Source organism: Euleptes europaea, chromosome 10, assembly GCF_029931775.1.
Source record: "Euleptes europaea isolate rEulEur1 chromosome 10, rEulEur1.hap1, whole genome shotgun sequence".
NCBI classification, from domain to species: Eukaryota; Metazoa; Chordata; class Lepidosauria; order Squamata; family Sphaerodactylidae; genus Euleptes; species Euleptes europaea.
Genome location: NC_079321.1, coordinates 67,763,255 through 67,824,202, shown reverse-complemented (window position 1 = coordinate 67,824,202; position 60,948 = coordinate 67,763,255). Strand labels below are relative to the sequence as shown.

General features: G+C 44.3%; 1 protein-coding gene and 1 pseudogene across 1 annotated transcript; both read left to right on the top strand.

Moving 5' to 3' along the window:
* Positions 1-1,663: 1,663 nt before the first annotated feature.
* Positions 1,664-2,070, top strand: LOC130483822 (activated RNA polymerase II transcriptional coactivator p15-like; annotated as a pseudogene).
* Positions 2,071-4,589: 2,519 nt separating this feature from the next.
* Positions 4,590-46,335, top strand: HDAC2 (histone deacetylase 2). Its single transcript, XM_056856364.1, has 14 exons — positions 4,590-4,665; positions 14,678-14,790; positions 16,286-16,403; positions 27,778-27,852; positions 28,177-28,315; positions 28,967-29,108; positions 37,020-37,112; positions 37,197-37,305; positions 39,555-39,695; positions 41,809-41,917; positions 42,466-42,596; positions 44,545-44,700; positions 45,671-45,728; positions 45,961-46,335. The coding sequence occupies exons 1-14, from the start codon at positions 4,614-4,616 to the stop codon at positions 45,989-45,991; spliced, it is 1,467 nt and encodes a 488-aa protein (XP_056712342.1). The 5' UTR covers positions 4,590-4,613; the 3' UTR covers positions 45,992-46,335.
* Positions 46,336-60,948: the final 14,613 nt, after the last annotated feature.

Here is a 60,948-nt window from a genome sequence, read left to right as displayed (position 1 = left end):
TTCAGCCTGTCCTCGGCATCCAAGGTGTTCACCAAGGTCCTAGAGACCTTGGTGGCCAAGTTGAGGAGGGATGGAATTCACATACATCCCTACCTCAATGACATCCTGGTAGACTGAATGCCATCCCATCAGAGGAGTTAACAGGTCATTTAAATAGGGTACCGTACTGTGAGAGTGTATGTCAATGTGGTTCTGGCCAAATAGACATTCCTTGTTTAGCTGTGACTTGCTCAACGAGGCTAGAGACAGCTGGATAAAGCCTTTTATTCGTGAATCTGTCTCTAAACTGGATATTCTGAGGGTTCTTTAAGCAGGGGTGGATTTTAATATTACATTGGCAGTTGCCAAATTTCTTTCCCAGTCAATTAAGATTCAAAAAATACTAATTTCCTTATGGGCTATTCATAGTTCCTTTTTTCTTCCTTTTTATTTTGATCTCAGTGTGACATTGTTCAGAGCCAAATTGGCCATATGAACAATATCATTAAAGTAAGATGTCATAGTTCCACTGTACACTGCATTGGTCAGGCCACACCTGGAGCATTGTGTGCAGTTCTGAAGGCGTCACTTTAAAAAGGATGTGGACAGAATCAAGCAGGCGCAGAGGAGAGCAATGAGGATAATCAAGGGCCTGGAGACCAAGCCCTACGAGGAAAGGCTGAGGGGAGTTGGGAATATTTAGCCTGGAGACGAGGAGGTTGAGGGGGGACATGATTGCTCGCTTGAAGTATTTGAAGGGCTGTCACTTAGAGGAGGGCAGGGAGCTGTTCCTGTTGACAGCAAAGGGCTCACAATAATGTGTTTAAATTGCAGGAGGAAAGGTACCGGCTGGATATTAGGGAAAAGTTTTTTACAGTAAGCGTTGTTCAATAGTGGAATCGCCTACCTAGGGAGGAGGTGAGCTCCCCCTCACTGGCAGTCTTTAAGCAGAGGCTGGACAAGTACTTGTCAGGGATGCTCTAGGCTGATTCTGTATTAAGCAGGGGGTTGGACTAGATGGCCTGAATGGCCCCTTCCAACTCTATGCTTCAGACCATCCTAAAGAAAAGGACTGGCATGAGCTGGACCTCAGGCATACCTTGAGAACATACATTAGGAGAATGGCAGACATCAGAAAAATGGAGGTGTTATTCATCTCCATAACAGCTTCTAATAAAGAGGGAAAAGATGTCTAGACCAGCCATCGGTTATGCCATCAGGCAATGCATCACCGAGTCCTATAAGGCCAGTAAGCTACCAGTACCCAGCGGCATCATGGCCCATTCTGCTCACAGTGCGGCAACATCCTCAGCCTTCAGTAACCAAGCTTCAGTTGAAGAAATTTGTCAAGCTGCAACGTGGTCTTCACTTTCCATTTTCATGAAGCATTATCGTCTTAACACTTTTGCATCGGCCAATGAAGCATTTGGAAGATGGGTGCTCCAACAAGTAGTGGATGATGTCTAAATCCACCGTAAGAAAGAGCTCTTGAAGATCCCGATCAAGATGCCCTCCTCCTCGGAGCAGGAACTGAACCTTAATTATTTATTGTGAAGGTTCCTTTGCTCTGAGGAAGGAGGGCATTCTGCCCATCCTGGGCAAAGATGGAACACCTACAACAATAAAGTAGCACCGAGCCTCTGCCAGGCCCGCGATTTGCAGAGGAGGAACAAACCGGCACAGAATGCCTAAATCAAAAGAATTTGTGTCTTCGAGCTCATCAGCCAGTGATTCAGAGAGCGAAGTCGATAAAAAGGCAAAATGGAAAAAAAACAGGCAGCCTCCGAAAAGCCTGTAAAGAAACAGAAGACTGGCAAGAGCTCCAAAGGCGCGGCTTCCTCCAAACAAAGTAGCAACAGAGATGAGAATATGTTTCAGACTGGTAAAATGAGGTATGTCAGGATTCGTGATTTTGAAGGCAAAGTCCTAACTGATATTAGAGAATACTGGATGGATCAAGAAGGTGAAATGAAACCCAGTAGAAAAGGTATTTCCTTAAATCCAGAGCAGTGGAGCCAGTTGAAGGAACAGATTTCTGACATCGACAATGCAGGAAGGAAATTGTAAAGGCCGAGCCATATCGGAACTCTACTGTTAAGAGGCTTAAGTAGTCTGTTTACATTTGGCATTCATTTTCTAAACATATTTGTTTTCCAAGCTATTGCATATTTGGATTGCAAAAACAATTTGTAAGATGAGGACGCTTTTTTAATGTGCATTATTAAAAGTGTATTCTGAGTGAAGTTACAAATGTGTATACTTTTATTAAAACAAGGTGCTACGTTCTCACATAAAAAAACAAACCCAAAAACCAATAAAGTAGCACCAAAATCTATGTGCAGCAAAACCACATCATCTTCCAACAGATGGCACGTAAAGAAGTTGCGGGTTTTTTTGCTACATGTTTATCTGTTACCTTTTTCTTGATGTTCTGATTCTGTTTGGGCTCTTTGCCGATGCTTTACCTGTTATGGTTATATAGAAATGGTTTCTAAGGTCCCTTCCTATCAGTGTTAGCTCGGAAAGACTTCAAACTGAGCAACAGGCAATTCCAACTGAGGAGACAGGAAGACGAAGTTTGGTCCTGCCTCCCTGATTAGCCAGTAGGAATCACCAGAAGATCAAGATGCCCTTGCTCCTCAGAGCAGAAGGAACCATCATGGTAAGTAATCAAGGTTCTGTTTACTGGGAGTAAAGCCCACTCAGTTCAGGTGAGCAGGTTTCTGAGCAGACTTGGTTAAGATTGCATTTTTAATTGTAAGCCACTTCAAACTGGTCACTGGAGATGCAACATATTAATGTCTAAGTGGATAGATATATATGCATATAAATAAATATACACGACATATTATAAAAATAATTATTTCTATACGATGCTATACTTCTCTCACGTTGCATCCCAGTCTTCACTTGCGTTTTAGTATCTTTCTTTCAGTGTATTCTCTAGGATTTCACACCCAATTACTTTTCTGAAAAATAAGCTAAATTGCTTGAGAAAGCAAAGCTCAGTAGTTCACATTTCCGCACCCCCAATCTCTTTATAAGCATGCTCAGAAAGGGCTAATCTGTGATGAACACCCAGGCATCTTTTACCAGTCTCTTTAAAAACTATATATGTATATATATCCAGAGGTGCATCCACTGCACCTCGTGCCATCAGGCTGTCCCACAGGGTTGCCAACTCCAGTGTGAAAAATTCCTAGATATTTGGGGGCAATGGCTGGTGAAGGCAGAATTTCGGGAGGGCCGGGAGCTCAGTGGGGAGCCCACCCTCCAGAGTTCCCATTGTCTCCAGGGGAACTGGTCTCTGTAGTCTGGAGATCAAATGTAGTCCCAAGGAAACTCCAGGTTTCAAGTGAAGGGTGGCAACACTAAACTGTAGTTTGTGCAAGGTAAGTCTTCGGGAAACCAACCATTTTTGGTTGCCTCTCTTAAAATGGCCTGCCACCCTGAAAGCTGGGATGCGTTGAATAGCGAGGAGGTAAAACAAGCCATTCACTCAAACAGCTGCCCGTGATTGTTACAAAGGATAAATTATTGCAAGTCTGGTGCTCTTTTTTATTTTTTATTATTTTATTATTGCACGAAATTGCAACTCTGGTGTTCTTTTCCATCCACATCTTAAATTATTATTTTTATTATTATTATTATTGCACGAAATTGCAAGTCTGGTGTTCTTTTCCATCCATATCTTAAATTATTTTTATTATTATTATTGCACGAAATTGCAACTCTGGTGCTCTTTTCCATCCACATCTTAAATAATTATTTTATTATTATTATTATTGCACGAAATTGCAAGTCTGGTGTTCTTTTCCATCCACATCTTAATTTTTTAATTATTATTATTTTATTATTGCACGAAATTGCAAGTCTGGTGTTCTTCTTCATCCACATCTTAAATTATTATTATTTTTTTATTATTATTATTGCACGAAATTGCAAGCCTGGTGCTCTTTTCCATCCCCATCTTAAAACCCGTTGTCGTGAATTACTAAAAGGAACCTCCCAAAGAAAATGCGCTTGCCGCGCAGCCTTTGGACCACCGAAAGAAACCCGCACAGCATATTATTTCTCATTAATCTGCCAATTTGATTCGAAAAATTCTTTCCAGGCAGCAAAAGGCCAGCGGCGGGGCAGAGAGCAGCACCCAAACTTATGGCCCACCCTCACTTTCGCGTCCTAGCGAGGGAAACGGGCTTTGCGCATGCGCCCGACGTGAATGCCTAAGAGGATGTAGAACGCGGGCGACGACTGTACGCAGACTGTACCATCGCGTGGCCGTTCAAGGGGGGGGGCAGTGCTGAGTTTTTTTCCGATTTACTCTGAAGCTTCCGGTTTCTCGACTCACCGAGAAAAAAAAACCTCGTAAGATTTTGCATAAAACTAAGGCGAAGCTGTTACTCCAAGACCAGTTCTACGAAGCGCACGCGGGCTTCTCCCTTTCTCCTCACCCCCCCCTCGGTCGCTCTCTCGAATGGTCTCAGCAGCCGCCGGAGGAGGCGGGACTGGGTCCTCCTCGCGCTGCCCCGGCGTCGCTGCCGTTGCCGCAAGTTCCCGGCGTCCCCTGCGCTCTCCTCCGCCGCGGTTGAGCTTCGCCCGCTCCGGCGACGCGGCTCCCCTCAGACGGCTTCATGGCGTACAGTCAGGGAGGCGGCAAGAAGAAAGTCTGTTACTACTACGACGGTGAGGGAGGGGTTGAGGGGCGGGGCTTTCGTTAGTGTTTGCGGGAGGGTAACGCGAGCGGCGGGGTTATTTATCTTTCCCACTGCCGTTCTCTTCTCTTCCCCCCCCCATTATTTTTTTACAGTTGCGCGTGTCCGTTGCCTCCCCCTCCCTCTCCTCGCGCGCCTCCTCTCCGGCGCATGCGTCAGCTGCCGCCGGGTCCGCGCGGCCCCGCCCCTCCTCTCCCCACATTCTCTGCTTGCTTCAGCTATTGTGTCTGCGGTACCTGCATCTGGAGGAGGTCTACCTCGTTTTCCAGCGCTCCTCCTCTTTTCCCCCTTGCGCCCATTTTGCATTGCTTGCAGTGGCCTCCTCCTGAATTTGTACCGATCCACTCAGGCCTATCCGTTTGCAAAAGATAATTCGCAGTGGGTCGCCGTGTTAGTCTGTCTGCAGCAGTAGAAAAGGGCCAGAATCCAGGAGCACCTTAAAGACGAACAAAGTAGTAGGAAAGGGCCAGAGTCCAGGAGCACCTTCAAGACTAACGAAGATATTTTCTGGCAGGGGGTGAGCTTTCGTGAGCCACAGCTCACTTCTTCGAAAGCTCATACCCTGCCAGAAAATATTCTTGTTAGTCTGTCTGCAGTAGTAGAAAAGAGCAAGAGTCCAGTAGCACCTTAAAGACTAACAAAGATATTTTCTGGCAGGGTATGAGCTTTCGCGAGCCACAGCTCACTTCTTCGAAAGCTCATACCCTGCCAGAAAATATTCTTGTTAGTCTGTCTGCAGTAGTAGAAAAGAGCAAGAGTCCAGTAGCACCTTAAAGACTAACAAAGATATTTTCTGGCAGGGTATGAGCTTTCGCGAGCCACAGCTCACTTCTTCGAAAGCTCATACCCTGCCAGAAAATATTCTTGTTAGTCTGTCTGCAGTAGTAGAAAAGAGCAAGAGTCCAGTAGCACCTTAAAGACTAACAAAGATATTTTCTGGCAGGGTATGAGCTTTCGCGAGCCACAGCCACAAAAGTCACTGGAAAAAACGTAGAAAAGAGCAAGAGTTTAGTAGCACCTTAAAGACTAACAAATATATTTTCTGGCAGGGTATGAGCTTTCGTGAGCCACAGCTCACTTCTTCGAAAGCTCATACCCTACCAGAAAATATTCTTGTTAGTCTGTCTGCAGTAGTAGAAAAGGGCCAGAGTCCAGTAGCACCTTAAAGACTAACAAAGATATTTTCTGGCAGGGTATGAGCTTTCGTGAGCCACAGCTCACTTCTTCGAAAGCTCATACCCTACCAGAAAATATTCTTGTTAGTCTGTCTGCAGTAGTAGAAAAGGGCCAGAGTCCAGTAGCACCTTAAAGACTAACAAAGATATTTTCTGGCAGGGTATGAGCTTTCGTGAGCCACAGCTCACTTCTTCGAAAGCTCATACCCTGCCAGAAAATATTCTTGTTAGTCTGTCTGCAGTAGTAGAAAAGAGCAAGAGTCCAGTAGCACCTTAAAGACTAACAAAGATATTTTCTGGCAGGGTGTGAGCTTTCGCGAGCCACAGCCACAAGAGTCACTGGAAAAGACGTAGAAAAGAGCAAGAGTCCAGTAGCACCTTAAAGACTAACAAAGATATTTTCTGGCAGGGTATGAGCTTTCGTGAGCCACAGCTCACTTCTTTGAAAGCTCATACCCTGCCAGAAAATATTCTTGTTAGTCTGTCTGCAGTAGTAGAAAAGAGCAAGAGTCCAGTAGCACCTTAAAGACTAACAAAGATATTTTCTGGCAGGGTATGAGCTTTTGTGAGCCACAGCCACAAGAGTCACTGGAAAAGACGTAGAAAAGAGCAAGAGTCCAGTAGCACCTTAAAGACTAACAAAGATATTTTCTGGCTGGGTGTGAGCTTTCGCGAGCCACAGCCACAAGAGTCACTGGAAAAGACGTAGAAAAGAGCAAGAGTCCAGTAGCACCTTAAAGACTAACAAAGATATTTTCTGGCAGGGTATGAGCTTTCGTGAGCCACAGCTCACTTCTTTGAAAGCTCATACCCTGCCAGAAAATATTCTTGTTAGTCTGTCTGCAGTAGTAGAAAAGAGCAAGAGTCCAGTAGCACCTTAAAGACTAACAAAGATATTTTCTGGCAGGGTATGAGCTTTTGTGAGCCACAGCCACAAGAGTCACTGGAAAAGACGTAGAAAAGAGCAAGAGTCCAGTAGCACCTTAAAGACTAACAAAGATATTTTCTGGCTGGGTATGAGCTTTCGTGAGCCACAGCTCACTTCTTCGAAAGCTCATACTCTACCAGAAAATATTCTTGTTAGTCTGTCTGCAGTAGTAGAAAAGGGCAAGAGTCCAGTAGCACCTTAAAGACTAACAAGAATGTTTTCTGGTAGGGTGTGAGCTTCCGTGAGCCACAGCTCACTTCGAAGAAAAGTTTTCGAAGAAGTGAGCTGTGGCTCACGAAAGCTCATACCCTACCGGAAAATATTCTTGTTAGTCTGTCTGCGGTAATAGAAAAGAGCAAGAGTCCATTAGCACCTTAAAGACTAACAAAGATATTTTCTGGCAGGGTATGAGCTTTCATGAGCCACAGCTCACTTATTCGAAAATATTTCTTCGAAGTGAGCTGTGGCTCACAAAAGCTCATACCCTGCCAGAAAATATTCTTGTTAGTCTGTCTGCAGTAGTAGAAAAGGGCAAGAGTCCAGTAGCTAGTCTGTCTGCAGTAGTAGAAAAGGGCAAGAGTCCAGGAGCACCTTCAAGACTAACAAGAATATTTTCTGGTAGGGTATGAGCTTTCGTGAGCCACAGCTCACTTCGAAGAAATATTTTCAAAGAAGTGAGCTGTGACTCGCGAAAGCTCATACCCTACCAGAAAATATTCTTGTTAGTCTGTCTGCAGTAGTAGAAAAGAGCAAGAGTCCAGTAGCATCTTAAAGACTAACAAAGATATTTTCTGGCAGGGTATGAGCTTTCGTGAGCCACAGCCCCAAGAGTCACTGGAAAAGACGTAGAAAAGAGCAAGAGTCCAGTAGCACCTTAAAGACTAACAAAGATATTTTCTGGCAGGGTATGAGCTTTCGTGAGCCACAGCTCATATCCTGCCAGAAAATATTTTTGTTAGTCTTTAAGGTGCTACTGGACTCTTGCTCTTTTCTACTGTTTGCAAAAGAGTTTTTATGGGGCGGCGGCGGATTGTGTGTGGTGTTTTTGTTTTTACTGCATGTGGCATCATAACAAACTGTTCTCTGTTTGACTGATAGAGATTGGTGATACACAATGCAGTGCTAAGTGGAAATAATTGCCGTCGAGTTCCTTCGGACTTGAAGTGTAAATGTGATTGAGGCCCAAGACCCCGCAATGAAACCATAGAAGCGCTAGGTCTGAATTTGGATCAAAGCCCGAAACTTTTTTGGGCCACACTGGGTGGGGGGGAGGGTGTTCTCGGGCCATTGCCTTTATTCGTTTTCTTCAAAGCTCAATTGCATAGTTGCATTGCCCTCCCACAAATAAAATCTAAGTATCATAGATCCAGGAAACGTTCTGTCTGATGGTGGGATTTTATTCCACATCTGTTAAAACTGATTAGTTCTACTTTGGAAATCTCTTAGCTTTATTGCCACTTTCAAAACCAGGGTGGCTAAAAAGCAGTGAAAGAATGAAATTTCCATCTCTTTTAAAAAGTGTTTGTGGCTGCCATTGAGTTCCTAAACAGTTATTAAACAGTATCAATCAGTCAATCAAGTTTTATTTCGATACAGTATCAGCTCTGAATAAAAATCAAAGTTAGGTTAAAATAATAAAAGTTGATGATTCTGGGAGGGATGATTTGAAGAAGAGGAGGAAAGATCTATGGGAAAAGGTTTTTAATTAGCCGTTTACGAATCCCACTAGACTGGAAGCATTAAATAGTAAAGAAATGGAGGGCCACAGAAATGAAACAGCATGGGAACCAGCCGATTTCAAGGCAACTTAAAAAAAATCCATAGTAATTGCATTAGTTAGCAAATCTCAGCAAAGGGTCTTGTAGCACGTTAAAGACTAGCAATTTTGTTAGGACATAAGCATGTGTGAAAAAGCCCTCACTCCAACAGACACACAGTGCTATACTCAATAAGCATACATACTGACACAATATATGTAGGTATAAATAGAAGGGTTAGAGGAGTCATTACAAAGTGAACCCAGAATGCCCACCATTCCATTGCATAGGTATGTTACATTACATTGTAGGACACGCATGGATACAAGGTTCCATCAAAAGAAAAATAATGCAGACAGCTCCTAACTCATGATGTATAGGCCAAGTAAGATGACTATAAAGGGCCAATTGTTTTCTGTAGAACGCTAGCCAGTCCTTATTGAATTTAGGCTTGAATATATCAAATCTGCAAATGATTTCTAACTCAACAGATTCACATGTTAGTCCCTCTTTGAAAGATGATGTAACCATTCATTATTGTTGAATGTGTAGTGGGGTACCTCACTATTGAGGAGTGTTTCCATTTTTAATTTGTGTTCATTTAGCTTTTTTAGCACTTACCATTGATTAACAGGCATTTGAATGTTACATACTGGAGTAGAATAATAGGTTTTTCAGGTGCTTCCTTCACAAATAATGAAGTGGATGTCAGTACTTTATATATTTTTCCTAGTAAAAAATACTTTCTTTGTAGTTTATTTCTTAGAATCTTACAAACTGAAGTATATATTTACTTCATTTACACCCCACCTTTGTACCCACTAGGGCTCCAAGGTGGTGTGCACTGTTTCCCTCCCTTCAGTTTTATCCTCACAACAACTCTGTAAAGTGGATTAATCTGAGTATGTGTGACTGTCCAAAGATTTCCCAGCAAGCTTTCATAGCAGAATGGGGTTTTGGATTTGAGTCACCCCAGGTCCTAGACTGGCACTCAGGCAGCCCATTCCTAAAGTGGGGGGGAGTTAGGCAGCGGCCGGGAGTGGTGCAGCCGCAAATTCTCTTAAAAAGAAAACTCCAGAGAAAAAAGCCCCATTCACTTAGCAAGGCTACGCTGGCAAAATAGCTGGTGTAGGAATGCCGTGGCATGAGGAGGCATTCCCGGGGCCAAAACGGGTTCGGATGCTGCCTGAAGGCAGCTCTGCCCCTGGGGAACGCCTCCCAGGATGCCAGTATGGGGAGATACGCTGGGGAGGCTGCATCTGAGAGCCGCGCTGCCGCCGCGGTCCAAAAGGGCCTTGTAAGTTATGTCTGCCAGTTTGCACGGCACAAGTGGCACAGACGCCAGCATAGGGGTCATGCTGGCTCCTATGGGTATTCGGCCTCCCCCCTTCAGGATTGCATGGTTAACCATTACACCATACTACCTGTAAAATAAAGAACTTTACATATTCTTTAAAAAAACCTACCAGCATTTAAAGTGATCAGCCAATCTGTTTTCTTTTGCGCCCATGCGTTGGTTTCCCCACACTCCTAATTGGGGGAAAGGCGGGCTACAATTTAAGTTACATAAAAAATAAAAATATGGAATTAGAGGATGTAGATATTCTGGATTTGCTAATATGGAAAATAAACTGTGATGTTGCCTGTGTGGGAGGTTGGTTTTGGGATCATGGCACACACTACAAAAGCTCATTAAGATGCAGTTGAAAGGATTAGAGACAAAAGCAACTAAACTACTAGAATTTTATTGTCATATTGTGGTATATCATGAGAAATGCGATCTTGCCTTACTACAAATTCATCCTAGGGTCTGAGATCAAGAGACACTGCAGCTGATTTGTTTCAGTTTGTGTTTATTTTTTGTATTGAATGTTTCCAGTCCCTTAGAAGTTTCAGATGTTCACAGTCATTCACATGAAAGGGCATCTAGCATCCCTGACTAAATTCCTGGGCAGATAAAAGGATATTTTATAGAGTTCAGTCAAACTTCCTCGATACATGTGGTAGAGTTTTCTAAATCTAAAGCTTAAGAGCTTCTTAAGGTTCAGGGGTTTGATGATGGCAATGTGACAAGAGAGTTTAAATTATGATGTGACAAGAGTTTAAGCTGGGGGCCATCCTCTGTCTTGGATATCCAAGTACCCAACTCTACAGAGGCTAAAATGAATGGCTATGTTAGCTATTTCATTGTTGTTTCAGTTTTCAGCATATTTTCTTGGGAAATTGCTTTCAAGTAACTGTGCTAAGTAGCATCACAGCCAATGAGCAAATATGTTAGCAGTGGTAAGAATGACTAAACTCGGAAAGATAAATTGGATTTTTATGTTTGAGGAGAGGAGAAAAGGTATTCTCATGGAGCATCTTGCATTCCATGTACTCTGCCTGAATAGATTCGAGGCAGTGAGCTGTAGCTTTCATGCCAAAGGTGAACAGTATAGTGGATACTGTGAAGTATAGTGGATAATTTGTGCTACAAAAATAGAATTTTACATTTGTGTGTGTGTTATCTGGAGTCCCAAAATGCTGCCAAGAGAGACTGAATGGCGGTAGCAGCCTCCTCCTTTGCTGTTCACTTGTCTTTGTGGGGCTCTTACAGGGGAAACCGGGCCCCTAGGAGGGAGGATTGTTTGAACTAAGACTTGGCTTTTGAAGGAAAAAATGGACATCGTTAGATTCTCACTGTATAATTAGAAGTCTGAAGCTGAGTGGATCAAGCCAGTATTTATGCACTATAAAATATATGTATAGATATTGTAGAGTTAAGAATTGCAAGTACATTTAACAATGTTGTGAAACAGAAGAAGTTCAGATATTTGAATAGTAGTTTAAATGTAGCCATATTCCTATCTGCATGCTTGGTGAGATGGAAGATTGTTCAAGAGGAAAAATGAGATTGCTATCCCCATGTTTTTCTGCAGAAGAAGCTCGTACATTTGAACAAGCACTCCTGGTCGTAAAGCAGAATGTACCCTGCTATTTTGTACCATTTTTTTCTAGACTTCTAGAAGCAGGAGTTTCTAGAACAACTTTTTTCCCCTGGAATGTAATTTTTTGTGGGGTTGTCCATAAATATTTATTTACTTAATTTATATGCTGCTTTTCTCCCCAATAGGGACCCAAAGAGGCTTACATTATTCTCCTAGCCTCCATTAAATCTTTACAACAACCCTGTGAGATAGGTTGAGCTGAGTGTGTGACTGGCCCAACATCACCCAGCAAGCTTCTTTAGTAGAATGGGGAGTTGGTTCCTAGTCTAATGCTCGAACCACTACACCAGACTAGATGCAATGGGAGCAGACTTTGAGTGGAACGAGGTCAATATGGAACCTGAGTGAGAAAAAGGGCGGAACTCTTTCCTTGCCTATGCTTTCTCACCCAAAACTGCTTTTTGGAAGGCTTTTTAATTCCTTTAGGGTTCCTGATTGGTAACAACCCCCTCCTGAATAAAAATGTGTTTTTTTGGGAGGGGGGGGATAATTTCAGGTGCTCTGCTTTCCATGTGGGCATTCCAAACAAACCTTGCACGCTGTGTTTAGAACCTTTTGGAAGGGATGGTGTGAGCAGCAAGGAGTGATTTGGAACAGAGAGGTGAAAAATACAAGAAAAATACTCCACTCTGATTTTCCCTTCTAAATCCCCCCCCCAGCTGTTTTTTTTTTTCCAGGTGTACTCATGATGTTAGCAATGTGTCTGTCCAACATTTAGAAAGAATTGTGGTGTTAGATTATTATAATGAGATGCTAAACAAATCTTCCAGCTTAGGTCTTCAAACTTCATTTTTATCTGGTAAAGGTGAAGAACTGGAGTAACTTTTGTGATTTTCATGCTACATTCAGATGTCACAAACAGTTTGCTTGACTGGGCCCAAACTCAGTTAATGGTTGTGCTGCTGTGCTCCCTTCCTTTTTCATGCATGCAGAGTGTGATTGAAGAGTCCCTGGTTTCTGAAGTCTTTTCAATGTGCTATGAAGTCTAAATTTTGCATTCACACAAATTGTTGGTTTTCCCATAAAGTAGAATTCTAATAGGTGTCTGTTTTCAAATGTCATGAAAAATTGTAGTTAGACTTCTGAAACCAAGTCATATTCCATGTGTGCGTTGAGGAGAAGGGAGCAGACTAGGGATAGGCATGCCTATTATATTGGGTGCTGTGGAACATAGGCAGGACAATGAGGAGGAAGAAGAAGAGTTGGTGTTTGTATGCTGACTTTCTCCGCCACTTAAGGGAGACTCAGACTGGCTTACAATCACCTTCCCTTCCCCTTCCCACAACAGGCACCCTGTGAGGTGGGGTGAGGCTGAGAGAGTGTGACTTGCCCAAGGTCACCCAGCTGGCTTCGGGTGTAGGAGTGGGGAAACAAATCTGGCTCTCCAGATTAGCCTCCGCCATTCACGTGGAAGAGCGGGGAATCAAACCTGGTTCTCCGGATCAGAGTCCACCACTCCAAACCAGCACTCTTAACCACTACACCATGCTGCTGCAGTCGTCTTGTTTGTGGGCTTCCCAGAGGCATCTGGTTGGCCAATGTGTGAACAGACTGCTGGACTTGAGGGACCTTGGGCTGATCCAGCATGGCCTTTCTTATGTTCTTACGATAACAAGCCTCCAGCCATTATCCACAGGAGCTTTCTGAGCAGGCACTGGCTGGAAATTTATTTATTTATATAATTGATTTGTACCCCTTCCTTTCTCTCCAGTGGGGACCCAAAGTGGCTTACATCATTCTCCACCTCCTCTCCTCCATTTTATCCTCACAACAACCCTGTGAGGTAGGTTAGGCTGAGGGAGTATGACTGGCCCAAGATCACCCAGCAACCTCCCATGACACAAGTGGGGATTTGAACCTGGGTCTCCCAGATACTAGTTCAGTACTCTTAACCACTACCCCATACTGGCGATCAAATGTCATTTCTGATCTTGTCTTTTTCACCTCCCACTCATAAGAGCAAGGGCAGGAGGGAGGGCCCAACCACTGGGATGCTTCCCGTCAGAAGCAAGCAAATGGTCTCTCTAGACCAGACATGTGAGCCACGTCAAACCATTAATTTCATTCATTTTTGACATCTGAACAAAGCCCTACATATAGTACTTTGTGAGCAGCACGAGTGGAGTCTCATTGGAGGATGGAAATTTCCCCATGGCCCTTCTTCTTCTATAGCCATAGTTGTTACCCCAAAATTTTGCTTCTGAGGATCAGTGCACCTGAAAAACAGTACAGGGAGAAAATTAAGAGTCAGCAGCAGGAAAAGAGAATAATCAGAAATCTTCCCCTCATCCACAGGTGGAAAAGCCATTCTGTCAGGGGAGCTGCTGCTGCACCAATGGAACAGCACTTTTGGATCAAAGCCATTTATAGGAAAACCACAGCTGCCTTAAATATGAAACAAAAGAGAACAGTTTTGATATGATGACTGATATGTATATGCAGATAAACATGCTCATTTTAGGGATTCTTTGCTCTGTTCAAGGGAGGGACCACATTGCATTTACACTCCAATAATAGGATGGCCTGAATGCCTGGGAATATAAAGTTTACATAGGATCATTGGGGCAAAGGTTTTACCAGCATATGCTTAAATGCTTATTTACTACTTCATTTATAATCTAATTTTCTCCCCACTGGGGACCCAAAGAGCCCTGCATTGTTCTCCTCGCTTAAATTTTATCCTCATAGCAACTCTTTGAGGTTGGTTAGGCTGAGAATGTGTGACAGGCCAAAGACACCCAGCAAGCTTCCATTTCAGAATAGGGATTCAAATCTGGGTCTGTCAGATGCTAGTCCAGTGCTCTAAACCGTACACTATACTGATTTCACTAAGAAGTCAGCAACTACAGTTTAATAAGTCTTCTGACTAGAGTGTTATTATCTTATTTACTGATACAGGGAAAGTACAAGGTAGGTGCTAAATTTTAGCTATGATTTTGTGCAGTACTTCCGAAATTTGGAATGCCTCCTGAGGTGTGGGAAATCATAGATGAGTGAAAGAATGCTTGACAGATTGGAATGAGATGGGATTCTGTTATGATTATTTCTTTTTTCCCTAAACAAAGCAAGCCTTAACCAATTAAACCTGAAAAAGTAATGATTGCACTTTGAACTGTGACTTTTCTTTCCATTTTAGGTGATATAGGGAACTATTACTATGGGCAAGGACACCCAATGAAGCCTCACAGGATTCGTATGACGCATAACTTATTGCTAAATTATGGTTTATACAGGAAAATGGAAATTTATGTGAGTATACCCTTGCATTTTCATCATTTAAAAATTGATGGCTAGTGGCAAAATACAGTTAGGTAAATATATTTTACACATGTTAGTTTTGAAAAATTTCTTCTAGTTTTGAATTTCAGGTCAACACTTTATGGTTTTACCAATAAAACACAGTTATACATTGCAGGCCTAATTGTATCACTTTTTATGTTATTTATAGAGATTCAGTGAGTTGGATTCAGCTCAAGGAACCTGTGAGGACCACACAAAGATTACCAGTCTTGGATTTCTCCTTCCCCCAACAGCTGTTTCCAGCCACATTCCCTGGGGTCACAAGACCCACGTGAAGTAGTAGCCACGCTGGTCAGGAGCCTGCAGTAGGGAGAGGAAAGGGAGCATCAATCACTCCCTTCTCCCTTTTTCATCATCAGTATTCTGCTCACGCAAGAGGCAAGAGAAGGAGACTTCACCTTCTTCCCCTTCCTTATCAATGTGGCTGATGCTCCATGTGGGCCCCATACCCCTGCAGGATAAGCTTTCCCAGTGTCAGAAAGGAGAGGAAAGCCAGGCAGATCAGTGACTGTCAATGCCTTCTGTTGATGAATCACAGGTTCCAACCCAGAAAATGATCAGTCTTCCAGATCATTCTTCCATTGGCCAAATAAAGTGGAGTGTCCTTGGAAGTAGTCTTGACTATTGTGGGGTATTAAAAAATAAATATTTAATAGAAGTTCTGGCCCAACACTGTCTTTTGTACTCTTTCTTTGGAGAGACGTGAATATTACCTAACCTAAGAACCGAATTCAGTGGTACACATTCTGACATAAGGCTGCACCATGTTGTTGTTTTTAGTAAGATTTGCAAATAGTAAATAATTCCAGAGGTTAGCATGTTACTGTTGCAGTAAAAAACAAACAGGACCCTTATGTCACCTTCAAGATTTAGTGTATTTATTTTCCATGATCTGCATATTTCTCCTCTCCCTCCTGCGTTGATCTCATTAAGTAATTCAGCAAGATTCGCAGGCCCCACCCATCACAGGTGTTAAGTAGCTTAACATAACTAGTGAATGTTCAGTGTTTTTCTTGATTTGGTATCTAAATAATTCATTTGCCATACATTTTTTTTGGATCCAGCCAAACATTTTTGCTTACGGAGCACAGTCCCCACATCCCTGCAGCCCAAAATGTCCCCTGAAATGTTGCTCCTGGCCCTGAGGCAATGGGAAGGGGGAGGCAAGAAGGATTTATCCTGTGAAAACATTTGGCTGGATCCAAGCCTATGGAAGACAAACATAATGTTAGATTTAGTTCTTACCTGATTTACATGTTGTCACAACATTGTGGTAACTATAAAAACCATGCAAGAACTACTGTGTTACTTAGGAGTGTAAAAGAAACAAAGCTGAAATATTGTGGCAAGTGCTAATGTAACGTGTGATCAGATTTGTTTTAAAATAGGAATATTTGCAATATTGTAGCAACTTTTTCTTTCTTGGACCTGTTTTGTTCATTAGCGGCCCCACAAAGCTACAGCAGAAGAAATGACCAAATACCACAGTGATGAATACATTAAATTTCTTCGCTCAATAAGACCTGACAACATGTCTGAATATAGCAAACAGATGCAAAGATGTAAGTTTGTATTGTGAACTAAATGCAAACACTTTTAGAAAACCCTTTCTCTCACAAAACATTATTTTGTAATCTGGTGAACAAAAAAGCATTTAGGCATTTATTACCTACAAAGATCCATAATTATCAATGCCATTCCTTTATTCTAAAGCTTGATTTCTAAGGGTGGAAATGTAAAAGTTTACTGCTTTTGCCTTTGGGTCATTGTCATTCTGACTTGTTCCTGCCTGTTATAAGCCTTGGTTTTATAACTACTTCAGAGGTAATGCTGCCCGATTGCATTGATGGAAGCACCCTCTAGGCCAGTGATGGCAAACTTTTTAGAGACCAAGGGCCCAAACTGCAACCCAAAACCCACTTACCGTATTTTTCGCTCCATAAGACGCACTTTTTTCCTCCTCAAAAGTGAGTGGAAATGTCAGTGCGTCTTATGGAGCGAATGCAGCGGTAGCGGGGTGCCGAGCCGGGTCGCCGGGCCGGCTGGGATGCCGCCAGCCAGCTGGGGGGGTGGGAGGCCCCTCCCAGGCCCCCAGCGCAGCGGTAGCGGGGCGCCGAGCCGGGACGCCGGGGCCGGCTGGAATGCCGCCAGCCAGCTGGGGGTGGGTGGGAGGCCCCTCCCAGCCCCCCAGCGCAGCGGTAGAGGGGCACGGAGCCGGGACGCCAGGGCCGGCATCGGGAGGCCCCTCCCAGCCGTGCAGCGGCAGCGGGGTGCAGAGCCGGGCAGCCCAGGGAGCCGGCTTGAATGCCGCCAGCCAGCTCCAAGACGCCCAGTGCAGCGGCAGCGGGGCACCGAGCAGGGCAGCCCCGGGAGCCGGCTCGGCTGCTGCCAGCCAGCTGGGGGGTGGGAGGCACCTCCCAGCCGCCCAGCTCAGCGGCAGCGGGGCGCGGAGTCGGGCAGCCCCGGGAGCCGGCTTAAATGGCGCCAGCCAGCTGGGGAGGTGGGAGGGGCCTCTCACCCCCCCCCAGCTGGCTGGCAGCACCCGAGCCGGCTCCCGGGGCTGCCCGGCTCTGCGCCCCACTGCCACTACGCTGGGTGGTTGGGAGCCCCGGGAGCTGGCTTGAATGCAGCCAGCCAGCTGGGGTGGGTGGGAAACCCCTCCCAGCCGCCCAGCGCAGCGGCTGCGGGGCGCGTAGTCGGGCAGCCCCGGGAGCCGGCTTAAATAGCGCCAGCCAGCTGGGGAGGTGGGAGGGCCTCCCACCCCCCCAGCTGGCTGGCAGCACCCGAGCCGGCTCCCGGGACTGCCCGGCTCTGCGCCCCGCTGCCGCTGCGCTGGGCGGCTGGGAGGCCCCTCCCACCTCCCCAAGCTGGCGGGGCGCAGAGCCGGGCAGCCCTGGGAGCCGGCTCGGCTGCTGCCAGCAAGCTGGGGACGCCGTTCAAGCCGGCTCCCGGGGCTGCCTGATTCTGCGCCCCGCTGCCGCTGCGCTGGGCGGCTGGGAGGGGCTTCCCACCCACCCCAGCTGGCTGGCTGCATTCAAGCCGGCTCCCGGGGCTGCCCGGCTCTGCGCCCCTCTGCCGCTGCGCTGGGCGGCTGGGAGGGGCTTCCCACCCACCCCAGCTGGCTGGCTGCATTCAAGCCGGCTCCCGGGGCTCCCAGCCACCCAGCATAGTGGCAGCGTGGCGCAGAGCCGGGCAGCCCCGGGAGCCGGCTTGGACACCTCTGTGCTGCCATCCCAGGCAGCGAGGAGTTTAAAGACCCCCCCGCCCGGCTTCCAGGGACTGGAAGCCGGGCAGGGGGATCTTTAAACTCCTCTGTGCTGCCTGGGATGGCAGCGCAGAAGAGTTTAAAGACCCCCCCGCCCGGCTTCCAGGGAGTCCCTGAAAGCCCGGCGGGGGGGTCTTTAAACTCCTCTGAGCTGCCTGGGATGGCAGCGCAGAGCACTTTCAAGACCCCCCCGCCGGGCTTCCAGGGAGTCCCTGGAAGCCGGGCAGGGGGATCTTTAAACTCCTCTGTGCTGCCTGGGATGGCAGCGCAGAAGAGTTTAAAGACCCCCCCGCCCGGCTTCCAGGGACTCCCTGGAAGCCCGGCGGGGGGGTCTTGAAAGTGCTCTGCGCTGCCTGGGATGGCAGCGCAGAGCACTTTCAAGACCCCCCCGCCGGGCTTCCAGGGAGTCCCTGGAAGCCGGGCAGGGGGATCTTTAAACTCCTCTGTGCTGCCTGGGATGGCAGCGCAGAAGAGTTTAAAGACCCCCCCCGCCTGGCTTCCAGGGAGTCCCTGGAAGCCCGGCGGGGGGGTCTTTAAACTCCTCTGAGCTGCCTGGGATGGCAGCGCAGAGCACTTTCAAGACCCCCCCGCCGGGCTTCCAGGGAGTCCCTGGAAGCCGGGCAGGGGGATCTTTAAACTCCTCTGTGCTGCCTGGGATGGCAGCGCAGAAGAGTTTAAAGACCCCCCCGCCGGGCTTCCAGGGAGTCCCTGGAAGCCGGGCAGGGGGATCTTTAAACTCCTCTGTGCTGCCTGGGATGGCAGCGCAGAGCACTTTCAAGACCCCCCCCGCCGGGCTTCCAGGGAGTCCCTGGAAGCCGGGCAGGGGGATCTTTAAACTCCTCTGTGCTGCCTGGGATGGCAGCGCAGAAGAGTTTAAAGACCCCCCCGCCCAGCTTCCAGGGAGTCCCTGGAAGCCGGGCAGGGGGATCTTTAAACTCCTCTGTGCTGCCTGGGATGGCAGCGCAGAAGAGTTTAAAGACCCCCCCGCCCAGCTTCCAGGGAGTCCCTGGAAGCCCGGCGGGGGGGTCTTTAAACTCCTCTGAGCTGCCTGGGATGGCAGCGCAGAGCACTTTCAAGACCCCCCCGCCGGGCTTCCAGGGAGTCCCTGGAAGCTGGGCAGGGGGATCTTTAAACTCCTCTGTGCTGCCTGGGATGGCAGCGCAGAAGAGTTTAAAGACCCCCCCGCCCGGCTTCCAGGGAGTCCCTGGAAGCCCGGCGGGGGGGTCTTTAAACTCCTCTGAGCTGCCTGGGATGGCAGCGCAGAGCACTTTCAAGACCCCCCCGCCGGGCTTCCAGGGAGTCCCTGGAAGCTGGGCAGGGGGATCTTTAAACTCCTCTGTGCTGCCTGGGATGGCAGCGCAGAAGAGTTTAAAGACCCCCCCGCCCGGCTTCCAGGGAGTCCCTGGAAGCCCGGCGGGGGGGTCTTTAAACTCCTCTGAGCTGCCTGGGATGGCAGCGCAGAGCACTTTCAAGACCCCCCCGCCGGGCTTCCAGGGAGTCCCTGGAAGCTGGGCAGGGGGATCTTTAAACTCCTCTGTGCTGCCTGGGATGGCAGCGCAGAAGAGTTTAAAGACCCCCCCGCCCGGCTTCCAGGGAGTCCCTGGAAGCCCGGCGGGGGGGTCTTTAAACTCCTCTGAGCTGCCTGGGATGGCAGCGCAGAGCACTTTCAAGACCCCCCCGCCGGGCTTCCAGGGAGTCCCTGGAAGCCGGGCGGGGGGATCTTTAAACTCCTCTGTGCTGCCTGGGATGGCAGCGCAGAGGAGTTTAAAGACCCCCCGCCGGGCTTCCAGGGAGTCTCTAGAAGCCGGGCGGGGGTGGGGGAGGTCTTGGAAAGTGCTCTGCGCGGCCCTGCCCACCTCCCAGCTGGCCGTCGGCGCGGGGAACGCGGGCTTGCGCCATCCCGACGCACCCTCTATAAGACAAGTTTTAGAGGAGGAAAACAAGATTTTTTCTTGTTTTCCTCCTCTAAAAACTAGGTGCGTCTTATGGAGCGATGCGTCCTATGGAGCGAAAAATACGGTATTTATCATGAAGTGCCAACACAGCAATTTAACCTGAATACTGAGGTTTTAGTTTAGAAAAAAAAACAACTCATACATTAACATCTTTTGTCTTAAAAAAAACCACAATAACAGAGCTTTCAATGATACAAACAACTTTTTATTGAAAGGTAAAAGTTTGCACTTGGCATGCTTTTGAACAATTAATGTGATTTTTGCTGTTGTATGCAATGCTGATAATTTGTCTAACCTTGGCTCATACTTTGTCAGTTTGAGAGCAACAAATGCAACACTCAAGTCATTTGTTAGTCTGTTTCTGGTGTCAGATTTGATATAATTCAAAGCTGAAAACAGCTGTTCACAAGCATAAGATGATCCAAACAAAGTAAGGAAAGCAATCCCGCTTGCTTTCATTGACTTAAAATTATTTGGCAGAGAATTCCACACTTTAAGGATTTCCTTTTCAGAACTAACTGTGCTGTCCTTTGTCATCCCTTCTATCTTCTCAAGTGTTTCATGCAAGTCATAGAATTTATTTTTCCAGATAGAGCTTTCTTGAAATTCTAATAGCTCCATTTCCAGATTTCCTAAATCTAACCAGTGTAAGCAGGAAAGATCAAGTTCTTCAAATTTGGCTTTATCTGGAGAAGTAAGAAAACACAGGGTTGTCTCCATCTTACGTAACTAAAATTCACCTTTGCAGCTACTACAATGCTAGAAAATTCCTTGTAGATTTCCTGATGCAGATTCCTTGTAGATTTCCTGCCGCATGTGACGGGAGGGAGGAAGCGCTCCCATTGGGCTGCTGGGCAGAGGGGCGGGTGATGTGAGAAATGACCTCAGAGGGGGAGGGGCGCAGCCCAGCCCCGCGTCCCTCTGGCTTTCTAGTAACGAACTCAGGTGAACTGTGCTGGGGCGACGGTGCATGTGCCCACAGAGAAGGCTCAGAGTGCCCCCTCTGGCACGCGGGCCATAGGTTCGCCGCCACTGCTCTAGGCACTCTCCTTTCCTGCTCGGCCTCTTTCCCCCTCCCATTTCACCATTTAGCATTAATTGAGGTACAACATTATGTCTGTACTAGTGTTATGATTAACTCCAGCCATAAACTCTCTCCAGCTCTTGAACCAAATGTTGAAACTAGAAACTGCTTCTTCCTTCCATTTAAAGGTGAACTAATTATGGTTTCACCTATTTAATTCTAAGGGAGAGGAAGAAGTGCACAACCCCAGTGGAGAAATCATGGTTTGGCAGTTGGCCAGTATTGTGTGTGTGTGAGAGATCCCCCTCTCTGAGTTTGCTTCTCCAAATCAGTTGCTCAGACGTTGATACAGAAACAATCGATTTATTGAAGCCTTCAGGAGATGAGACAGACACAGGTAGAAAGTTGCAAGTGAGGGGCTATACGGGTTTACAGAATATATTGACTCCAGGGCACTGGGGCACTGGGGTTCACACTTATTGTTATGGGAAGTTACAAGCTTGGCATAATACAAAACATCAGACAGATCCCAGGAAGTCTGGGCGGCTATCACACTTCCAAGGCCGCATCGGCCTGAGGGAGTACTGGCAGGAAGAACAGCGGGGGGGGGGGGAAGATACATGGGCCATCAGGCCTGGCGCCTGAGACCAGAAGGTGTGAACTGCTTTTACGAGTTCACTGATAACACAGCAGGTGATGGAAAGCAGAGACACAAAGACAGAGACCCTCACATTCTGCCCCCCTTAAGGCCCCCCCCCGGGGTCCCCGAGAGGACGAGGCTTATCGGGATAAGCAAGGTGGAATTCCCGGACTAAGCGAGGAGCCGCCATGTGGGGTGCGGCCACCCATTCGTCATGAGCGGAGCCAAGGTTTTTCCAGCGAACAAAGTAAAACAGTTTCCCTTTCTTCCATTTGGAGTCTAAAACCTTGGATATTTCCAAATGGGTGTCCCCTCCTACTACGGTAGGAATCTCGTGTGCGGGAGGGGGGTGGAACTGGGGGGCTGCCACATAGGGTTTGAGGAGGCTTATATGAAAGACTGGATGGACTCCTTTCAGAGTTTTTGGGAGGTCCAGTTCCACAGTAACCTCGTTGATTACTCTGGTAATGGGGAAAGGTCCCACATAACGGTCGCTCAGTTTTTTGCAGGGGCGAAGAGAGCGGAGGTTTTTGGTGGACAGATAGACTTGCTCCCCCACCTTGAGTTCCCATCCCGGAGACCGGTGTTTGTCTGCTTGTTCCTTGTACTTGCTTTTTGCCCTTTCCAGATTTTTGAGCAACCATGGCCAGGTGGATTTAACCACCTGAATCCACTCCTGAAGGTCAGGGGTAGACTGGAGCTCTGGCGAGACGGGGGCAGAACCGAAAGGGCCGAAATCCGTCCCGTATATAACTTGGAAGGGACTAAAGCCGGTAGAGGAATGAGGCGCATTGTTATACGCATATTCGGCAAATGGCAGCAGGTCGACCCAGTCGTCCTGGTGGAAATTTACATAGCAACGCAAATAACATTCTACCACCGCATTTACTCGTTCTGTTTGACCATCCGTTTGGGGGTGATAGGCGGAAGAAAGGCCCTGCTCTTCCACTCCCATTAACTTTAGGAAGGCCCGCCAGAATTTGGCAACAAACTGGACCCCCCGGTCGGAGAGGACCTTCCTCGGGATCGAGTGTAGCCTGAGGACGTGTGTGATGAACAGTTTAGCTAAGCCCTGGGCTGAAGGAAGGCCTGCACATGGAACGAAGTGAACCTGTTTGGAAAAGAGGTCTGTGATAACCCAAAGAACCGTTTTTCCCCGACTCGGAGGTAGGTCGGTGATAAAATCCATGGCGATGACTTCCCAGGGACGGGAGGGGCTCTCAAGCGGTTTGAGAAGCCCTGGGGGTTTTCCCATCCGTTTCTTGGCTGTGGCGCAGGTGGGGCAGCTGCGCACATACAACTCTACATCAGATCTCATACCGGGCCACCAGAATTGTCTTCGAACCAGGTGAAGCGTTTTTATGAAACCAAAATGACCCGCTAGCCTGGCACCATGTACAAGTCCCAATACTTCCTTGCGAAGAGAGGAGGGGACGTACAGTTTTCCCCCTTGCACCCACCAAGTGTTGGTACGTTCCAGACCAGTGGGGAGGAGATGATGCTCCTCCTCCTGCAAGGAGGCGTCCCGGAGTCGCTGTTGGAAGGCTTCCGGGATGCCTTTGAGTGTAGGGGGGGTCTCCGGTGGTCGGGCTTGGGACCGGGTGGTGACGGCTAAGCTAGGAACTTCCCCTCGCTGCTCGGGAGTGAACAGGGAGTCGACTGGGCGATCGAAATCGTTGCGATACTGGGGAAGTCGTGACAAAGCGTCGGCTAGGGCATTTTCTTTGCCAGGGACATGTCTGAGAGTGAATCGGAACTTAGCGAAAAATTGGGCCCACCGAACCTGTTTGGCATTGAGTTTTCTAGCCCCCTTGAGGGCCTCAAGATTCTTGTGATCGGTACACACTTCGAATGGCAGTTCGGCCCCTTCCAAGAAGTGTCGCCATATGGTAAGGGCATGTTTGACCGCTGCTGCCTCCTTCTCCCAAATGGCCCAGTTGATTTCAGACTGGGAAAACTTCTTGGAGAAGTAGGCGCATGGTCTCAACCGTCCCCCCTCATCCCTCTGCAATAGGGCCCCGCCCATGGCTACATCCGAGGCATCCACTTGCACCACAAAAGGCTTGGTGCAATCCGGGTGAGCCAAAACGGGTTCGGATGAAAAAAGTAGCTTCAAACGTTCAAAAGCTAGCTGGCACTGGGGGGACCATTGCAAACGGGCTGAGGGAAGCGCGGCGCTAGCCCCCTTGTCCTTGGTACGCAACAGGGCAGTGAGGGGAAGCGCAACTTGGGCAAAGTTAGGAATGAAGTTCCGGTAAAAATTGGCAAACCCCAAAAACTGCTGAAGTTGGCGGCGGGTAGTGGGGGGTTCCCAGTCCCGCACTGCCTGGACCTTGGCGGGGTCCATTTCCAACCCTTGGTGGGAGATCACATACCCCAGAAATGTAATGGAGGGTTGGTGGAATTCACATTTGGACACCTTAGCATACAGTTTGTGCTCCCGCAGCCGCTGGAGCACCTCTCGCACTAGGCGCACATGGTCTTCCATGGTTTCAGAGTAAATAAGGATGTCATCGAGAAATACCACCACCCCCCGAAACAGCAAATCATGCAAAACCTCATTAATTAATTGCATAAAGACACTCGGAGCCCCCGAAAGTCCGAACGGCATGACTAGGTACTCAAACATCCCAAAACAACTGGAAAAGGCCGTTTTGGGTTCGTCTCCTTCTTTGATGCGAATGCGGTGGTAGGCTTCTACCAAGTCCAGTTTGGTGAAGATTCGGCCCTCCTTTAATTGTGCTAGAAGGTCAGGAATAAGAGGGAGGGGGTAAGCATTAGACTGGGTGACTGCGTTCAGTCTGCGAAAGTCAATACACAGTCTTAAATCTCCCGTCTTTTTCTTTACAAAGAAAGCTGGGGCTGAATAAGGAGCCTTGGAGGGGCGTATGAAACCCCTCGCCAGATTGACATCCAGATAGTCTCGCAACACTGTCTTTTCACTAGGGCTCATGGGGTAAACCTTTCCCTTAGACAGTTTGCCTTCCCCTACAATCTCGATGGCACAGTCCGTTTCTCTGTGGGGAGGCAGTTCGTCGCACTCTCTAACATCAAAAACATCAGTAAATTGCGAGTACTCAGAGGGTAATTGAGGAGAGACTGGGGCGGGGGACCCTACCAGTGCGGCGGCTGGAGTCCTGAGTACCCGTTCCTTGTCATGCAACCCACAGGGGTTTTCGGGGAAGGAAAGCACCCGTTTAACCCAATCAATGGAGGGATTGTGCCCCCTTAACCAGTTCATCCCTAACACCACAGGGGTTACAATAGGGGCGATAGTGAAATACAACCGTTCCCAATGTTCCCCCACGGACATAATCACGGCTGCAGTTCTGTGGGTCACCGGGCCCCGTTTAAAGTCACTCCCGTCCATTTGGGAAAAACGGAGGGGTCCCGGAAGCCGCTTGCGCCGGACACCCAACTTCTTGGCAGTTTCCTCATTTATCATGGTGCGGGCACACCCCGAGTCGACCAACGCGGGGACCTCTAACGGGGGACCCCCTTTGGGTAGGGACAGATGGACACGCACAAATACATTGTCCTCTTGGGCGCTTACCATCGGTGGAGCTCCTTGCACAACGATAGGGACGGTCTGCTGCGGAGCCCCCTCTACAGCAGACCGACGGCGTTTTTTGCCGGCTGTTCCCACTCTTCCTCCTCGCTGGAAGAGGGGGACGGGGTAGTGGCCTCCGGGGAGCCGTCCGAATCAAAGACGGTATTTGTAATCCGGGACCCCGCTGGGACCGTAGAGTCGGATGCCCCATCCTGGGGACGTGCGTGGAGAGCGGAGGGTGCGCCGGAGCGCCGGCTCAGTGGTCCACTTCTGCGGCGAGGCTGGCTGTCGGCGGCCGGTTTCGTCGGCTCGGCCTGGGTTTGGCGGGGAGGGGTCGGACGGCCTGAGCGAGAGGGGCATTGCGATGCAAAGTGACCCTTTCCCCCGCAGATCAGGCAGACGCCGGCCTCGAACCGCTTGCGGCGTTCCGCGGCCGAGAGGACCCCGCCACCCCCTTGCCGGAGTTCCCGGCCACGGTCACCCCGGGGCCTGGGGTCTCGCCCAATCCGTTGCTTGGACAAGTTCAGGAGTTGTTTGCGATTCTCGATGTCAGCAGCATGGCGAACCCAACCTTCCACATCCGGGGGGTTCCCTTGCATGAAGGCCCAATGTTGGAGGTCTGGGTTGAGACCCTCCCTGAAACATTGTACCAAGGTAGCCTCACTCCAGTCCAGAATTCGGCTAGCCAGTGACTGGAACTCACTTGCATACTGCGCCACCGACTTAGTCCCTTGGCGCAGTTGCATCAGGGAGGCTTTAGCCCGCTCACCTAGAGTCGGGTCCTCAAAACGGTTTCGGAGTGCTACCATGAACTCGTCCAGGGTTCGCAGCACCGGCGAGCGGAGTTCATACTGCAACACCATCCAGGCAGCCGCCTCCCCTTGCAGTAAGGAAGCCACGTACTGCACCCGGGACTCCTCAGAAACGAAGGTTCGGCCTTGTTCCCGCATAAAAATGTCTACTTGGACCATAAAAAAGGTCAACTGGTCTCCCGACCCGTCATACGTGACTTTCAGGTCCCGACGGGCCGGGGGGGCAGGGGTTGCGGGCGGAACTACTGGCGCCCCGTCTGGGGGAGCACCGGCTGGAGGTTGCAATTTCAGCGCATCTAGGGTCGTGGCCATCTCACCCATTACGCGTTGCATGATCTCCATCTGCTCCTGCATAGCCCGGCGGTCTTCCTGCCACTGTTTTCGTTCTTCCTCCATGAGGGCCTCTTTGCGGGCCGGGTCCCCTTCGAGTCCCGTGCTGGGGAAGGCCAACCGGCGATCCTTCGCCGCAGTCCGCGAGAGCGACCAGCCCTTGGGAGAGTCCAGCCAATAAGTGAGCCCCCGGGGACGTCCGTCCCGATCTTGGTCGGGGGCGCGACCCTTCGGTTTCTTTGGCTTGGCTCCCTCCTCTTTAGGGTCCGGCTTCTCCGGCTCGTCCGGTTCCTTGGGGGCATCGGGGTTAGGGGTGGTGTCCTCGTCGGCTGACATTCTGTCCAAAGCGGTACAGCTGCAGTCCGAGAGGCAAGGACTTGCAACTTAATGTGAGAGATCCCCCTCTCTGAGTTTGCTTCTCCAAATCAGTTGCTCAGACGTTGATACAGAAACAATCGATTTATTGAAGCCTTCAGGAGATGAGACAGACACAGGTAGAAAGTTGCAAGTGAGGGGCTATACGGGTTTACAGAATATATTGACTCCAGGGCACTGGGGCACTGGGGTTCACACTTATTGTTATGGGAAGTTACAAGCTTGGCATAATACAAAACATCAGACAGATCCCAGGAAGTCTGGGCGGCTATCACACTTCCAAGGCCGCATCGGCCTGAGGGAGTACTGGCAGGAAGAACAGCGGGGGGGGGGGAAGATACATGGGCCATCAGGCCTGGCGCCTGAGACCAGAAGGTGTGAACTGCTTTTACGAGTTCACTGATAACACAGCAGGTGATGGAAAGCAGAGACACAAAGACAGAGACCCTCACAGTGTGATTTGGCCTTAGTATCACAGGTGAATGAACCAAGTGGACTAGCAGAGTTTTTTGCTTCAGTATAGAATAGCTGGATATCAGGCAACTGTGGCATTAGTGGTGTTAGTCAGATTGAACTAGAATGTTAAATTACAACCTAAACCGGTATTAGATTTGCAGAACATTTGGTGAATCAAAGAATTGTATTGTTAATGAAATGTTCTACATTAAAAGAAATTCGAGTATAAGAATTGGTAAACACACATTTGCCGAAACATCCTAAGCTATAGTTTGATATACAGTGCTACTGTAAATTATGAAAACGCTCAGCTAGAAGTAGCTCTAATTACTACAAATATATCTATGTTTATAGAACTGTAAACTTTTTTGCCAAATTTCACAGTTGTTGAAAAGTTGATGTTAATTACATCCTTCAGCTAATGAAATATATAATTTTATCAGTGTTGGCTGTATTCCAGGTTTTTTTAAAGTAAATGTACACTTTCAAACAACAACGCCTAAATACTAATGAAACTTGTCTTATATAGTTAATGTCGGTGAAGACTGTCCTGTGTTTGATGGATTGTTTGAATTCTGCCAGTTGTCCACAGGAGGCTCTGTGGGTAGGTATATCCTAATCAGGTTTATTTGTTGAGTAGATTGTTGAGTGTTTTATACCTTTGTTGACAGTGAGGAAACTTGAATAAAAGACATTTCACTGAAAGAACATGTAAAATGTTTGCTTAAAATGAGTAATTTGTTGTATTGCATGCCATGTTTTGCCCAATTTCAGAAGACTCTAAAAAGTCATCATTTAAAATCCAGAGAAGAGGCATGTGAAGATGAAACAGTTGTTCTTGTTCATGACAGACATCAGACTATGTTGCCTGTCTTCATCTCTGCCAGAAACTTTAATACTGTATTTTTTATCCACAATGGTTCTTTAGCTGGAGCAGTAAAACTGAACCGGCAGCAGACAGACATGGCTGTTAATTGGGCTGGAGGACTTCATCACGCTAAGAAGTCAGAGGCATCTGGTTTCTGTTATGTCAATGATATTGTGCTTGCCATTCTTGAATTACTGAAGTAAGTTCATGCTGAAACAACAAATGCATGTACAAACATTGAAAAGGTGGGCTGTGGATTTCAGATGAATGTTGATCTAATATTTCTTGACACACCCCCCACACCATTCACAGTAGTTTTTTATTATGTCAAAGAGATTCTGATGCAATGTTAATCATAAAACTATCTTCGTTATAAAACTGTTTAATAAAAATATATCAAAGTAAATATAGGTATATTCTAAGGGTTCTTTTAAAAGTAAAAGAATGGATTAAAAATCACTTAGAAGGATCCTGTGAAGTTTAAGTTCAGCTAAACACTAAAGGAATGCTCTGATTTTACTCTGCAGTAATAGGTTATCAAATTATGGGAGTTGTAAAGATGCAATAGCAATGGATGACTGTCTCATGAAGACTGGTATATTCATTGTTTTCTAGCCAGCTGTGTGCCATGGTTACTGTAAACTGGTCCTTCACTGCCACTCCTTAAAATCCGTTTGTTAGTGCTCATAATTTGTTGGGGAAATGAAAGAGAACCAGTGGCAAAATTCTGGGGAAGAAAAGGGACAGCTGGGTGGAATCTGGCACCAGACCCTCTTTTTGGTTTTCCAAAGAAATGTAGTAGGTTTCATTGGCACTGCTTCATTAAAGTCTGCCTATTTCCCCCCCTTAGATACCACCAAAGAGTACTATACATTGATATTGATATCCATCATGGTGATGGAGTTGAAGAAGCATTTTATACAACAGATCGTGTTATGACAGTATCATTCCACAAATATGGTGAATATTTCCCTGGCACAGGGGATTTGAGGGTGAGTTCAAACACAAACATACAGTTTGAATCAACTAATCAACAGCAAGTATCTTTAAACCTGATTCCTATCTTAACATCTTTTTTTCTACTTAATTCTTATTAATAAAGGTTCAGAAAGATCTGTGATTAGTAACGTCATTATATTTTAACAATACTATGACTTAAGCTGATCATAATGTGAACTTGTCCACTAGTAAGCTTCGTAGGTGGGAGGAGATCGAAATTTGGATTGATCCAGCTCTTACCAAAGCCATCAAGCCTGTGCCTAGGGAAAGCTACTGAAATTAAAATTGGGGGGAAGGAGGCCTCCAAAAAAACCAGGGGAAACCAGATTTTTCTCTCTTTTATTGTTCTATTTATCACCGTTGGGGCAGTTATTTTTGTTATATTGTAACAGGCTTTGGCCATATCAAATAAACTTCCAGCCCATTCCTAAGGGGGGGGGACACAGCCAAAAAAAAAAAAAGAATTTTAAAACCGTTTAAAAATAAAATTTGGAAAAATTCACCCATTGAGATTAGCGAAGCTCCACCAGCTATTTTGCAACGTTAAGGGGTGTTCCCAAGCTGAAAGGGGTTAGAAAGCTGCCTAAAGGCAGCTCCACCCCTAGGAACACCCCGAGAATGCCTCCCAGGATGTTGGTGTGGAGAGCTTCACCAGGACAATGCCGGCGAGGAGGCTGCGCCATCATCCCTGCGCCACGCTGCTGCGTCACTCTCTGGGACTGGCATAAGTGCCCCTTATCACGGCGAAAAGTGGCATTTGCGCTGGCGTGGGGTCACGCCGACTCCTGTGACATTCAGCCCCCTCTTCAGGATTGCAAGTTTCACCTACCTACCTGCCTACCTGTATTAAGCCTATTTTGTCAGCCTTAATTTTGGTTCAGTGCTACTAATGTCGAAGTAAGGCAAACTGTATTAATTTACATAGAATTTTTGGGACTCTGTCAGTAACTTGAGTAATCTTCACTGAAAAACTAGTTTTCAAATACAGTTGAGTCTTTTTGTATGAGTACATTTGCCTCTGATAGGCTCCTCCATTTAGGGTTTCAGATATATCCCAGGCAACCAGGTGTTGTTACTTTATGTCAAACCAGTAGGATTAATTTAGAATATTATGATGTGTACTGATATTTCACTGTGCCAATAACAATTCTATGCGAGTCTTATAGGGAAATGTTACAAAATGATTAGGAAAGTGATACATTTAGTGCAAAAAAAAAAAGGATGACAACCTGAGATGAACTTAATTACTAAATAAACTTAAATCTGATGTTTAGAAAATAAAAATTCTTGGTCTGAAGTGTGCATCTTCAGAGTGGGTTATTCCCATTGCTTCCTTGGGGAGGCAGGAACAAAAAACCTTCAACTTCCTGTCTCCTCTTGAGGGAATAGGAGCCTTCTCCTCCCCAGTTCGTTTCCTGCCGTGTATGGGGAGAGCAGCTTTTCAGCAGTGCTCTGCTACTTTAACTCTTTTCCTTTAAGAAACCTACTTAGCTCTTAGTCTTTTTCTTACCTTCTACTTTTCTCTGCAAGCTATTTGTGCTCGTTTCCCCCCCTAACTTCGCCTTTCTTGCGTCTGCATTTCTGAGTTCTCTCTGAACCTCTTCTTTTTGCTGCTCTCACGTAAACAAAATGGCGGATCGAAGAGAAGATGCGGACAATGGAAAGGACAGTTTCTTCTCCCCAGAAGATCTCGTCCCAGGATTGCTATCGGCGTTGCCGAGCACTTTGGATCAGCCCTCCCTGGGCCAGCCCTCCTGCAGCCACCCTTGTGGCCTCGTGGAGTTGGAGGAGCAGGAAGAGCTGATCGCCCCTAAGCCAATAAAGGGTGTGAAAAAGCCTCACATAAGAAGAAGTCTTCTAAAATGGCTCACACTCCAGGCCCTTCAGGACGGATTTCTCCTCCTTTGCCTGAGACCCATACCTTGCCTGCGGCTGGTAATGTAGCCTCCCCTGGGCCACAGCAGGAGTTTGAGGAGGAGCACTTGAGGGTTGCTGGGTTGAGATATGTGAAGCTGGCAGATGGTGGTGAAGAGGCTGGCAGCAAAGGGGTTGGTGTAGTACATCTCCCACAGCAAGCAGAGGGCAATGAGGCACCACAGGGGGCTGAACAAGAAGTTGGGCTGCCGAAGGAACTGCACCATGGCGAATAGGCAGTTCCCTGCCCACACCACAAAATTCTATAACATGGTTGCTAAGGCCTCAGAGATGCTACAGCTCCCCCTAGTGAATGCCCTGGTAGTTGCACTACAGTCCTCAGATCTCATCTCAAAGAATGTCCTAGGCCCGTGTTGGCGAACCTATGGCACGCGTGCCGGCACGCGTAGCCCTCTCTGCCGGCACGCGCGGGTGGGCTCCAAAAGGCCTCCTGGGTCGTCTGTGCCCCTCCCTCTCTCAGCTGAGCTCCCCCCCCCACCGTGCGTGCGTGGGCACGTCAGCTTCCTGCCTCGCACTCACGCGGCTGGCTTCTTCCTCTTCCCCCCCTCTCACCCCCAACAGCTGACAGGCGGCGGGGAGGCCAGCAGCAAGGAGGAAGCTGTAAATTCTAAAAAATATAATTTATTAGAAGCGCTAAGTAAAGGTTAAAAGCTGGGGATCCAAGGTTGGGTAGAAAGAATGAATATATATATATATAGAAGCGCTAAGTAAAGGTTAAAAATATTTAAAAACGTTAAAATAGCACAATCGCATTTCTTAGGGTTGATCTCTGTAACGACATACCAAATGTGTTTCGCCCTATTGAGCCTTCATCCGTGGTTAATTAAAACACATGTTAAGCCTGCACACATTTACAGAAATACATAAGTACATATACAAACAGTTCAAACCCAACCAGGCATGTGTTTAGGTTGTAAACTCTATTACCAGTTACATCTGGTCAGATTGGTTCTAGCTGTAATACTGGTTAGTATATGTCTCTCATATACTATGTGTGCAGGTATCAACCTAGTAGATACCAGGATCCATAGAAACTGCCAGCCCACCACGATCTCTTGCTGCAGGGTCCAGTGTGCCAACCCTACCCGGGGTGGTTCAAGCTGACCGCCTGGTCATTGAAAGGGTCAGGCTCCTAGCCCTGGGCTACAAAAGCGACATAGCGGATACCATTTTGGTGGAATTTAAAACACCACCTGGAAGGCTTTTCATCGTTGGTGTCACCGTAAGCACTTGGATTCCCTACAGCCCAGTGTCTCCTCGATCCTGTCATTCCCCCAGGATGGTAGGAAGCAAGGTCTCAAAGCCCCCACGCTCTGAAGATAGCTTGCAGCCATTGCCACCTTGGTGCCCAGCATAGCTGGGTTTGCTGTTACCAAGCCTCTGCGCATCAAGGCCTTCCTGAGAGGGGTCTCTCTGATTTCTCCTCCCGCTATACATAGGTTCCCTTCCTGGAAACTCCACATTGTCTTGTTGGCCCTGACTAAACTGCCATTCAAACCCCTACGTTTGGTGGACCTCAAGTGGCTTCGGATGAAGACCCTATTTTTAACTGCAATCACCTTGACCCATAGGGTCTTGGAACTTGGAGCCCTAACAGCTAGGAAAGGCTTGTGCATATTCTGCAGGGGCAAGGTGGAGGGAAATAATAATATTTATTATTAATAGAGGGAATAGAGGGAAATAATAGAGGGAAAGATGGTATTTTGATGGGTGAAGGAAGAGAGAGCAGAATCTTCAGTTCATTGGGAAGGAAGTATCAAAAGTGAAAGGTGGGATGCTACTTGTGGCCAAGTCCAGCCTCAAAAACATGCAGCCTTAGAGTCATCTATCATTAATATTGTACCTGTGTTGGCTGCCACATTGAATGCTGAGACCCGAAGTATATACTTGGTTGGGAATCTTTATTCAGAATTGTGATATTACATGGTGGTGCAAAAAATAATTTTTTATTAATAGTGTGGCAGTCAGAGTTTCTGTCAAACCTCTACAGAGATTCTTGTTTAACTTTTTCAATAGAACTGGCAATAGAAACATTTCACAGCTAAGCATTTAAGCATTAGTGCAAGTACACATATATATTCTAGCCTTGCATTAACTGTGGGTCTAACTAGATGTGTAATACCATAAGCGAGGCCCAGAGAAGATTTGTGTTTTCCCAAGAACAGAAATCAATTGATATTCTTGTTGTTTAAGACAGAAAACATTTTGTCAATTATATTGACACTTGAACGGTCTGCAGAAAGACTACAGCACCATTATTTTGCCAGTTTCATACTGCCTGGATGTACTTAATCAAATAGTGAAATTACATTCTGGGATAGTAGTAATGAGGATTTTTTTTTTTTTTTTTTTTTTTTTTTTTTTTGCTGTACTTAGTAATTAAGCATGTTAGGCCAATAATGGGCTAAACGCTCATCTTTGCTTAACTGTTAGCAACAATACCTATTTCTGTTGTTGGTAGATATTGAATTCATATTTCTTTTCAATAGATATTAAATGTAGTAGTTCTTAGATAATTTTTATATTTCAGTTTGATTGACCACAAGATGGTACTATTGTATCATGAACACACATGTGAAATAACTTTTTTTAAAGAGCAGAGGGCCTTAAGGGGTATGATCTCTTGTTCCCTGATTTTTCAATCATTAGGCTTGAAAGCAAGCTTTAGCATTAATGACTTGGGTAAAGCAGACACCAATACATATATTTTTCATGTTGTGAGGGATTTTACTGGGCATAATAATGTAACAGGCCAGTGTCCCATGAAACAGCATATCTTTTGTTTTTGTACATTGATAACTAGAATCAGATAATCAGAATCAGATAACCTTTATTGGCATAATAAAATTGTTGGTCACAAGGTCAGAGATAAACAGATAATGCATATCTAGATTAAAATTGAGTTTGAATCTTAACAACTTCTGCCAAAAACTCCGCCACCTTCACCGTAACATCGGTTGTAATGTTGTTCAGCAAGAACTGGCAAGTGGATGTTCTATAAGGGGCCATCCGTTTGCTGATTAAGGGTAATATAATTTTTTTATGGGGATCTTCATGTAAACGACAATCTAAAATAATGTGATGTAGGGCGTCTGGCTGGCCCGTTCCGCATGGACATACCCTCTTGTTAAAGGGAGTCTTAGTAAATCTCCCGTATAAAACCTTAGATGGAAAGGAATTGAGTCGAGCTAGCATAAATGCTGTCCGTTGAAGAGGCTCCTCAAGTGTACTTAAATATTGCTGCATCCTTCCGGGTAATATTGACAAACCCATTTTAAGTGGGGAACATACTGGCGGATTGAGCGGGCATATTTTCTGGTATTCGTGATCTAAGAGTCGTTTGATTATATAAAAAGCTGCTTTTTCTAGCATTAATAATTCATCCAGGTTAATTCCAATTTGATTAAGTTTGGCTAAAACTGCCGAGAACCAGCTGGCCCTGTATGGATCCTTCAGAAGATGGAACATTAGATCTTTCAAGTTGGCTCTAAAGTGGATTTTAATCCAGTATTTATAAGTCAATATCCAGGCTTTCGTCTCTATTAAATTGTGGCCAATTTCGAGAGAGATGGTTGAATATGAGACACATCTTGGGATTCCTAGTATTTGTCTCATAAAATTTGCCTGAAGGCTCTCCACATTGCTGTTAAAGGCCCTTATCCAAATTGGAATACCATATAGTATTTGGCTACATGTTTTGAGGTCGAAAATTTTAATAGCCATGGTAACGTTCTGATTGCCCTTGGAGAAAAAGAAGTGTTTTAATTGTGCTGTTGAATGTCTAGCCAAATTTAGCACCCTTTTCCTGTTTCCTGTCCAAGAGAGACGATAATTGAATGTGATGCCTAAATATTTGTAGTTTTTAACTTGTTCTATTGGGGTGCTATCAATACTCCATTTCACTGGATGCCAGCTTTTTGCAAAGATCATCACTTTGGTTTTGGAGTAATTAATTTGCAATTTATTTTTCTGACAGTATTTATGAAAAGTTTAGAGATATCTTTGGAGGCCAATCCTTGTATAAGACAGGATGACCGTGTCATCAGCATATAGTAGTAATGGAACTGCGCAGTCTCCTAGTTTAGGAGGATGGCCATTGATGGATTGAAAGCTTTGAGGTAGATGGCTCAAGAATAAGTCGAACAAAAGAGGGGCCAAAACACATCCTTGTTTGACACCCTTGGAGACTGGGATTTTAGAGGTTAAGCATCCCTTGTCAGAGTATTTAACCTGGCAAGAAGTATTAGTATATACATTGATAACTATATAAATAATTATTCAGTTGTATCTACATGAAGATTGTGTGCAGTTTTTTAGATCACTGTTTCCCAACCTATGAGGTTAGGAAAGTCTCTGAAAATTGATCACTAGCTTTTGCAGTTTTGCTAATTTGTGCATGCTGTTTTTCTTTTCTTTTTAAGAGTGTCACCATACTAAATAAATGTGGACTTGTGGGTCACCGTACCAAAAACATCAGGAGCCATTTCTTTAGATTACATCTTTTATTTGATTTTGTGCTTATTTGATTTTTCTTCAGAAAAACGCTTTTACTGAACTTACTTAGGCTAGTGTGTAACATATTAGTGTTGTAGAGGAGTTTTCTTGTTTTGATAATACTTGGTATGAGCAGGTCTGGGCTACCATGTTTTTGTTAGGTGCCTGCTGTGTTTATCTGCACTTTAAAAAAAAAAGACAAATGTATTTGCAGGTGCAACCGTAGTGATAATGGGTCAGCAGGGTCAATCACAGAGGCTTGGAGAGCCTCATGTGGCTTATGAAAAGGGCCCTGTGGTTCTGAATCTTTTATTTCTATAGTTGCTTTATATGCTCAGATACATTATACTCTTCAATTTCTAGTTGTGGAATAGTAATGAGAGCATACATTGGTTAAATAGTAGTTTGCTACACTTGCCAGCTCTGCATCGAGGCAGTTTCTGTTTTTAAAAGTAATTGTATAATTTAAAAAGGCACAGAAAGGTGCAGAAATTTAAATTGCTACAATACATGAAGAGGTGGAAGGAATGCCTGCAAGGCACAGTGCCTTAAGACATGGTGTAGTAAGAGGGTACTGAGTGCTGATGCTCTTCATGTAGGTAAGGCACATGTATCTGAAGTGGGCTGGGCCCCACAAAAGTCAGTGGCACAATGAGTGTGTGGTGTTGAGCTTTAAGGTGCTACAAGGCTCTTTGTTGTCTTTACTGCAGTGAACTAACTTGTCCATCCTCCTGGAAATCATGTGGTATAATTTCATGTTGTGGCTGTGCAATGTGTCGGAATAGCTTCTTTCTTTCCCTTTTAAAAAAGACACTAGCTGTTATGCTACTTAACAGATTTGGGGGAATCATAAAAATAACTCTCATATTGTAAATGTTGATGGGTGGAGAAAAATTGAATACTTTTGTGTACTTCATTTAGTGAATTGTGGCATGTTTCTTATAGATGTAATAGCATGTGACTTTACGGATCTGACTGAGCAGGCACATGACATTACTCCCCATTCCCAGGTAATTGGTTATCCTTTAAAGCAAATGTGCCCATATGTGTCTGTGTTACACCATCCCCACTTTTGGTGAAAAAGAGCAAGGGTATCTATTTATATATATATATATAATGACTCCAAACCACATTTGACTGAGATTGAATAAATTAATACAATCTTAATTTTGCTTTTGGGCCTGATTCTTTCGTATGGTCACATGTCTATCCTTCCATTCTACTGGGAATATTTCCTTGTGCATTGATTTACTGCATGGATCAAATGCTTTATTTGAAGATTGAATCTGGATTATCTGGCTCTGCTTTTGTATTGATTAATGTTGCACTTCTTTATGGGATAGCTGTCTATTTACTTTTATGCACTCTCCTGGGCGCAAGGAGTTTTAAATTAAGTATTACAAACTGGCATATTCTGTTGTGGCTTTTAATACCATTGTATTCCATGTTTGTACTTGTGTTTATTGTGTTTTTAGGACATAGGTGCTGGAAAAGGCAAGTACTATGCTGTCAACTTTCCAATGAGAGATGGAATAGATGATGAGTCATATGGACAAATATTTAAGCCTGTGAGTAGAGTTTAAATCCCATTTAAAATGTAAAGGTTTTTGAAGCTTAATTAGACGTTTTTCATAATTTCTGCTTCTTTACAGATTATATCCAAAGTGATGGAGATGTACCAGCCCAGTGCTGTGGTATTGCAGTGTGGGGCAGATTCATTGTCCGGTGACAGGCTGGGATGTTTTAATCTTACTGTTAAAGGTAAGAAACGGAACCGTTTCATACAGGGAACCATTGTATAATGACCCTGTATGCATGAAGTTGTTTCTTTTTGAGCTACTATTAAATGTGGGAGAGGGAGTTCTCAAAGTAATTTGCTTATTAAGAATAGGATCCTGAAGAACCCCAGACATAGTCTTCTTTCCCAGTGGGTCTGAATCATAGAATCATAGAGCTGGAAGGGACCACCAGGGTCATCTAGTCCAACCCCCTGCCCAATGCAGGAAATTAACAACTACTTCTCCCCCACATCCCCAGTGACCCCAACCCTCCCCCCACCATATAGAATCATGAATGACTCTGGTCAAGCCTGGTTCAGATATAAGCATGCACTTAAGAATCCCTCAATGTCTAGTTAGCTTTCCTATAGCAGATAATTTATTTCCTAGTAAAAGGTTCACCTCAACAACATTTTTGGTTTGTTATGGGTACAGTACACAAGTAATACCATTAGAGAATCTTTGTTTCCATTTTAATCACAACATAGCTGCTTGTTTCTTTAATGCTCATTAACTCAAAAGAAAATTGTTCCATCCATTACTGCTACATAGACAATAAAAGGAAAGCAATTATATGAGTCTGTAAAAATATCTTACCCAAATCTAAACAGGTCACAGACTCCTTCTTACTTTACTTTAATGATACTGTTCATATGGCCAATTTGGCCCTGAATAATGTCACAAGCTCCTAAAAAGAAGCTCTCAATGAATTCAGCTTTCCGTATTTATATGCTTAAAAAATCATCTCCTAACAGTAGCTAACTGTCCTGCTTTATAAGGGTATACGATCTTGGCTAACTAATTCTCTTATAACTTCAAACACCGTAAAAAGTTATCTGTAATGGATGATCTTCTTAAAATATAAATAAATAAATATTTCTTGCTACTTTTTATTATAACAAAGTCTACTTTCAAATATGTGTGTGTAAAGTGCTATAAAGTCACAGCCGACCTATGGTGACCCCATAGAGTTTTCAAGGCAAGTGACTAAGCAGAGGTGATTTGAAAGTGCCTTCCTTTGCAGTCTTCCTTGGTGTTCTCCCATTCAAGTAATGACCCTGCTTAGCTTTTGAAATCTGACAAGATCAGGTTATACTATACCACCCCACATCCTCCTACTTAAAAATAGCCATTACAGATTTCTCGTATATATGAATTCCTTTTGACCCTTAACTAGTACACCCCATCTTTGATCTATATCTTTGCATCCGTGAAGCTGGACATGCTTACCATTCTCAGACCCTTTTGCACATGGGCCTCGACACATAGTATCCATTGATATTGTTAAACAGTTTCTAACCTACAAAAAAGCCATTTTATTGTGTTACTTCTTTGCTTCTTACCCCTCTATTCTGTTCTGGGTGTCTAGACTCCCTGTTTGGCATGTTTAGCTTAGAGGCTGGGCCAGCTCTGTTCCTGGCCTACAGAAACCATCCTCCATGATCTTTTTGTTCAAGACCAGCAACTGTTCCCCTACACTTCTAGCCTTATCCATGACACAGTGTTTCTGTAATTCCTGATAGCCATGTGGTGACTTGCCTTAGCTAGTGTTTTTCTGCAGACGATTGTAAGCATTAGTCTTTAGCATATTTCATTTTATTCATTATCATATATCTGTTTTCTTTCGATCTTTAACTCCCTCTGGTTTATTCCCTTTCAGCTGAATTCCAAAGGGATGGGTCATACATTCAATGTGGTCACTAAATAGCTACTCCCACCAAGTGATGACTTGCTTGCACATATGGCCTCTTACCACAAAAGATTCACAGGTGAAGGTGGTTTTACATTGACACTTACCTGACCAATGATGGTTGTGGAGTGAGTGCACACCCTTCTCCAAAAGAAATGTGTGAAGCATATGTTTCATATAAAGTTCTGCATATGTGATTGCCCATTTTTGCAATCTTTTAGATCTCAGTTGTAAGCAATCAAGTGATCCACATACTTATGAGAACCAGCCTTAAAACAAGGCATAACACATGAAATACACTATTTTGCTGTAACATCACTGATACACACTGCAGTCATTTTATGAGTAAATTACAGGATCATTAAGTTAATTCTGGTTAAGCTGTGTATGCATCTGCCTGCTTTATTTTCTTTTAGGACAGCAGCAATCTCTGTAAAAATTTCGGTCATAAATGCAAAACAGAAAAGCAGATTCCAAAACTGAGATGTTGCATCTGTCCTAGTCCCACTCTGTAGTTCTTACAATTTCCCTGATTGTGGCAGGCCATGCTAAATGTGTGGAGGTTGTGAAGACTTTCAACTTGCCTCTTCTGATGCTTGGAGGAGGTGGATATACCATCCGTAACGTTGCTCGCTGTTGGACTTATGAGACTGCTGTTGCCTTAGATTGTGAAATTCCTAATGGTAAGTTTTTTGGGGGATATATCACAGCTGACTTACAGAATTGCAAGTTTCCTCACTGCCTTTAGTAAAAACATAAGTAAACACAACATTTCAGGCAGTTTTAGTAATCAGATCCCAGATTCTAACAGCCCAAAATAATCTTGAATTGTGTTTATGTTCATAAAGTATGCAGAAGATTCACCTTACTCCTGGAATATCCAAGTGGTACCCAGCTCCTGTTGTTGGCAAGTAACTAGTGAAAAAACGGGTACATGGTGCATGTCCTTTTGAAATGCATATACAGTAAATCAAACTATGTATTTAGTAAAAGAGAAGGTTGCCATTGTCTTGTAAACAATTATTATAAGCCAAATCTTTGTTATTAGAAAGAGTGTCCCTATACTGCACTCTTCTCTTCCCTTCCTTGCTTCCTGTTTCTTGGTGAACCGTAGTTTTCCATTGCATCCAAATCACATTTTTCTTCTGGTTTGTGGGCCAACTGGGGTTACATGAGTCTTGCTTGCCTGTTTCAGATGTAACTGATGTTTGGATAGAGGAATGCAGAATACTTTGATTAACACTAAGTGATAGCCTGATCTTAGAGAAGACATTCCTTCTCTGGGAGTGAGGCCATAAAGCAATTCAGATTCTAGGCTGAGAGGAGATAAATTTCCTTTATGGATACAATTAAGTAGGATGGATATGGCCATTTGCCCACCTGCCAGGAGGGGGCAAGAGAGTTGGCTATTTGGATGGCCTGAGTTGAGCCATGAAGGTTTCTGGGATGTGCATGTGCCTTAGTTTGACTGGTGAAAGGGTATACTTGAGGATCCACTCCCAGTTTCATGTTAAAGTGAAACTCTCCCAGTTCAGACAGAAAGAGTTTAAACCTCTAGACAAGACACCCTTTCAGAAGCATGCAGACCAAGGTCTGAGGAACAAAGGGAGAAACAGAGTGAAGTCTCTCTTGACCAGCCTCTATTTTCAGCATCCAAGTGGACTTGTGTCCATTCCAAGGAAGCAAATGCCAAGGTAACACAAGTGACTGTACAACTTAGCTAGTCTCATGTTTTTACATTCTTTTTCATAGTTCTGTAACACACTGTAGTGATTTAATAAAGTTTTCCAGTGCTCTTGTGCTCCAGCGAACAGTGGCTGTACTTTAGTGAATAAAGATCTTTTCCTTTTAAAGAACTCAGACTGTGATCAGAGCCAAAGTGCCTGAATAGTCAGTCCATGCAGACTATTTGTTTGTTTGTTGCATTTAAATCCCGCCCTCATTCCTGGCAAGCTGGGCTCAGACTAGGGGATCCTGACTGGGCTACAGACAAGTTAGCTGGCCAGGGGGGAGATGGTGTGAAGCACGCGCACGCGCACACACACACACACACAAGGCCTCTATCCATGACTCAAGCCACAGTTAGAAAGAGGAAGGGCACAGCTTGAGTGGTGAGGTTCTACCCCATACAGGAATAAGAGAGGAGGCAACTGAGTCAAGCCAAAGCCTTCTCTCAGACATACTGCAGGATTTCCCCTCCACCTCCCAGGCAAAGACAGCAGAGAAAGAAGAAGCGGGGAGGAGTGGGTTATTACAGCTGCAAACTGGTTTGCTGAAAAAGAGGAAGTGAGGATACAAGGGGAAGATAAACAAATGATGGGCAAGGTTACCCCTGAACCTACCTGAAATATTCATTGGAACAAAGCATGAGCTATGTGTAAATTTGCCAGTAAATAAACAACTCAAGGAAGTCTCACTTTGACATAGTGACTAAAATCTTTACTTTCTCTTGTGAAGAGTTTCTGTAGCACATTGAATCCTGAAAAATAACCTTCCTTATAAGGCTAGCTTGGAATTCCTCCCTGGTGTCTGTATTCCGGGTAGAATAAAATTTGTTCTGTATTCTTTAGCAATACCTATAACATTTTATGTACAAAGTTCTTAATTTAAATATCAGCATTTGGATACTAATACTAAGTGTATTGGACTCAAAACTTGTTCATTATCTACATCAAGTAATGTGGAGGAAAATGATAATGTTTTCCACCATGTGAGCAAAAAGTGTGTTTGAGCAGCCATAGACCATTTTAATGTTTGGTTATAAAAAGCTGTTACAATTCCTTTTTTTATAAATAGAATTGCCATACAATGACTACTTTGAGTATTTTGGACCAGATTTCAAGTTGCATATAAGTCCATCAAATATGACAAACCAGAACACTCCAGAATATATGGAAAAGATTAAGTAAGTATTAATATCCTAGTGTGAATATAGATTATTGTAAAGTGTTGAATAATGGCAAGTCTTTGTTTAGACAAGTTATGAATAATTATACTTCCCCCATTCTTATCCCTATGGAGATCAAGGAAAGTGGGACAGCAATAAAAACTGCTGTTTAAAAAGGAGTCAGAAATTTTACTAGCCCAATTTGATAACTAATCTGGTCAAAGTGGATCCCTTTTATGGTTTAGCAGTTGAAATTTTGTTTTTGTTTCATGTTACTAATTAGTAGTTTTGCTCTGAACAAATGCTTGCAGTGTGTTCTAAGAGCAGGGGTATTTTTAAAATGTGTTTTTCTCATAGGTAGCTCAGTTGACTGTGTTGTATAAACCCTCTTTTATATTTCTTTTTGGATACCACTGCCTGCCAATGGTGTTCCTGTTATGCAACCTTCCTTTCCACTAGGCAGCTGGGTATTTTGCATGCCAGAAAATTAAGGCACTCCAGAAAACCACGTACAGGAAAGAAAATTTATCACCAAGACTTTCCTGTGGGCTCTACTTATTTTGCAGGCAGCGTTTATTTGAGAACTTGCGCATGTTGCCCCATGCTCCTGGTGTACAGATGCAAGCTATTCCTGAAGATGCTGTTCATGAAGACAGTGGTGATGAAGATGGTGAAGATCCAGATAAACGTATTTCTAGTAAGGAGGAGTCTAATATTAGAAAACGTAATATAAAATCTAACCAGAGGTCAGATCTTAATGTTCATTGTATACATTTATAGGATTGGCTTCATTCTTTAGCCCAGCGCAGTGCCCTGAGGCACCCTGGCACCTGCTGATACTTGTTTTGACACCCACCATGCATTCAGGGAGGTAGGCAGGGCCACTTCCCCAGGGATTCCCTCTTTACTCAGTCAAAAGAGCTCTGTCCCGTGTTGGCTATGCTAGCTGCTGCTGTACCAAGAGTATGGGTAAACTCCACATGTTCTCCATCAAAGCTGCCCACTACCTGCTGCTGTTCCCCACCACCTGAATTTGATGTTCCCCATCTTGATTCTGTTGATGGGCAATTCTTCTGCTGCACAGGGCCCACTCCACTTGGACCTAGCCAGGGTACTCTGAGGGCGCTGCCAACGGAAGGCCTCATGCAGTGGTGAAAGTGGGCACTTTACCCTTCATCTCTGCTTCAGCCAGCCTCCTGTTTCCAGGAGCTGCAAAGTGGAGACCTCATCTGTTCCATACCCTCTTTACTGACTTTTTCAGGATCCTCTTGATCACTGCATGAGGAGTGCTGTACAAGGAGATGAAGCCCTCATGGGATAAGACAAGGTCTCCACTGCTGCTGGCTTGCTATTCTTTCTGGGGGGGGGGGTGAGGTGCACAAGGAAGGCTTTACTTCTTTGTTCACTGCCCAGGCAGCTCTACAGAAAGAAGGCGAGCTCATTATGGCACAGATGAGGCCTTCTCTGCAGCCAGACACCTCTTTGTCTCCTTTGGAAAGTTAATACATTGTATATGAGTGGCAGAGCAGTGTCTAGGAGGAAAAAGCTGCTGTAAGAAACAGTCATCCTGAGCAAAGGATCTTAAGACAGAAAGTCAACGAGCAATTTTCCCAGTTCTGTGAATTTCCGCCTAACAGAGCAATTGCACTTGTTGCTGCACAAGCATTCGTAGTGCAAAGAAGTGGTCTGGGGGTATTGCTAAGTGTCTGGATGATGAGTGTAAACATCCTGGAAATTTTGAAGCCTGAAAAATAGCTGTTGTTTTTGTTCTCTCTCTCTCACACACACACATATACGCACATTATTTTTCTGGGAGAAAAACATGAATTTGGAGGGGGGGTTAAATTATATGGAATACTTTTAAAAATTAAATTTAGACTTAATGCATTCACATAAAATGCATAATTTATTACTTAGCATAAAATCAAACTATTCAACATATACGGTATGTAGAATTTATAACCATGAATTCCTTAGTTTTTCATAGGCGAACTTACAAATATGCCCAATATATGGGGGAGAGAATTGCAAGCTCTTCCACTCTGTTCTGCGTTATTCCATGTATCTTCGTTTTCTGAGGGGTAGGGAAAAATAAGAGCTGAATAGAAAACAGTTGCGTAGGAAACAAAGGAAAATGTTCTCTATGCACAAAAATAGTCTTATACAGGCACACTAGGACTACCAGCAAATTTGGATACTTAGTTGAACTTTATTCCATTGACAACAGTGGAGTTTTCACTATATTATTGTATGAATTATGGCATATTAATTGTGGGCAAAAGTTGTCATATTTAATGCACATATGTTTGAAAATATGTTGTATATATCCACCGTGTATACTCGAATCATTATGCAATGCTATAGATTGTCTTATGTAAAAAAACTCAATCTATGCAGTTTGAATGAGTAACACCTTGCTTTAAAAGCATTTCACTTACTCCAAAAGAAAAAAAAAAGACTTCAGAGCTCCCTAAATTTCCAATTTGGGTTAAAAAAAATAAGGGGGAGGGAGTTGAGGTTGAGAAGGAGAGTCCTAGCATGAGAGTGGTAGCTTTAACTAATTCTGGAAAAAAAATCTAGTGACAATGTAACGAAGAAAAAAACAAGAGGCAAAAGTATATATTCATCTCATTTTTCTATTGTAGTTCGAGCATCTGATAAACGGATAGCCTGTGATGAAGAATTTTCCGATTCTGAAGATGAAGGGGAGGGAGGTCGAAGAAATGTTGCTGATCATAAAAAAGGAGCAAAGAAAGCCCGATTAGAGGAAGATAAAAAAGAGACAGATGACAAAAAAGCAGGTAAATGGTGGATGTCTTCATTGAGTTAGTCTCTGTTCTCTTTAGTTTACAATCCTAAGCATGCATGAGAACATAAGATGAGGCTGCTCGCCCACTGTTTCAAACAGTGGCCAATCAGTTGGCCTGGGGGGCAAACAGCATAGAGGCCATCCCCTGCTGATGCCATCCCGCGTTGATATTCAGAGGTTTGCTCCCTCTGGATATGGAGGCTCCCTTCAGTCACCATAGCTGAACACATGACGCTTCCTTATACTGAATCAGACCCTTGGTCCATCAGAGTCAATATCGTCTACTCAGACTAGCAGTGGCTCTCCAGGGTCTCAGGTAGAGGTCTTTCACATCACCTACTTGCCTAGACGCTTTAGCAGCCATTGATGGACCTCTCCTCCATGAATCTGTCTAACCCCATTATAAAGCTGTCTATGCTCATGACTATCACTACCTCCCCTGGCTGTGAATTCCACAGTTTAATTATGCATTGAGTAAATAAGTAATTCAGAGCCCTGAATTAGTAGTGATCTTTCCCCAGGCAAAACTTTAGATGCTTCTTGTGTGGAGGAAGGAACTTTCATGCTAAGTCCAAAGTGCCTTTCCATTGGATGCTGCTGAGTTCTGGTATGGGAGACAGAGAAAAAGCTCCCTCTATCCACTTTCTTCACCATGCGCATAATTTTATAAACCTTTATCACGTCTCCCCTTAGCCATCTTTTTTCTATACTGAAAAGTCCCAGACTCTCCAGCCTTCCTTTATAGGAAAAGTGCACCCAATCCCCTTATCATCTTGGCTGCTTTCCTTTTTGTTTTTTTCCAGTTCTACAATGTCCTTTTTGAGATATGGTAAACAGAACTACACACAGTATTCCGAATATGGCCACATCATAGTTTTATACAAGGATATTACAGTATTGAATCCTCAGTTGTCATCTGGGAATGTTCTTTGTGTAAATCTACCACTGTTCATTACTTCTAGATATTAAAGAGGAAGATAAATCCAAGGACAGCAGTGGTGAAAAGGCAGACACCAAAGGGTAAGTAACCTGTGGCTATTCTATAATGGGTTGCTGCTTCAGAACATTTGTTAACTTTCCAGTTCTTATGATGCACCTGTTTTCCATAATGGTTGACAATAAATCCGTTCTAGTAGCATTTAAAATGTTTTATAATGTGTGCATTGAACACCTCATTGTTTTAATGATCAGAAAACATAAAATAAAAACGTGACCTCTGTTAATGATTGGCTTTTTTCCTCCCTCTGAACAGAGCAAAGTCGGAACAGCTCAGCAATCCTTGAATGTAAAGCCTCACATCAGTTAAAAGACACAATACAAAAGTGAAAAAATTGTTGAAAGAAACTTTTCATATGGGAAGAGACTGTTGATTTCATTTTTTACTATTGGGCATGGAGCATATTTATTTTCAGACAAGTGTGTTGTTTTTTGGCAAGTTGTATTGTGAGTTTTCTAATTATGATGCAAAATTTGTTCCTTCCACTGGGCTTTAAGTAATAGTATTTAAAATTGATGTGAGTTATTATGTTAAGCATCTAATCTGATCTATTAAAATTTCCTGAGCTGATTTTACTCTTTTTTGTAACTATATCTTTATTAAAAAAATTGTACTTGGTTGTCTTGTCTATCATTGCATAGTATGCACACATGGATACATTTCACAGTGCTTGGGAAACTGCTATGAAATAATCCTGAGAATTCTAGAAACATGGAATATTCTGACATTAGGTACTGAGTTAATTGAGAAATGGTTATGGATTGAAAGGATATTTTTTTAAAACAACAACAACCTGTATATAACCAATGCTGTTTTTAACATCTTTTAGTTTTTTTTCCCTACCCACCTCTGATTGGACATGCCTGCATGATATGACCCAGCTAACTGAACAGAGCCGGGTACTTAATAGCCTCCTCTTTATGCAGCCTTGGACAGGAAGCAGCTATCAACCTGTTGAACCTGGGCTGAAGAATGTGTGTGTGCGTATTAAGTGCTGGCAAGTCACTTCCAACTCATGGTGACCCTATGGATCAAAGTCCTCCAAAACGTCCTCTCTTTGACAGCCTTGCTCAGATCTTGCAAACAGGGCTGTGGCTTCCTTTATTGAGTCAATCCATCTCTTGCTGGGCATTCCTCTTTTCCTGCTGGCCTCAACTTTTCCTAGCATGACTGTCTTTTCCAGTGACTCTTGTGCTCTCATAATGTGACCAAAATACGATAGCCTCAGTTTAGTCATTTTAGCTTCTAGGATCAGTTCAGGCATGATTTGATCTATAACCCACTGATTTGTTTTTTTGGCAGTCCACGGTATCTGTAACACTCTCCTCCAATACCACATTTCAAAGGAATCCACTTCCTATCAGCTTTCTTCAATGTCCACCTTTCACTATTTTCTGCCAGTAATGTAGTATCATCAGCAAATCTCAAATTTTTATTGTTCCTCCCTCCAATTTTCACTCCACCTTCATCTAAATCTAATCCAGCTTTCCTAATTATATGTTCTGCATATAGATTGAAGAGATAGGGAGATAAAATGCATCCTTGTCTAACACCTTTGCCAATTGGAAACAATTCAGTTTATCCATATTCTGTGGCCTCTTGTCCAGAGTACAGGTTGTGCATCAAAATGATCAGATGTAGTGGCACACCCATTTCTTTTAAAACCAGCCAAGCTTTTCATGATCCACACAGTCAAAAGCTTTGCTGTAATCTATGAAACACAGGCTGATTTTCTTCTGAAATTCTCTTGTATGCTCCAGTAACCAACGTATATTTGCAATATGATCTCTAGTGCCTCTTACTTTTCTGAATCCAGCTTGAACATTAGGCATTTCTCGTTCCATATATGGTAACCGTTTTTGCTGTAAGATTTTGAGCATCATTTGTGTGAGAAATTAATGCGATGGTCCGATAGTTGCTGCAATCTTTGACGTCTCCTTTCTTGGGAATTGGAATGTAAATGGATTGTTTCCAGTCTGGGGGCCATTCTTTTGTTTTCCATATCTGTTGGCATATTCTTGTCAACATTTTGATGGACTCCGTTTCTGTGGCTTGGAATAGCTCTGTTGATATCCAATCTGCTCCTGGTGATTTGTTTCTCCCAATTGCTCTCAGTGCAGCTTTCACTTCACTTTCTAAAACTGTAGGTTCTTCTTCAAAATATTCTTCACAGTAGTCGATTTTTGCCTTAAGCTATACTGCCCTGGAAAGCTACCTGCTTGCTCCTCACAGTGCCACAGCTCTACTCCCAAAATTGGTTTTTCTAAAGACACAAATGCATAAACATATATAAAAATACAAATTTTGGTGCTGGTCTTTTAGATTCTGTTTTTAAAGCTCATTTAAAAGACTGCCATCCTGATTTGTGAGAAAACAAAGCACTTCTGACATTTTTTTTTTTTTAGGGTCTAATAGGATGAATGCAGCCCTGATCTGGATAGCCCCGGCTAGCTTGATCCTGGAAGTAAACAGGGTTGGCTCTGACTAGTATTTGGATGAGAAACCTCCAAGAATACCAGGGTCATGATGCAGAGGCAGGCAATGGCAAACCACCTCTGAACTTCTCTTGCCTTGGTAGAGGTAACAGAACAGTAGAATTGTAGTCAGAAGGCTATAACCAACTCTGCCAAAGGACAGAACACATAGAAAAAAGGTTACAGCAGTAACAGAAGGAATCTTGGAGAAATTGGTGAACTCTACTTCTAGAGGAACTATTGGAGAAAGAAGAAGAGTTGGTTTTTATACCCTGCTTTTCTGTACCTTTAAGAAATCTCAAAGCAACTTACATTCACCTTCTCTTCCTCTCCCCACAACCGACACTTTGTGAGCTGATGGGGCTGAGAGAGTTCAGAAAGAACTGTGACTAGCCCAAGGTCACCCAGCAGGTTTTGTGTAGGAGTGGGGAAACCAACCTGGTTCACCATATTAGATTGCCACTCATGTAGAGGAGTGGGGAATCAAACCCAGTTCTCCAGATTAGAGTCCACTACTCTTAACCACTACACCATGCTGGTAGTTATGATAAGTGAACTAACCTTTAGCTTGCCCTGATTAACTGTGACTTTGAGGTTTTCCATTGTTATTAAAAGAATAATGATCACAAAACAAGCCTTGGATTACTTACTGTAAAGACAATCGCTGTAGTTCTTCTCCGGACATCAGTAGATTGAAAAAGGCAAGATTGTGTAGTAGTGGAAGACCCACAAGATGCCCTCCAAACCTCAGAGCAGAAGGAGCCTTCATGGTAAGTAATCCAAGGCTCGTTCTCACTGAGGAGGGCATCTTCGGAGTGGGACCTACAAGACCCAGGCAGAATTAAGTCCCAGACCCAGGCAGAATTAAGGGTCTTCCACCACAGCAATACGCTGGAGCTTAGATGCGATCGCCTCTTCCTCCTCGTCCAGCTCCGTGAGGCCAAAAGAGTGGTTGCAGGAGGGCTTGCCCAAGGAGGGATGATCCAAAGTGCTTGGCAATGCCGAGAGCAATGCCAAAAGTAATCCTGGGACATGGTCTTCTGGGGAGAAGAAATTGTCCTTTCTCTTGTCTGCATTGTCTCACCAATCTGCCATTTTGTTTAGGTGGGAGCAGCCAGAAGAAAAGGATCGGAGAGAGCTCAGAAGCCAGACACGAGAGAGGTGAAAGGTTAGAGGGAAATGAGCAAGAAGAATGTAGTAGGAGAAAATAAGAAAAAAATAAGAACAAAGTAGGCTTCCTGGATGAAAGCGCTAAAGTAGCAGAGCAGCAAGGCAGGAAACAAACTGAGGAGGAGGAGACAAGAAGTTGAAGGTTTTTTGTTCCTGCCTCCCTGAGCAAGTGATGGGAATAACCCACTCTGAAGATGCCCTCCTCAGAGCAAAAATATCCATTGCGTGCATAAAGGCCACAAAAATAAATTGGCTGTGTTGGCAATGTGTCCTTTTTTCAGTGGATCACTTAAAATGCTACAACAGCAGAACCCCAGGTCCTATTACATGCCACTTCTGTATCAAAACATTTAGGAGGCATACAACATTCATCAGAAATCATGTTTCACAATATAAAAGGTAACTACAAAGTGAACAGAAACAGCAGGGCAGCTGAGAAAATATTTATTCAAGTTCCACCAAAAGCCTGATGCTTTTAACAAACTGAAAAATTAACAATGTGAAAGACAAGAGTTGGAGAAGGATGTTTCCTTAGATATCCTGTGTCTGAACTTTGAAGCCCAAGAGAATATCTTATGTAAAATATCTAAATACCACCACTTGCCCTAAACTAGCTTGAGATGGTTTCCAAGTAAAATACAGTGCTATAAAAGCAAAAGGGGGAGAAACAATAAAAGCAGAAGAAAAACAGCAACAGCATAAGAAGCATTCAACACAAAATAGCAAAAAGGTATAGAAGTGTAACAGAACCAGCAAAAGAGCACAGTATGATACAAAACATTTTAAAAAACCAAAAAACAAACCCATGAATGGGCTTTGTCTTGGTGCAGTTCCTTCAGCAGCCCAACTTCTTGTCCAGCCCCCTGTGGTGCCTCGTTGCCCTCTGCTTGCTGTGGAACATGTCCTGCACCAACCCCTTTGCTGCCAACCTCTGGAATGCTGGAATAGGGCACCAAAAAACCTTGGGCCAGCCCTGGATGGGTCACCATACAAAGTAAATTTGGACTTGCAGATCACCACACCAAAAAGGTTGGGAGCTACTGGTCTAGGCACCGATGGAGGGAGGGGGAGTAAGGGCTTTCCTTCTATTTGCATATGGAAATGTTGCAAGTCAGGTTATTTGAAGTATTTATACCCTGCCTTTTTTGTTTCAAGATTATGTGACTGATACACGTTTACACAAAAGTAGTTTTAGACATCTCATGAACATTTATCCTAAACACACACACTTGAAATGCCTTCTCTATTGGACCTCAATGGTATTTGCAAAGTTTGCATGATTTAAAATAAAAACATTTAACATGCCGTTTCACACAAGCTTTTTGGCAATGGGTTTGTGTTAAACCATGAGCAGAGACACCACTGTAGACACTCATTAAGGTCTTTGTTAAGGATCCCTCTAATCTGCTGCAATAATTAATTTTCTGTTTACTGGAAGCTATTTGTATCGATCTGCTCAGTCTCACTGGCAGATACACAAGCACAGATGGCACAGACAATCTATAGTGGGCACTGGCCACTTGCCATCTGCAATAGTTCAGCTGAAGTACTCGAGATTCTGGGTTGTAAATAATGTATTAAAAATAACATTGAGTGTATATTCTTAGAGGATGCCAAGAACAAGATGTCAGAGTTGATGGTAGGCAGAAATAAATGCAATTTCCCCAACTTTCCTAAGACTCCAATGCCAGCTTTTCCCCCAGTTGCACTGCCAGGAAAAGCTCAAGAGAGCAATGGGCAATTGTAATTCCTTGTCATACATTTTCTGGTTGCCTTCCCTGTGGATTAATCATATGCTGATCTTGTCATTATTTTAACATCTGTTTTTATAGAACTGCACTTTGAAACATTACTATTAAAATACTCATAGGACACACCTAGTAGAAGAGGGAATATCATATCCCTAAAAGCAGAAATCCTCAATATCCAAATGTCTGTTTTTTTGGTTTGTTTTTATAAATCCTGCCCTACACTTCTTTGAGAGAGTTACATTGTACTCCCCTCCTCCACTCCATCCTCACAACAACCCTGTGAATAATGGTTAGAATGAGAGCGACTGGCCTAATCAACTTTATGGCAGAGGGGATTTGAACCCAGGTCTCCTAGACCCTAATTTGAGACTGTCACTCTGGGTCACAGTTTCAATGCAGCCACCCAAGTGTTTGCTGGCATCTACTTTGTTCCCTGCTGATCTTCCTGACCTCATTTCTACTTTTTTTGCTGTAATTTCCCCTATTTTCTACTCCTCCTTTTCACTTCTATCTCTCTTCTCTGCATCTACTCCACATCAGTTCAGCTGAATTAGAAGCATAACTAAGCATTTATTACGGTCCTAGACCAGAATGCTATTATATACATAGAATTAAAAGTATTACATAGGTTGTGAATATAAATATAATGTCTTCAAAATCTCCATATGATCATTCATCATCACTATAAAGTAAAATAATACTAAAACAGATGAAAATAAGTAAAGAGGAAAATATACAATATTAGCTGCTATTCTTCTTTATCCTGTGTAGACTAAGATTTCCTGGTCTTTAAAATCAGCCAGCCAAATTTTGCCACCTTAAAAGAATCTCCTGATTCTTATCTGATAACATACTACAAAAGTAATCAAAAAGGGCAAGAGTCCAGTAGCACCTTAAAGACTAACAAAAATATTTTCTGGTAGGGTATGAGCTTTCGTGAGCCACAGCTCACTTCTTCAGATACAGCTAGAATGTGAATACATCGGTCTTTAAGTAGAGGAACAGTATGTAAATGTGAATAGCAGGCTTGATGGGATTAGGTGTGATATGCAGAAGAGTCTGTGATGTCCAGGGGAGAGATGGGTGTGGAGAAATCAGCATTGGTAATGGGCCATGAATGCAAGGTCTTTATTCAGCCCAGGTAAATGCATTGACTTTAGTTTGAATATCAACTGTAATTCAGCAGTTTCTCTTTCCAATCTCCCTTTAAGGAGAGCCCTTGTTCGTTATTGGAACAATCAAAGCATCCTGAATAGGTTTGTAGATTTTACATACAAAAAGAACTTAGAGGTGTGCTGGAATGGCTGGAAAACAGGAGACTCCATATACGATGGTGGACGTTGACACCTGTTAAGCATTACAATAGTGTGTGCCTGTACACAACATCTCCCACGACACCCTTTTTGGCAATATCCTTGTGGCCAATGTAATGTATCTTGCATGTTTTAATAGCAGCCTAGAAAAATATTCAGGCATATTTTTATTACATCTTGCACAAGCCACAGCCACACCCATGCTTTATGCCATTATCAGAATTGCAAGTACTTTGCTATTTTCGCATCATAGTCTTGGAAGCAGAATGATCAGCAGTGTACTTTCTTCACTAGGCTACCATGTTCTTTAATCCAGCATTGTCAACAACATGGTTGAATTGAAAAGGGGAGGGGGCATGTGTTAGCGGAAGATAGGGTTGCCAGCTCCTGGTTGGGAAATACCTGGCGATTTTGGGGGTGGAGGAGGGCAGGATTTGCAGAGGGGAGGGATTTCAATGTCATAGAATCCAATTGCCAAACGGGCCATTTTCTCCAGGTGAACTGATCTCTATCTGCTGGAGATCAATTGTAATAGCAGGAGTTCTCCAGCCACCACCTATAGGTTGGCAACCCTAGCAGTAGAACATCTACTTGACATACAAAAGATCCATGGCCCGTCCAGTTAAAAGGACCAAGTAGTTGATTATGTGAAAGACCTCTGCCTGAGACCCTGGAGAGCTGCTGCCAGTCTGAGTAGACAATACTGACCTTGACGAGCCAATGGTGTGATTCAGTACCAATTCACACATGCCAGAGAAAATAAATAGTTTTGCTTGGGACCGAAAATTCAGAAAATTCAGATTAACAGCTATAGCCAGGAATTTGCAGAGCTGACACAATATAACTTTCTGTCTGCGGTAACCATCTTCTTCAGCTCTGAAGGTGACAGGCCCACAGTCCAGAATCATAAGACAATCCAAAGACAATCATAACTTGTGGACGTATTAATAAGGGAGCAGTTAATCTTTTATATATCACTATCGCAAACTATTCATGGCTTTACATGTAAGAACCAAGACTTTGAATTGTGCCCAGAAATTAAGTGACCCCCCATGGGCAGTTTGTTAAGCAGTGACAAGATGTTTTCTGTGATCTGTGCCAGCCAGCTATCTGGCCAACACATTTTGAACAAGTCAAAGTTCCCAAACACTTTTTAAAATGTTTAAAATGAAGTGTACTTCACACAAAGTACATTACACTAATTTCATCAAGATTTACTCAGGACATGGTTAAGTTTCAACTCATCACTGAGATCATACAGCATGCCACTGCCCATCATGGGAGGGAGGGAACACCCTTAAAATCAACATATGTGCACAATCAAATAATTTTTTTAAATACCCTATTTAGGGCTCAGTTCTGATCTGGAGCTAGTCAGCTCCACCTCTTTAAATATGAGAGAAGTGAGCGCCATTGGCAAAAAGAATGGTGAGAGAAATACGGGGAGTTGTTTGAGGTTTTGGAGGGGGCAGAGGGGAAACAAATCTGTGGAGGCACAGGAAGAAAAATAGATTTTGGAGGAGATGGGTGGGTAATGGACTGATGGGCAAATTAACAGTAAATGAATTTATTTGTGGATGATTTCCCTGTTACTGCAGATCAGTCTAGACTATGGACTTGGCCTAAATTGGCATGTCTGAGTAAAGACGGAGCTCCTGACAAAAGGAATAGTAATGTTTCTTATCAATTGTAGGCATTACCTCAGTGGGTCTTAATTGTTAGAAAATGTACAGTCACATATATTGTTAGAAAATGTTAAAATTGTTAGAAAATTTACAGGCACATATATTGCATTTTTTTTTGACATGGCTTTCTTGCATGCCGCTTGAACTTAAATAACTGGTTGTTCGAATGTGTACAGCAATGTAACTTTACACTTCAAAACATCAATTTTTTAAAAAAAACACCTGCAGAAGTAGAAGCAAACCCATCTTTCCCCGAGTACTGACAGTGAAATGTGATAACTTCAGAAAACCACAATGAATGCATAATTGTTTATTCCCCTCCTGTGTACTTTAAAAAAGCAAACTTTAATATAAAATTGTTGGTCTCTGGATAAGGCTGAGCAAGAAAAAAGTAACTTCTACAAAATGTTAAATCTTTGCCTGGCTTGAACAACACATTGTGTCAGGGAACTGCAAAAAGCAACAGTGGAAGGCTTGTCTGGCAGCTGGAATCTAAGGATCGCTCAGACTTCAGGTTGTAAATAATCCCAAATCACGCCCAGATGGCAGTGTAGGGACCTTTTCTCCTGGGACACTCCTACACATACCATAAGACACCAGAGTCAATGCCAAACATGGAGCACCTGCTGAGGAGGGTGGGCTAGGAGCCAAGGCTGTGCTGTCACACGGGGGGGGGGGGGAGAGGCGGGAGAAGGGGGATTAACATCAAGGCCAAAGCCTCACCCACATTCAACAAACACCCTTCCAGATGGATCCATTGTAAATATATAGGACTGGTTTCCTGGATAGCTGTGTAGTTTGACAAATAAATTGTGGCCTAATGGAGAAAGACAAAATGACTATCCTGAACTTTTTACCTATGATCTAGCTAGCTCTTGCATGCCATACGTGTAAAAACAGTTCCAGGGCTTTGCTCAAAGGTGTTTCCTGCTGAAGAAGTCTACTGGATGCACAGCGATCATGTGCCATTTTTCAACGAGCAACTTTTGCTGCATCAGGAAAAATGAGCCATCTGAAAAGAATTACAAAACAATTATAATGCATGCACTCAAGAGCGACTGTTGCTCTGTTAGCAAGACTTAGATTATATAAATAAGCAGTCACATCAATCTTCATGGAACATTACACAGTGATTTCATCTGGTCTGGAGTTGATTCTTGACTTGATTGTTATCCCTAGTCACAGTTTCTGTACATTTCCCCCCTGTAATATTCCTTTTTGCTAATTTATTTTGTTACCTGTCTTGGGCCCCAGATTTCTGGGAGAAATACAGACTCAAATGTTTCAAGTAAATAAATGTTGACAAAGAAATACACTGGGCAATGTTGGTCCTAAAATGGCAATGTGGGTCATTAATTTAAATAAGAATAGGATTACACCCAGGGTCTTAAAGGAATACCCAATCTCATGTATATTGATCAAAATAGTGGTTGAATTGACCATTTACCCAGCTTTTCTCCTGCTTAGAAGTAATCCTACTTGGAATTAAGTCACATTCTATGGACTTATTCCTTGCAGCCATATTCCTTGCATCAATTCCTTCCCTTACCTGCCCCCCAGGTCTCTGGTAATTAGAGCCTAAAGTAAGCAAGCAGGTTTGTAACCACAGGAAGTATATTCACAAGTACTAACTTTAGCAATTGAAGTATAAGAAATTCTAATTTCCTAAAGAGCCAGTGTGGTGTAGTGGTTAAGAACGGTGGTTTGGAGCAGTGGAGTCTGATCTAAAGAACCAGGTTTGATTCCCCACTCCTCCACATGAGTGGCAGAGCCTAATCTGGTGAACTGGATTTGCTTCCCCACTCCTACACATGAAGCCAGCTGGGTGACCTTGGGCAAGTTACAGCTCTCTCTGAACTCTCTCAGCCCCACCTACCTCACAGGGTGTCTGTTGTGGTGAGGGGAAGGGAAGGTGATTGTAAGTGGGTTTGATTCTCCCTTAAGTGGCATATAAAAACCAACTTCTTCTTCTAATTATTGTATGCTAAGGAATGCTGCCATTGTGAGCAACCTCCCAACCCCAGTGGCTCTCCCCTATACTGCCTGCTAGCACAGTGAGAAGAAATGAATGGGGTGAAGTCATGGATGCAACATCACTTCCAGTCAGGGGCATAAACTAGAGGGGCAGTGGGGCTCAAGGCCCCCAAGGATTTCCTGGTGGGGGCAATGCCTGCCCAGGCTGCCATGTAGCATCGTGAAGCTGATCAGGCTGTCAGGTTCTCAAGTTCAGCCCGCTGTATGTTATGTATGCCTGTGTGTGTGTGTGATTGAATCAAGGGAATGAAGCTCCTTGTAATTGCATCAGGGAAACCCTGGGCAGCTTGGAGTTCCCCAAGGCTCCTGAACTGTATGCTCCCATTGGCTGCTGGGGTTCCCCCCCCCATCATGGTTGTGGGGGGGGGTGGCCGCAGGCGGCCAAGTGGGCATATAAGCAGGGGTTGGGTCACTGTAGTTAGTTCTGTTCTTGTTCGTACAATAAAGCGGTTGCTGTTGGAACTCTGTCTCCGACCTCATGGGTTTCCCCACGCGGACTTAACACTGTATGTGAAGTAACAATAGAGAAAGAGCATGGAAGGAGGAAGGGAAAAATCAATCCATCTAGCCATCAGGAGGCCTCAGTGATTGGACAGAATAATGTATTTCCTGTAGCCTGCAGTACAAATTCTGATGGAAGTACAGCTATATTGGAGTCCAGTAGCACTTTAGAGTCCAACAAGATTTTTGGGGTATAAGCTTTTGAAAGTCAAACTCCCTTCATTGGTATCTGACAAAGGGAGCATTGACTCTCAAAATCTTATACCCCCAAAATCTTGTTGGTCTCTAATGTGCTACTGGGCTCGAGACTAACTGTTCTACTGCAGGCCAACACAGATACCCACTGAAACTATCTGATATAAGTAATGGATCACAAGAATTATGGTTTGCCTTCACAGATGGGATACTAATAAATACACTATTACTGGAGGCCTCAATTCAAAAAAGATGTGGACAGAATCAAGCGGGTGCAGGAGAGCGACGAGAATGATCAGGGGCCTGGAGACCAAGCCCTACTAGGAAAGGCTGGGGGGGGGGGGTAGGTTGGGAATGTTTAGTCTGGAGGAGCTTGAGGGGGAACAGGATTGCTCTCTTTAAGTATTTGAAAGGCTGTCACTTAGAGGAGGGCAGGGAGCTGTTCCTGTTGGCAACAGAGGATAAGACTCACAATAATGGGTTTAAATTGAGGGCAGAAAGATACCAGCTGGATATTAGGGGAATTTTTTTTTACAGTTAAGGGTTGTTCAACAGTGGAATCAGCTGCCTAGGGAGGTGGTGAGCTCCCTCTCACTGGCAGTCTTTAAGCAGAGGCTGGACAAACACTTGTCAGGGATGCTCTAGGCTGATCCTGCATTGGGCAGGGGGTTGGACTGGATGGCCTGTATGGCCCCTTCCAACTCTATGATTCTATGATTCTACTGTGTCCTGATGGCTCTGCCTTAGAGGAAGAAATGGTCCCATCACCATTTTATCTTTAGCTATGGGTGTGGTGGGAGTGTTACCAAGGACCCCCCTTCCTACCTAGATGTGTGCTGTCTGCTCTGATTCCATTCTGGCTACATTTGCCTTGGCAGCCACGTTAGAACCTAGCACGGTCTTGCTTTGGGAAAGCTGAGGTCGAGATGCTCCTCAGGCTATGCTAATGAGTGGTCAAAGCTTTGGGCAGGAGACTGATTCACATGGGACATCTGCATGCCTACCCATTGCCACAGGGGCTTGCAAAACCAGCCCCCCCCCCAGGTCAATCAAGGTAATTTCATCAGCAAATGCAAGTCTTTCTGCCTGCAAAATCTAATTACTATCAAGCAGCCAGGTAAGCTGATTACCTTTTGCTGACCTTCCCTGAATGTCTCCTGGCTTACCAGCCTGCTGCACGCCTGGAGGAAGCATGCACCCTCCAGCCCTTTTGTCCACCCTGCCTGGATGCAATCTCCTTTTGTTACCTTTCTGGGACGCCCCTCCCCAACTCAGTCAGAGCCAGGAAATCCATCATGTATTCACCCTGAATTCTTGGACGTTATGTCTTTGAAATTCTTTTGTGCCGGCTCCTATAACTATCAATGCTCTGCCAGCCAAAACTGCAGTCTCATCCTCTCCACTTGCACAGAGGCTGCCCACTCTGCTTTTCTTTCTCTGGGGCATTTTTCTTTGGAAGTTCTGCCTAAAGCCCCTACTCTCAACCTGTGGATTATCGAAACAGACAACATACTGGAAATTAAGGTGATTTTGGTAACCTGGGACTTGCAGCTTTAGAGAAACAGAAATGGAGGAGATGGGGATAGTTCACCCTTAGCCATTTTTTGTCTCTGTGCATAGACGGGGAGATAAAGCTGGTTCCCCAAATATGGAAAGTGAGGTGATTCTGGCATCCTGGACCCTACTTCAACTAAACAAATTCTCCCATATTTTTGGGTCAAGGTATCCGAGAAGGCAGTATTTACTGTGTATTCTGAGATGCATGTGGATATTCGTACTGAGTATTCATTATATGAGTGGTGTAGTTGTTAAAGTGTTGGTCTAAGACTGGGAAGACCAGAGTTCAAATCCCCACTTAGCCACGAAGCACACTATGTGACCTTGGGCCAGTCACACACTCAGCCTCAATTGTGAGGGCAAGCAAGAGAGGGAGAAAGTATTTCCTTTCACACATGAATGAAATGTTTATTCAAACTGTCTCAGACAAAGAGTTCATGACATCTGTCCTCTCCTCTTACAAAGTCAGCTTGACTGAGAGTCAGACTGTTACAAGTCCAAAAATTATATTTTAAAAACACATGATTAGTTGTTGAGGGCAAATGGTTTTTGGAAATATAAATAACTTCATATTGAAATAATTTAATATATATTACTAACTGTGAGCCTGGACCAGATTAAGCCCTGTGCCCCCCCCCCCTTCCAGGAAACTGAGAAGTCTATGTCCCTGCTTCCAGTTGCCACATACACGCTAGGGCCATTTTTGCATGGTAATTAGCAGTGCATTCGAGGCTGAATTGCCCCACAGATTTTTTTTTTTAATTTTGCACCCTGAACCATCATTCCGGAAGTGACTGGGAAGCCCCACAGACCTGCTTCGCGTTACAAAAGAGCCCCCTTAACGCTACCTTTTGTCCTTTTATGCAAACGAATGAAGGAGCAGGCGAGTGGAGGGTGGGGGGAATTTCTCCTTTTGCACCGGAACTGTGAATAGGCATTTTTAAAGTCACATTTTTAAAAAGAGCTTTGAGCGAGCATCAAAATTGACCATGCATAAATGGCCTAGGAGTTTCCCCAATCTCTAATGGTCTTTAAAACAGAGATTGGAGAAACTCTTACTGCGTCACATGAAGTGGGGACATCACTTCTGGGTCTTCCCAGTTTTGTGATGCCCCACACCCAAATGCTCCCAGGATTTCCAGGTACAGGTTTGGAAACCTATCTTTAGTGTATGCTGGCCCCAAACTGTATAGGGCTTTAAAGGTCAAGGCCAGCACTTGGGTTGCCCCTGGAAGCAAATTTGAAGCTGGTATAGGTGGAATGAGACCAGAATATTTGGAAGACAGACAAATGTACATTACTAAGCAAATATTGACTATGCCCCATTGTAAGAGCCCCGTGGCGCAGAGTGGTAAGCTGCAGTACTGCAGTCCAAGCTCTGCTCACGACCTGAGTTCGATCCCGACGGAAGTTGGTTTCAGGTAGCCGGCTCAAGCTTGACTCAGCCTCCCATCCTTCTAAGGTTGGTAAAATGAGTACCCAGCTTGCTGGGGGTAAAGAGAAGATGACTGGGGAAGGCACTGGCAAACCACCCCGTAAACAAAGTCTGCCTGGTAAACGTTGGGATGTGACATCACCCAATGGGTCAGGAATGACCTGGTGCTTGCACAGGGGACCTTTACCTTTACCTTTTTATGCCCCATTGGAATCAATAGGTTCATTAAAAATGCAAGGGCTTTTAGACTAGTTCAGGTGGGCAGACACTTCCCTGGTTGCTCTATACCAGCTGACTGTTACTTCATGTTAGGCAGCTGAACATGTGAATTAATTCCCCTGAAGATCACTGCATATGAGGCAGCATGTGTTGGTATGAAAGTTGTCTGTGGTGTGTGACGGTCATTTACCTATGACGTCATCACTTGATATTGCAGCTGTCTGGTGATCAATCTGAATGCATGTGGACCAGCCAAAACTGGCAATAACTTTGGCTGGATTTTGCTCAGGATGAGTATGCAGGGTGGAGAAAGTATGGTGGCATGTCCCATAATTTAAGGTTTGTTTTTGTTCCTCCATTGACTAATTTGAAACACCTCTTTTATACTCAAGATTCATCCTACTTCCTCTGTGGTCATGTATTTCACAGATGGGAAACAGGAACTTCACAGCAGTACATTACAAAGACCTCAGTGTGGCACTAAAGAGCTTTCTACAAAACTGAGACTTCTTTCTGTTTTAGTTTTAACACAGCGATCAAGTCTATTTATTTAACAAGATCACTCCTCTGACGCCTATCAGCCATAGGCTGTAATCAAAATGTATCCGTCTTTAATGCATTGACTTCTGCTATTCTTTATGACAGGGCTGAACTCAGGTGTGTTTAGTTTCTGTCTAACAAATCCTTAGCATCACTAGATCATTAGTAAAACAGCTGGTCCCAATCTAAATGTGAAAACAAAATTAGGCCTCCTACAGACAAGGTTGGGATCTCTAAATAGGGAAGCTTTGGGTATGCAGAAAAATATGAGTATGCAGAAAAATATTGTACCTTAGACACAAGAAAAGCCCCCCCACACACACACACACATATACATGTACAAATGTCCTAATGAGAATTCAATAGGCT

Coding starts and splice junctions, on each gene's coding strand:
- HDAC2 (XM_056856364.1), top strand. CDS start 4,614: ATGGCGTACAGTCAGGGAGGCGGCAAGAAGAAAGTCTGTTACTACTAC. Junction 16,404..27,777: donor TAGCAAACAGATGCAAAGAT/GTAAGTTTGTAT, acceptor TGTCTTATATAG/TTAATGTCGGTGAAGACTGT. Junction 39,696..41,808: donor AGATTGTGAAATTCCTAATG/GTAAGTTTTTTG, acceptor TTTTATAAATAG/AATTGCCATACAATGACTAC.